We start from the raw sequence: 71,169 nt of genomic DNA, 5'->3' as shown, positions 1-71,169 counted from the left end.
GCCATGGGCATATGAGGCTGAGCAACAGCTTTCCAGGCTACACCCTTCTTGGTAAGAGATATCCTTAGACAGAATCACAGAATCACAGAATAGTAGGGGTTGGAAGGGACCTCTGTGGGTCATCTAGTCCAACCCCCCTGCCGAAGCAGGGTCACCTACAGGAGGCTGCACAGGACCTTGTCCAGGCTGGTCTTGAATATCTCCAGAGAAGGAGACTCCACAACCTCCCCGGGCAGCCTGTTCCAGTGCTCCGTCACCCTCAGAGGGAAGAAGTTCTTCCTCATGTTCAGACGGAACTTCCTGTGCCTGAGTTTGTGCCCATTGCCCCTTGTCCTGTCACTGGGCACCACTGAAAAGAGCTTGGCCCCATCCTCCTGACACCCACCCTTCAGATATTTGTAGGCATTTATAAGGTCCCCTCGCAGCCTTCTCTTCTTCAGGCTGAACAAGCCCAGTTCCCTCAACCTCTCCTCGTAGGGGAGATGCTCCAGTCGCCTCACCATCCTCGTAGCCCTCCGCTGGACTCTCTCCAGTAGCTCTTCATCTTTCTTGAACTGGGGAGCCCAGAACTGGACACAGTACTCCAGATGAGGCCTCACCAGGGCAGTGTAGAGGGGAAGGAGAACCTCCCTCGTCCTGCTGGCCACACTCTTCTTGATGCACCCCAGGATCCCATTGGCTTTCTTGGCAGCCAGGGCACACTGCTGGCTCATGGTAAACCTGTCGTCCACCAGGACACACAGGTCCCTCTCCGCAGAGCTGCTCTCCAGCAGGTCCACCCCAAGCCTGTACTGGTGCATGAGGTTGTTCCTCCCCAGGTGCAGGACCCTGCATTTGCCTTTGTTGAACCTCATCAGGTTCCTCTCTGCCCAGTTTTCCAGCCTATCCAGGTCACGCTGAATGGCAGCACAGCCTTCCGGTGTGTCTACCACACCTCCCAGTTTGGTGTCGTCAGCAAACTTGCTGAGGGTACATTCTAACTCTTCATCCAGGTCGTTGATGAAGAAGTCAAACAAGACTGGGCCCAGTACTGACCCCTGGGGGACACCACTTGTTACCAGCCTCCAACTAGACTCAGCGCCGCTGATGACAACCCTCTGAGTTCTGCCATTCAGCCAGTTCTCTATCCACTTCACCGACCATAGCATTCTCGGTGCAGGGCTGCTGGAGACACCCGGAAGGGACACCCAGGCTATGTTTGAAATTTGAGGTGGCAAGGCACGCAAGCAGCCCCAGTCTCTGAGCGCCTGTACGAGCAGTGCCATGGGCAGATGAGGCTGAGCAACAGCTTTCCAGGCTAGCCCCTTCTTGGTAGGAGATATCCTGAGACGTTCTCATATTCGGGACAGGGCTGCTGGATGTGCCTGGCAAAGACCCCCTAGGCTAATTCTGAAGTTTGAGGTGGTAAGGCAAGCAAGCAGCCCCAGCCTCTGTGCCTCTGTGCGAGCAGTGCCATGGGAAGATGAGGCTGAGCAAAATCTTTCCAGGTTAGCCCCTCCTTGGTAAGAGATATCTTGAGACACTTGGATATTCGGTGCAGTGCTGCTGGAGGAACCCGGCAGGGACCCCTAGGCTACGTTTGAAGTTTGAGGTGGCAAGGCAAGCAAGCAGCCCCAGTCTCTGTGCGCCTGTGCGAGCAGTGCCATGGGCAGATGAGGCTGAGCAACAGCTTTCCAGGCTAAACCCTTCTTGGTAAGAGATATCCCGAGACGTTCGCATTTTCGGTGCAGGGCTACTGGAGGCACCCGGAAGGGCCACCCAGGCTATGTTTGAAGTTTAAGGTGGCAAGGCAAGCAAGCAGACCCAGTCTCTGTGAATTTGTGCAAGCAGTGCCATGACCAGATGAGGCTGAGCAACAGCTTTCCAGGCTAAACCCTTCTTGGTAAGAGATACCCTGAGACGCTCGCATATTCGGGACAGGTGTGCAGAAGGAGCTTGGCAAGGCCCCCCTAGGCTATGTTTGAAGTTTGAGGTGGCAAGGCAAGCAAGCAGCACCAGTCTCTGTGCGCCTGTGCGAGCAGTGCCATGGGCAGATGAGGCTGAGCAACAGCTTTCCAGGCTAGCCTGTGAAGTTCTGGCTGAACGAGAGGGGACATCGTTTGGTGCATTGAGCATCCCAGGTTCCAATCTGGAAGTGAGCCTTGGGAGCGGCTGACACATAACCGTGCTGGGAAGGCAGAGCGACGAGGTCGGGACACTGGAGCAGGGGGAATGTCACCATTTCCTGCCATACTGTCACTTCCTTCCTGCCACGTTGCTGTTTCCTGCCACAGTACTGTTTTCACTTTGAGATGCAGCTCTGCACCAATCACAACAAGTTGCAGTAGTTTTGCCTGTATATGGATTGGGGCTTTAACCATTCAGATGCTGTAATAGTTTTGCTATATAAACCTTGTTTTTGCTGACTAATAAAGGTGTACGATCATACTCATATTGGGGTCACATCGTTACAACGGATCCGTAACCCACGCCAACATTTGGTAGCAGAGGATAGACGGTTTCCCTGCAGGAGTCCCTCGGTCTGCGGTGAGCAGCTAGAGAGGGGGCGTGGGAACAACGGCTGGAAGGGTCCTGCCTGGGTGTGAACGCGCAGGGCAGGCACGGACGGCCGACTACCAGGGATTTTCGAGCCACACTGGGGCTGCCTGGCGCAGCTAAATTTGAACGTGGAGGCCGTGGTCGCAGGCATGGAGGTGGATGCCGTGGCAACGTTGTTAGTCGGTATTCTCTCTAAGAGAGGAATAGACACAATGGCAAAGCAACTCATGAAGTTGATTAAACTGGGGCAACGATGGGGTCACTTTGCGGACACCCCGCTACTGTTTTCTGTCTCGGAATGGCAAGACTTAGGAGACACTATGTGGGAAAGGACAATAACCGGGGTGGACAAAGAGGAAAAGGAGATAAAAGCCATCCGCGAGCTCTGGCGAACAGTATTACACACCTTAAAAGCCATGAAAGCTGAACGAGAGGTGGCGTGTGCTGCAGCTCAGATGCTAGCTCCGGAGCCCGGGAAAGATCACGCGCCTAAGCCTGGGACATTATCACAGGTTTTCGGGCTACCTGCCGTTAGAGGGATGACTGGGATCACTTGTAACACAATTGCTGATATTCGAGCGAGTGCAGAGTGCGGTTCCGGTCTCGGCGCAGAGGGGGGTTGGCCCACCGGAAGTTGCTGCCAGAGAGATCAACTCGAAATGCGAGCCGAACGTGGTAGTATGACCGCCCCCGGGGAAGGGGGAGGAGTCGGGCGCGGAACTGCGGCTGCCTTTCAGAAGAGGGGAGGAGCGGCTGCGTTTCGGAAGAGGGGAGGAGCGGCTAGTACCACCCCCAGAGGGGGAGGGAGAAGGGGTGCGGCTTACGACATCGGCCCCTCCTGGGACGCGGCCTGCAACATCGGCCCCTCCTCTCTATCCACCCCTGCCGTCTTCCGGCGAGGCGTCTCCACTCCCGACGCCCTCTGATGGCGGCCAGAACGAATTGCAAAAAAAAAAAAACAAAAAAAAAAAACAACAAAAAAACAAAAAAAAAAAACCCATACGATCTGTTGCAGTCAGTTTTGCAGAGTCTTCGAGATATGAGCTTGCAGTTCCAGCATATGTCAATCGTTACCAACCCCCCCACCGGGAAAATGAGGCTTCCTCTCCGAGATGTTTAGCTGGGCCTCTGGCACGGATCACACCTACCCATTGGAGCAGTGTTATAACAGATGCCATCCTAGATGGACAGTGGAACGTTGCCACCATTATCAGAGGTACACAAGCCTTAGCCTGTCCTGTGCAACAGGTTAATGGATGACAATCGTAAGTACAGGTGTTTGGCCGGAGGAGTGGCCACTAAGTTACCACCTGAAGAAAGCCGTGAGCAGGGGCTGGGTCTAACAGACCCTGAGCAGGAATCAGGTCTGTTCCCCCCACCCCCCGGCTCGCTGGAGAATGGGACAGTCACTGAGAAAAGGAGCGAAGGCTCCATTAAGAATTTTTTACAGTGAAGTTTGAAAGAACAAAGTCTTGCAGTTTAAAATCCCTGAGGAAATCATTACTTGGAAATCAGTGCACTCAGCTTTAAATGCTCTAAAACTTACAGAGACTATCTCAGAAGCAGCTGCTACTCCTCCACTGTTATCTCAAAAGCAAGGACAGAGCAGCAGTCTGTTGAAATTTAACCCTACATACGACAAAATTCCTACCGAACATGAGAAATGCGGGAAGTAAATCTGCCAGAACCTGACGATCCTTTGAATCCAGAGAAATGGGAAGTGGGGTGTAAAAATCCGGCATCCCAAAAGTGCACGACAGGGTCTCTCGACAGCAATTGGCGTACCCGACCTGAGATCAAAACGAGGTGAATTCCAACATAAAACTGCACAGTCCCTCAGACGCTGTACAGCCGCCGCGCCAGCAGTCACCGCATCGAACGGGTCAGCAAACCTTACACCTGGTGGGGTACATGGCTCCCCCCAGGCAACCGGCGGCACGGTCCCCCCCCCAAACCCCCCCCCCTTTTTTTCCCCCCTCCATTCCCTCGATCCCAGCGCGCCGGTCTGTCCCCGCCAGCCCAGAAGCGGCGCGGTGAGAACCATCTTTCTGACATTCAAGGACTTGGTTACAAAAAATGTATACAATTCAATTACTGCAGTAGAATTCCTTGTGAACAAACAGCTGGACTTTATTATCTTTCCAAGGTTCAGATGGTATACCTACATGATGTTATTCACTCTGTTGAAAGGTGAAAATATTGACTTTACAGCTGAAGATTTGTCCCCTCTATTTACTTTGTTAAAAGGGACTCAGATTTATTATTTTCCTGAAGATCAATGCCAAAAGCAAAAACTGTTTTACAAAAGATTTCAGCTAGAATTCCAATTGCCTTTACCTTCAGAATTAATGTCGAATTGCCAACAAATTTGTATATCATTTATGAAGGTTTTGTTTTACAGCCTTACCCTCTTTTCGATCAGTGGTGTGTTAACACGCAGAAGTTGAAGACTCTGGAATGAATCTTTTTGTCTCATACGCCCATGAAAACATTGACTTCAAAGGTACACATCATAGTGTCCTTAATAGCACAAGGTTGGAATCACTGTCAGCACGTTGATACTATTTGCCTGCTACTGGCTAAAGATGACTTTGTGGCATTAAACAGTGAATCCTTATCGCTGCAAGCCGCTCCAGCTGATTATTTAAATAACATACGTTATACCCTTCCACAACATAAGCTGTTACATTCCCTCTCTCAAATTTCATTGCAGCCAGAAAACCGATGTGTTTCTGTTCCTATTAAAGGAGCACGAACAGTGTTTCGGAAACAAACAAATTCATCCGATTAGCAATCATCTATTTTAGTCGTTGAAGGATCCACACAAATTGTTAAGCTATCAGTGGCCTTGCACGTCTTTGAATTGTTTTCGACTGAACCACTCAATGTTGTCACAGATTCTGCATATGTTGTGAATATTGTTCAACGCATTGCAGATGCAATTGCTATTGAAATTAGAAAATCGTGTACGTGTGTATTTTATAATGCATATATAGTTACATACTACTCTACTAAAACAAATAACTGAAGAAAAAGTTGTAGCAGATCAATTGACAATGGCAGCAGTACTGCCACACAGTTTCAAGCAAGCCCGATTATCTCATGACTTCTTTCATCAAAATGCCTCTTCCTTGCATAAACAATTTGCTTTGCCCCAGGGGCAAGCCACAGAAAATGTTCATGCATGCCCTTACTGTCAATGTATTACACCCGTACCATCGTGTGCAGGAGTGAACCCTCGTGGTTTACGAGCTGATGAGTTGTGGCAAAGTGATGTTACACGTATATCAACATTTGGTCAACTGCATTGTGTACATGTTAATGTGGATACTTTCTCAGGATTTCTGGTAGCCATGGCACATATGGGAGAAAAGGAACTTTTCACGGACAATTTCTGTTTTCCTACAGGACTGGAGTATACAACATGTTACAGGTATACAACATTCTTCTACTGCACAAGCCATTGTTGAAAGTGTCCACGGGACCCTCAAAGCTATGCTAAATAAACAAAAAAGGGGGAATCCTATGGGCAGTGTTACCCCACAGGAACAGTTAATGTACTTAATTTTTAAAATCGTTCTGATGATCAATTATTTACAACAGCAGCTGACCGTCAATTCGGGATGGTCCCTCCATTTGTGGTTCGACCAAAAGTATGGTATAAAGAATTTGGGGAATCACAATGGACAAGTCCTATAGAACTAATAATGTGGGGAAGAGGGTATGCGTGTGTTCTTCTTTCAACAGGCCCTCGATGGTTACCTGCAATATATGTGAAGCTATATCATGAGCTGAAAGAACATAACGCAGAATCCGATGCCAGAGGTGACCACGCTCACTCTCAGGGAGCAACCTCTGACATGGAAGCAGAAGAGATCCACTCTGGATGATCCTATTACACAGGGAACACTGAAAAAATTGCAGCAAACGCAAGTACTCTGATGACTGCAGTGGGTGCACCACCCACACCAATTAATACATTCCTTGCGTATTTGGCAATTATCTCCCACAACAGCTTTTGTATAACGAAGCAATCTTGGAGGCCACGGTATACGCAATTTCAGAACTGAGTCTGCACAAGAGCAAAGGTCAACTAGCAGACACCGTGAGGAAAAGTATAAACCTTCACCTGAGGGCTCCCGACAACTGCCCAGAGGTGCCAATATGCATGTACAAAAGACATTAATATATAAATATATTAAAAAAAAAAAAAACAACAGGGGGGGAGAAATGGAGAATGATAAGTACTTCGCAGAAATGTAATGATTATGTATGTTAACATGGCATAAATATCTAGTAAGAGTGTCTTTTCGGTACACACATTTGAGTAGAGCTATTCCCTGTGCGTTCAGTACTGCAGTAAAGAATGCCTGCTTTCTAGAACTCCAACATTAAGTTTTAGGAAGTTAATTATTTTGCTGCTTTCTAGTAATAGATTTTGGGTACCCAGGTGGGACGCTGCTCTTGAACTTCAATGGTCCGAGGGACTGCAGGACCTCCAGCCGGCACCGAGGGATTCTCGGGGAGAACCTCTGATCACTGGACCAAAAAGTTATGAGCAGGAACCATTAATAAGGCAAAGGCATTCTTCCAGTATTGTTTCTTGTTGCCTATTTGTTAGTCATAGTAAAAACTTCACAGCATTGGGCTATATCCCTGACATGAAAGGAAAGCATCCTTTCTAATCCAGAATTGAAAAGAGAGTACTCTTCCTGAAACTGAAGCTTGGGAATTTGTCTGTTAAATGTTGAATATTATTGTAAGTCCTGTCTTTGCAATATTTGGATTTATGCTGAAAACTTGGTGTGCCTGCGTGTGTGTGTGTGGTCGCGACCGTGAACGTGTGGTTTTATGTTACAGTGTTTGTATTTCTGTGTTCTGATGGATTTATTGGGTTTCTGTGATCTAACGGATTTGTCTGGACTAAGTAACTGTTTTGTGTCTCTGGTTTGGTAAGTTCTGCAGGTATTGACTATTTCTGGTTTTTGACTTTAGATTGTTGTATTTGAACTCTGATTTATCAAGACTTCGGAAGCATTTGATGCAGCAGGGAATAGATGTGGTGATGTTTGCAGCTTTATGCTTTTATGTACATTAATTTTAGCCTATATAGTTAATGAGTCATAGTTCTAGATACATTGATCTTAACCTAGGTGATTAATATGGATAGCCAATACTAAATGTTATGGATGTTTGTATATGTGATAAGTATACCTATAACCCAAGTGCAAATTTACTGAGCTCATATTATTGATACACTGCTATTTCGACGCCTAATGCGATGAGATGCATCCCCTCCCATTGACAATAATGATATGTTGTGGTCAAGCGGTACTTTAGTCCCACCGCCCACACAGGAAGAAAACTGGATACAAGTAAATCCAGCAAGAAAATTGAATACAAGTAAATCAATCTACGCCCATATGCTAGGTAACAGATTTACCATCAGTATGTATCATTCTCAAGTTAATTTAATCTTTCTTTATATCCAGCAGGTTGTGGTATGCACTTCACATCTCTATGTCTTCAATTAGCATTTGTGTTCTTATATCTGTTAGTATTGTAGTTTGTGTGGGCCTCTGAAAAAGTGGTAGCAAGCTGAAGACCAAAATTATGTCAGCTCTCATCATCATCAACAACCTCATCAACTATACCTGGCTTGCTCAAAAAACAAAAAGGGGGAATTGTGGATTCCTGGCTGGATGAGAGGGGACATAATTTGGTGCTGTTGAGCAACCCAGGCTTGGTAATGGAGATAGACCTTGAAAGTAGCGAACACGGAACACTGCTACAGAAGTAGATTGGCGAACACTGAACGCTGGGCAGAGAAGCAAGCCAGTGTCACCACAAAAGTCTTGCAATACTTGCTAGAAGATCAGAGTAGTCTACAACATGCAGTATTGCAAAATAGAGCCGCAATTGATTTTTTACTGCTGGCCCAGGGACATGGTTGTGAAGATTCTGAAGGCATGTGCTGTATGAACTTGTCCGAGCATACTAAGTCCATCCACAAGCAATTACAATGGCTCGAACAGCACGCCAATCAAATACAACAAAACCAGGGATTTTTTGATGGATTTCTCACCTCGCTCTTTGGTAATCTGCCGGCTTGGCTTAACAGTTTAATTGTAGAAATTTTGCGCATATGTATCGTGTTACTTGCTGTTGGAATTATAATATGTATTTGCTTTAGCTGTCTTAAAAGGGCTCTCTCCAAGATGACGAAGCAAACCTGGCTTGCTCAAAAACAAGAAGGGGTGTGGGCCTCAGCAGGGCCCCCAGCGCGGTGCAATTGATGAGGAAGGATGTGCTGGAACTTGTGGGCCATAAACCCTGGGAAGAAGGGAGATAGTGCCCAGCCATCCTGAAGGAGGAAGTAGGGCCTTAGATAAGATAAGAAAAGAATGTGTCTGCATGGCCTTAGTTTAGATAAGCTTAGGAAAAGAATGTGTCTGTGTTAGCAACTGTGTTAACCATTCAATAGGTGCCTAGTTTGAAACTTAACCAATCAGTTTAAAACACGCTACCTTCTGATCTGTATAAATGTATGTGTGTAAGGACAATAAAACGATCATCCCGCTTGCATCAAGCAGGTGTCCCGTCTCTCAATCGCGGCAAATTGGTGACCCCGATGTGATTCGGAGAAAAACCACCTATCTGCGTGGCATGCTGCGAGTCCCACAGGACGTTGAATGAGCTGCTGAAAGGAAGCAGGAGCCGGCTTAAACAGTCCCTCCGGAGCTGAGAGGTGAGCTGTGGGAAACATGGGAAGTCAGACGTCTTCCCCAGAGAGAGACGTATATAAGCTTATGAAAGCTCTCCTTAAAAGACATGGAAAGAATATTTCTGGGCACGATCTCAAACTGATACTTAAATGGGTACAGGTGAAGATGCCCACTGTAACTGCGTCTACTATCTTTACGCGGGAACTTTGGGACGATGTGGGGGTGAAACTATGGGATGCGGCAACGACAGGGAACACTGAAGCGCAGCGTATGCTCCCCTGGTGGAGGAGTGTTTTTGAGACTTTAAAAGCGCAAGAGAAAAATCATAAAGACAAAGCAGGGGAGGAGGATAACTTTCCCACGGCGCCTCCGGTGCTGCTGGAGGACAAACCCTTAAGAGTGTGTGCTGCAGAATACCCCCCAGGGGGGGATCCTTTTGACCCGGGTCCGGTGGATCCCAAAAAAGAACTGGATCTCTACCCCCCTAACCCGTGCGATGTGTGGGCTAATCTAAAACGCCAAGCCTTGAAGGAGGGGGAGTTAGAAATCGCTAAAACAATTGTAGCCCCCGTGATCTATCAGGGTCGGGGGGCTCAGTGAGAGGCTTTATCTTTCTCGGTAATTAAGGAGCTGTGTCGTACTGTTACTGAGCACGGGCTTTCGTCTCCGTATTTTGCAAGTTTGCTGTCTTCTGTTTTCGACACTTATGTTATGACTCCGCATGATTTAAAATCTTTAGCGCAACTGTTACTGACTCCGACACAGTACTCCCTGTGGGAGTCACACTGGAGGGGGGGACTCCAGGCACTTCTCATGACTTACGTGGGTCATGGCAATGCAGCTATAGCTGCGCTGACCATAGAACACCTTACTGGCACGGGTCAGTATTCTGATCCGGTGGCTCAAGCCCGGGATATCCCACGGGAAGCTCTTGAAGCGATTCGTGAAGAAGCTAAAAAAGCCCTTTTTAAGGTCCCTGACTCACAAAAACCGCAAAAAACCTTCACTACGATTACCCAGGACCCCCGGGAACCTTATATGCAGTTTATTGACAGGCTGAAGCAAGCCCTGGAGCGTCAGATAGTCAATACGGAAGCGCGGGAGATTTTGTTGTTAAAATTGGCTGTAGAAAATGCTAATGTGGATTGTAAAAAGTTACTGAAATCTCTCCCAAATCCAAACCCCACACTGGTGGAGATGGTAGAGGCTTTTAATAGAATTGGCACTATGGATCATAAATTTGAAGCCATGGCTGCTGCTTTCGCGGCCGTGCACAGCTCTGGGGGGCCCGGGAATTGTTATGGTTGCGGCAAACCAGGTCATTTGAAAAAGAACTGTTTGGCTACCAATGCTGGTACCAGGCCCCAGGCCCCTGGGGTCTGCCCTAGATGCTGAAAAGGGCGTCATTATGCTAATCAATGTCGGTCTAAGTATGATTTCCAGGGTCAACCGATACAGGGAAACCGATCGCGGAGCGCGGGGCAGCGACGCGCGCAGACACAAGTACTGCAGCCGATGTTTCAACCGCTACGGAGGGAACCAGCAGTGTCTCAAGTCTCCACCCAACAGCAGCTGGTAGCGCCGGATTGGACCTGGCAACCTCTCACACAGTAACGTTGCTCGATTCCTCGGTTCACTTATTGTTAACAAACGTTTCGGGGCCCCTACTCCCAAAAACCCAAGCGCTTTTGTTAGGAAGATCATCTACCACCTTGTCAGGACTTTTTGTACTACCAGGAGTCATTGATTCTGACAGTAATGATGAAATTAAAATCATGGCATGGACCCCGTTTCCTCCCTGCACGGTGCCAGAAGGCAGCCGTATAGCACAATTGATATTGATTCCCACAGTGACGGACTCCCCAGTTCCTAACCAGCCTCAACAAAGGCAGGGTGGGTTTGGATCTACGGGGGACCCACAAATTCTATGGGTACAGTCTATTTCTCAGAAACGACCTGTGTACCAATGTACCCTTATTCGTGGGGGGCAGCAAGTAATATTAAATGGGATTATTGATACTGGAGCTGATGTCACAGTAATATCCCAGGCCAAGTGGCCTCCACAATGGCCTCTGGCTAACGTTTCCCAGACATTAGCTGGAATTGGGGGAACTGGTAAAAGCCACCAAAGCGTAGAATTAATCCAAATCCAAGGTCCGGAAGGGCATACAGCTTCTGTTAAGCCTTTTGTGTTGCCTGTTCCTATGGTCCTGTGGGGGCGCGACGTACTGTCTCAGTGGGGAATGTCCATTCGAACCCATTTTTAGATGGGGCCGTTGAAGTGCACGACACCCTGAAATTAACTTGGAAAACCGAAGACCCTATTTGGGTAGATCAATGGCCCCTCCCTCTGGAAAAGCTTCGCGCCCTCCAGGAATTAGTCACGGAGCAGTTGACAAAAGGGCACATCGTGCCCTCCACTAGCCCTTGGAATTCACCTGTCTTTGTCATCAAAAAACAAACTGGCAAGTGGCGCTTACTCCATGATCTTAGAAAAATTAATGACGCTATGGAAGATATGGGAGCCCTTCAACCAGGACTCCCGTCCCCTACTATGATCCCTCGAGACTGGCACTTGACTGTTATTGACCTCAAAGACTGCTTTTTTAATATCCCACTGCATCCAGACGATGCTCCTAAATTTGCCTTTTCAGTTCCAAGCGTCAACATGCAAGCCCCGTTGCAAAGATACCAGTGGGCTGTGCTGCCACAGGGAATGAAGAATAGTCCTACGATTTGTCAATGGTATGTAGCTAAAGTACTTACCCCTGTTAGAACTACGATGCCTAGTGTCTTGTTGTATCACTATATGGATGACATCCTGGTGGCTGCACAACTCCATGAGGTCATGGAGGAAGCTGTAGCCCTTGTCATGGCTGCTGTTAACTCGGCAGGCCTCTGTATTGCGCCGGAAAAAATTCAAAAAATATCTCCATGGAAATACTTAGGTTGGCGCATCAGGGCCCGGACTATAATTCCCCAACCTCTGCAGATACAGACAGACATACAAAATTTACATGATGCACAAAAATTATTGGGAACAATCAATTGGGTCCGACCACTGTTGGGGATTTCTAATGCAGATTTAAGTCCTTTATTTAGACTGCTAAAAGGGGACACTGACTTACGCTCCCCCCGCAGTCTTGACCCTGAAGCCACTACCTCCCTGCAAAAGGTTGCTACAGCAATTAGTCTCCGACAAGCACATTGATGGGCTCCCGAGCTACCTTTTTTTCTGATTATTTTGAACCCCGCTCGACAACCTCATGCGCTAATATTTCAGTGGGATTCTCAGAAATCAGACCCACTGCTGATTATTGAATGGATTTTCTTACCCAATCAGTCCACAAAGTCTATTTCAACACAGCACGAGATGTTTGCATCTTTAATCATTAGAGCCCGGCAACGTTTACTGACACTATCAGGAATGGACTTTGCCTGCATCTGTTTGCCTGTGGCAAGTACTTATTTACAGTGGCTCCACCAACAATCCGACGCCTTCAGTATAGCGATAGCTGGCTATACAGGCCAACTTACCTCTCACCCGCCATCTCATAAGCTACTCAATGCTGACTTTCATCTTCTGTCCAGGCCAAAAAGAAGCGACCAACCCTTGCAGGCCCTCACCGTGTTTACGGACGGCTCTGGAAAGTCGCATAAATCGGTCATCTTATGGTGGGATGACCAGCGTGGACAATGGGACTCAGATATAGAGACTGTGCCTGGTTCTCCTCAGATAGTAGAGCTGAACGCAGTTGTTTGAGTCTTTCGAAAGTGGTCCACACCGCTTAACATAATTACTGACTCAGCTTATGTTGCAGGAATTGTTGAACTGGCTGAAGCATCTGTGTTACGTGATGTCTCACATTCTGAATTGTTTGCTTTATTGCAGGAACTTATTTTCCTCCTGGACTCGCGCCCTCATCCCTATTTTGTTATGCACGTCAGAGCACATACTGTTTTACCTGGTTTTATTGCAGAAGGGAATCGACGAGCTGATATACTTATGTTACCAGTGCAAGTATTACCGGATCGCGTAGCACAGGCTAAACTCAGCCATTCTTTTTTTCACCAGAATGCTGGAGGTCTTAAACGACAATTCGGCCTCACTACTCAGCAAGCAACTAATATTATCGCCGTGTGTCCTGACTGTCAAAAACACTCCTTTCCGTCGGTAGCGGGAGGGGTTAATCCTAGGGGACTGCAGAGCTTACAACTGTGGCAAACCGATGTAACCCACTTTTCAGAATTTGGTCATCTAAAATGTATTCACTCTTCCATTGATACCTTTTCTGGTGCCTTATTTGCCTCCTGCCACACAGGAGAAAAGACACGTGATGTTCAAAAACATTTAATGCGTGCCTTTGCTACTTTAGGTATACCCTCTCAGATCAAGACGGACAACGACCCTGCCTACGTGTCCGCCGCAACAAAAGCTTTTTTTAACTCCTGGGGGATTACTCACGTTACTGGCATTCCTCACTCCCCTACAGGCCAATCCTTAATTGAACGCTCTCATCAATCTCTGAAACGCTTGTTACAACAACAAAAAGGGGGAGTAGGGACTGCTACCCCTGAGGAGCGTCTACAGAAAGCCTTATATGTTTTTAATTTTTTAAATTGTTCTCTGTTAGACAGCAACCCTCCGATAGTTCGTCATTTTAATACAAACGCTTTGTTTGAAGCAACAATCAAGGCTCCAGTATTGATTCGAGATCCCAAAACAGGTAAGATCATGGGGCCTTACCCCCTTATCACGTGGGGCAGAGGTTATGCTTGTGTTTGCACAGAAAGAGGCCCCCGATGGATTCCAGTGAAAAGCGTGCGGCCTTTCCACGAATCGTTGCCACAACCATCTGAGGATGAATCGGATCGCACTCGGGACCAACCTTCGGAGCAGCAAGTTGGTGAACCTCCTCCAGAGGACCTGGACAATCAGGACGGCTGAATCATAAAAATAGAAGGACTGTATGAACCAGCATATAGAAACACCAGTCACGAGAGTTTCGTGTCTTTTCTGTAACACTTGTGAACCGTGGGTTTTGTGTAAATGCTATACTTGTGGGCAGGAATGGTGGCGTCGGGTGACACTCGCCAGACGTTGGTGTGATGCTTGCTTAGAAAGGGAAATTGATGTCACTAGACTTCTACTCGTTACCGGGCACGAACAATCGGGCAGCAACCGATATTTTTATAACTGTGCTGAGTGGGCCAAATCTAGTACTAAAAAGAGCAGAGGATATATCATTTTCTAACTTAGAGTGTAGTAGAACTAACCTAGTGCCTGCTATATGGTCTGTCTTAAAAAAGGACTGGAATCGAACGAAAGAACGATGCAAAAAACGGTTTGCTTGGAAGGTGAAAAAGGGCAGAAAACTGCTCTGAAAATAATACTTCTAATTATGGTTATGATAGGGGAGGCATCTAACTATTCATTTTTGCCTGCATTGCCCAAAGTTAACGTATGGGTGACACTAGCGAATCTTACGGGACAGGATACCTTGTGCCTCGCTACAGCTTCTCCTAACAACCCTTTTTCTACCTGTCTTGTGGGCTTGCCATTAAACAACTGGCCGATTCCCAGGGATCTTCAGCGTATCTTCCCATCTAAAAACGTGTCTCGAAATGTAACAGACTGTTGGGACATGTGGACCCCCCAGCTTCCACTTGCTACTCTGGAGCCACAAGAAATTGAGCTGTTAGGGTCTGTAAAGATGGACTTTTGTGTCAAGTTTAACTACATGGGAAAGAATCAATCTAAGGCATGGGATGTTTCGCCTGCTCACCCTGTCTTCAAAAATGACACTGTTTGGTGCAATTATACAGCAACGAATTTGTCTAAGTCTACTAATGCTCCCCTCTTGTTGCCTCCAGGGATATTTTTTATTTGTGGAGACAGAGCATGGCCCGGTATCCCCTCGCATATAAAAGGAGGTCCGTGTAGTCTTGGGCGCTTGTCAGTATTGACCCCTAACACATCTATGATTTTGCAATACCGCCTCTCCCATAGGGCAAAACGTAGTGTTCATGCCTACACCCCTGATTGTGATGATAATGTAGAATTCTGGTCCTTTAGTCAGCATTTTGCCGCCTCTCTCTTTTTACCTGGAGCTGCCGCTGCAAAAGCATTGGCAACATTAGATAAGCTTGGCTGCTGGCTTGCTAAACAAACAAATGCTACTAGCAGTGCATTGTCGGGTCTTTTATTAGATGTAGATAGCGTTCGCCATGCAACATTACAAAATAGAGCTGCCATAGATTTTTTGCTTTTAGCACAGGGCCATGGCTGTGAGGACTTTGAGGGCATGTGTTGTATGAATCTTTCTGATCACTCTGAGTCAATCCATGCCAGCATCCAAAAGCTTAAGGACGGAGTCTCCAAACTCCGTCAGGACGACAAGTGGGATTGGCTAGATAAAATTTTTGGAAGATGGGGTCTGTCTAGATGGTTAAGAAGCCTAGTAAAAATAGCAGTTTATGTTTTAATAGTTTTTATTTTGTTGCTATTACTTCTTCCATGCCTGTTGCAGTGTTTGCAAAAACTAATAACACGCTCACTAAAAGGAATTCTTATTGTACAACAGGAAGGGGGAGATGTGGGCCTCAGCAGGGCCCCCAGCGCGGTGCAATTGATAAGGAAGGATGTGCTGGAACTTGTGGGCCATAAACCCTGAGAAGAAGGGAGACAGTGCCAAGCCATCTTGAAGGAGGAAGCAGGGCCTTAGATAAGATAAGAAGAGAATGTGTCTGCATGGCCTTAGTTTAGATAAGCTTAGGAAAAGAATGTGTCTGTCTTAGCAACTGTGTTAACCAATCAATAGGTGCCTAGTTTGAAACTTAACCAATCAGTTTAAAACACGCTGCCTTTTGATCTGTATAAATGTATGTGTGTAAGGACAATAAAACGAACATTCTGCTTGTACCAAGCAGGTGTTCCGTCTCTCAATCGTGGCAAAAGGGGAATTGTGGAGTCCTGGCTGGACGAGAGGGGACATAGCTTGGTGCGTTGAGCAACCCAGGTTCCGATTCGGAAGTGAGCCTTGGGAGCGGCTGACACGGAACCCTGCTGGGAAGGCAGAGCGACGAGCTCGGGACACTGGAGCAGGGGGAACATCACCGTTTCCTGCCACACTGTCACTTCCTTCCTGCCACGTTGTTGTTTCCTGCCACAGTACTGTTTTCACTTTGAGATGCAGCTCTGCAACAATCACAACAAGTTGCAGTAGTTTTCCCTATATATGGGTTGGGGTTTTACCATTCAGATGCTGTAATAGTTTTGCTATATAAACCTTGTTTTGCTGACTACTAAAGAGTGAACGATCATACTCATATTGGGGTCACATCGTTACAACGGATCCGTAACCCACGCCAACACAAGCCCATTCTGGATGCGAGCTATCTGGAGACGTTCGCATTTATTGAGCACGACTGCTGGAGGCACAAAGCACGGAGTCCCGCGCTATGTTTGAAGTTTGAGGTGGAAAGGCAAGCAAGCAGCCCCAGTCTCTGTGCGCCTGTGCAAGCAGTGCCATGAGCAGATGAGGCTGAGCAACAGCTTTCCAGGCTAGCCCCTTCTGGGTTCGAGCTATCTGGAGACGTTCTCATATTTGGGGCAGGGCTGCTGGAGGCACCCGGAAGGGACACCCGGGCTATGTTTGAAGTTTAAGGTGGCAAGGCAAGCAAGCAGCCCCAGTCTCTGTGCGCCTGTGCGAGCAGTGCCATGGGCAGATGAGGCTGAGCAACAGCTTTCCAGGCTAGCCCCTTCTTGGTAAGAGATGTCCTGAGACGTTCGTAGATTCGGGTCAGGGCTGCGGCAGGCCCTCATCAAGGACCCCCTAGGATACGTTTGAAGTTTGAGGTGGCAAGGCAAGCAAGCAGCCCCAGTCTCTGTGCGCCTGAACGAGCAGTGCCATGGGCAGATGAGGCTGAGCAACTGCTTTCCAGGCTAAACCCTTCTTGGTAAGTGATATCCTGAGATGTTTGCATGTTCTGGTCAGGGCTGCGAAGGATCTTGTCAAGGACCACGTAGGCTGCGTTTGAATTTTGAGGTGGCAAGGCAAGCAAGCAGCCTCAGTCTCTGAGCACCTGTGCAAGCAGTGCCTTGAGCAGACGAGGCTGAGCAACAGCTCTCCAGGCTAGCCCCTTCTGGGTGCGAGCTATCTGGAGACTTTCGCATGTTCGTTGCAGGGCTGCTGGATGCACCCGGCAAAGACCACCTAGGCTAATTTTGAAGATTGAGGTGGCAAGGCAAGCAAGCAGCCCCAGTCTGTTTGCGCCTGTGCGAGCAGTGCCATGGGCAGATGAGGCTGAGCAACAGCTTTCCAGGCAAGCCCCTTCTTGGTAAGAGATATCCTGAGACGTTCGTATGTTACGGTCAGGGCTGTGGGAGGGGCCCAGCAAGGACCCCCTAGGCTACGTTTGAAGATTGAGGTGGCAAGGCAAGCAAGCAGCCCCAGACTCTGGACGTCTGTGAGAGCAGTGCCATGGGCAGATGAGGCTGAGAAACAGATTTCCAGGTTAGTCAATACTTGGTTATAGATATCTTAAGACGTTCGCATATTCGGATAAGGGCTGCGAAGGCCCCTGGTAAGGGTCCCCTAGGCTACGTTTAAAGTTTGACGCGGCAAGGCAAGCAAGCAGACCCAGTCTCTGTGCATCTGTGCGAGCAGTGCCATGGGCAGATGGGGCTGAGAAACAGCTTTCAAGGCTAGTCCCTTCTCGGTGTGATCTATCTGGAGATGTTCAAATTTTCAGTGCGGGTCTCCTAGAGTCACCCGGCAGGGATCCCTGGGCTACGTTTGAAGTTTGAGGTGGCAAGTCAAGCAAGCAGCCCCAGTATCTTTGCATCTGTGCGAGCAGTGCCATGGGCAGATGATGCTGAGGAACAGTTTTCCAGCATAGCCCCTTCTGGTTGCAAGCTATCTGGAGACGTTCTCATTTTTGGGGCAGGGCTGCTGGAGGCACCCGGAAGGGAAACCGGGCTGTGTCTGAAGTTTAAGGTGGCAAGGCAAGCAAGCAGCCCCAGTCTGTGTGCGCTTGTGCGACCAGTCCCATGGGCAGATGAGGCTGAGCAACAACTTTCCAGGCTAGCCCCTTCTTGATAAGATATACTCTGAGACGTTCGCATATTCAGGTCTCGGATCTGGAGATGCCGGTCAAAGGCCTACGAGGTTACGTTTCAAGTTTGACGCGGCAAGGCAAGCACACAGCCCCAGTCTCTGTGCGTCTGTGCAAGCAGTGCCATGGGCAGATGAGGCTGAGCAACAGCTTTCCAGGCTAGCCCCTTTTTGTTTCGAGCTATCCGAAGACGTTCACACCTTCTGTGCAGGGCTGATGGAAGCACCCGGTAGTGACCCCCAGATAGGTTTGAAGTTTAACGTGAAAGGCAAGCAAGCAGCCCTGTTGGCCTGGGTTACGGAAACTTTGTAACGTTGTGACCCCAATATGAGTATGATCGTTCACCTTTATTAGTCAGCAAATCAAGGTTTATATAGCAAAGCAATTACAGCATCTGATTAGTCAAACCCCCAATCCATATATAGGCAAAACTACTGCAACTCGTTGTGATTGGTGCAGAGCTGCATCTCGATGTGAAAACAGTGCTGTGGCAAGAAAAAAACAGTGTGGCAGGAAGGAAGTGCCAGTGTGGCAGGACACAGTGACGTTCCCCCTGCTCCAGTGTCCCGAGCTCGCCGCTCTGCCTTCCCAGCACGGTTTCGTGTCAGCCGCTCCCAAGGCTCACTTCTGGATCGGAACCTGGGTTGCTCAACGCACCAAGCTATGTCCCCTCTCATCCAGCCAGGACTCCACAATTCCCCCTTCTTGTTTTTGAGCAAGCCAGGCTTGCTTCGTCATCTTGGAGAGAGCCCTTTTAGGACAGCTAAAGCAAATACATATTATAATTCCAACAGCAAGTAACACGATACATATGCGCAAAATTTCTATAATTGAAATGTTAAGCCAGGCGGGCAGATTACCAAAGAGCGAGGTGAGCAGTCCATCAAAAAAAATCCCTGGTTTTGTTGTATTTGATTGGTGTGCTGTTCGAGCCATTGTAATTGCTTGTGGATGGACTTAGTATGATCGGACAAGTTCATACAGCACATGCCTTCAAAATCCTCACAGCCATGTCCCTGGGCCAGCAGTAAAAAATCAATTGCGGCTCTATTTTGCAATACTGCATGTCGTAGACTACTCTGATCTTCTAGCAAGGATTGCAAGACTTTTGTGGTAACACTGGCTTGCTTCTCTGCCCAGCGTTCAGTGTTCGCCACTCTACTTCTGTAGCAGTGTTCCGTGTTCGCTACTTTCAAGGTCTATCTCCATTACCAAGCCTGGGTTGCTCAACAGCACCAAACTATGTCCCCTCTCATCCAGCCAGGAATCCACAATTCCCCCTTTTTGTTTTTTGAGCAAGCCAGGTATAGTTGATGAGGTTGTTGATGATGATGAGAGCTGACATAATTTTGGTCTTCAGCTTGCTACCACTCTTTCAGAGGCCCACACAAACTACAATACTAACAGATAAAAGAACACAAATGCTAATTGAAGACATAGAGATGTGAAGTGCATACCACAACCTGCTGGATATAAAGAAAGATTAAATTAACTTGAGAATGATACATACTGATGGTAAATCTGTTACCTAGCATATGGGTGTAGATTGATTTACTTGTATTCAATTTTCTTGCTGGATTTACTTGTATCCAATTTTCTTCCTGTGTGGGCGGTGGGACTAAAGTACCGCTTGACCACAACATATCATTATTGTCAATGGGAGGGGATGCATCTCATCGCATTAGGCGTCGAAATAGCAGTGTATCAATAATATGAGCTCAGTGAATTTGCACTTGGGTTATAGGTATACTTATCACATATACAAACATCCATAACATTTAGTATTGGCTATCCATATTAATCACCTAGGTTAAAATCAATGTATCTAGAACTATGACTCATTAACTATATAGGCTAAAATTAATGTACATAAAAGCATAAAGCTGCAAACATCACCACATCTATTCCCTGCTGCATCAAATGCTTCCGAAGTCTTGATAAATCAGAGTTCAAATACAACAGTCTAAAGTCAAAAACCAGAAACAGTCAATACCTGCAGAACTTACCAAACCAGAGACACAAAACAGTTACTTAGTCCAGACAAATCCGTTAGATCACAGAAACCCAATAAATCCACCAGATCACAGAAATACAAGCACTGTAACATAAAACCACACGTTCACGGTCGCGACCACACACACACACGCAGGCACACCAAGTTTTCAGCATAAATCCAAATATTGCAAAGACAGGACTTACAATAATATTCAACATTTAACAGACAAATTCCCAAGCTTCAGTTTCAGGAAGAGTACTCTCTTTTCAATTCTGGATCAGAAAGGACGCTTTCCCTTCTCGTCAGGGATATAGCTCAATGCTGTGAAGCTTTTACTATGACTAACAAATAGGCAGCAAGAAACAATACTGGAAGAATGCCTTTGCCTTATTAATGGTTCCTGCTCATAACTTTTTGGTCCAGTGATCAGAGGTTCTCCCCGAGAATCCCTCGGTGCCGGCTGGAGGTCCTGCAGTCCCTCGGACCATTGAAGTTCAAGAGCAGCGTCCTACCTGGGTACCCAAAATCTATTACTAGAAAGCAGCAAAATAATTAACTTCCTAAAACTTAATGTTGGAGTTCTAGAAAGCAGGCATTCTTTACTGCAGTACTGAACGCACAGGGAATAGCTCTACTCAAATGTGTGTACCGAAAAGACACTCTTACTAGATATTTATGCCATGCTAACATACATAATCATTACATTTCTGCGAAGTACTTATCATTCTCCATTTCTCCCCCCCCCCTTTTTTTTTTTTAATATATTTATATATTAATGTCTTTTGTACATGCATATTGGCACCTCTGGGCAGTTGTCGGGAGCCCTCAGGTGAAGGTTCATACTTTTCCTCACGGTGTCTGCTAGTTAACCTTTGCTCTTGTGCAGACGCAGTTCTAAAATCACGTATACCGTGTCCTCCAAGATTGCTTCATTATACAAAAGCTGTTGTGGGAGATAATTGCCAAATATGCAAGGAATGTATTAATTGGTGTGGGTGGTGCACCCACTGCAGTCATCAGAGTACTTGCGTTTGCTGCAATTTTTTCAGTGTTCCCTGTGTAATAGGATCATCCAGAGTGGATCTCTTCTGCTTCCATGTCAGAGGTTGCTCCCTGAGAGTGAGCGTGGTCACCTCTGGCATCGGATTCTGCGTTACGTTCTTTCAGCTCATGATATGGCTTCACATATTTTGCAGGTAACCATCGAGGGCCTGTTGAAAGAAGAACACACGCATACCCTCTTCCCCACGTTATTAGTTCTACGGGACCTGTCCATTGCGATTCCCCAAATTCTTTATACCATACTTTTGGTCGAACCACAAATGGAGGGACCATCCCGAATTGACGGTCAGCTGCTGTTGTAAATAATTGATCATCAGAACGATTTTAAAAATTAAGTACATATAATGCTTTGTCTAACTGTTCCTGTGGGGTAACACTGCCCATGGGATTCCCCCTTTCTTTGTTTATTTAGCATAGCTTTGAGAGTCCCGTGGACACTTTCGACAATGGCTTGTGCAGTAGAAGAATGTGGTATACCTGTAGCATGTTGTATACTCCAGTCCTGTAACTCATCAGCTCGTAAACCACGAGGGTTCACTCCTGCACACGATGGTACGGGTGTTATACATTGACAGTCAGGGCATGCATGAACATTTGTTGTGGCTTGCCCCTGGGGCAAAGCAAATTGTTTATGCAAGGAAGAGGCATTTTGATGAAAGAAGTCATGAGATAATCGGGCTTGCTTAAAACCATGTGGCAGTACTGCTGCCAATGGCAAATTATCTGCTACAGCCTTTCCTTCAGTTATTGGTCCTGGTAGAGTAGTATGTGACCATATATGCATTATAAAATATACATGTACACGATTTTCTAATTTCAATAGCAAGGAAAAAAATTTGTTTGTTATTGACTTCTCTTATCATTGCATCTGCAATGCGTTAAACAATATTCACAACATATGCAGAATCTGCGACAACATTGAGTGGTTCAGTCGAAAACAATTCAAAGACGTGCAAGGCCGCTGATAGCTTAACAATTTGTGTGGATCCTTCAACGACTAAAATAGATGATTGCTAATCGGATGAATTTGTTTGTTTCCGAAACACTGTTCGTGCTCCTTTAATAGGAACAGAAACACATCGTTTTTTTGGCTGCAATGAAATTTGAGAGAGGGAATGTAACAGCTTATGTTGTGGAAGGGTATAACGTATGTTATTTAAATAATCAGCTAGAGCGGCTTGCAGCGATAAGGATTCACTGTTTAATGCCACAAAGTCATCTTTAACCAGCAGCAGGAAAATAGTATCAACTTGCTGACAGTGACTCCAACCTCGTGCTACTAAGGACACTATGATGTGTACCTTTGAGGTCAATGTTTTCATGGGCGTATGAGACAAAAAGATTCATTCCAGAGTCTTCAACTTCTGCGTGTTAACACACCACTGATCGAAAAGAGGGTAAGGCTGTAAAACAAAACCTTCATAAATGATATACAAATTTGTTGGCAATTCGACATTAATTCTGAAGGTAAAGGCAATTGGAATTCTAGCTGAAATCTTTTGTAAAACAGTTTTTGCTTTTGGCATTGTTCTTCGGGAAAATAATAAATCTGAGTCCCTTTTAACAAGGTAAATAGAGGGGACAACTCTTCAGCTGTAAAGTCAATATTTTCACCTTTCAGCAGAGTGAATAACATCATGTAGGTAGACCATCTGAACCTTGGAAAGATAATAAAGTCCAGCTGTTTGTTCACAAGGAATTCTACTGCAGTAATTGAATTGTATACATTTTTTGTAACCAAGTCCTTGAATGTCAGAAAGATGGTTCTCGCCGCGCCGCTTCTGGGCTGGCCGGGACGGGCCAGCGCGCTGGGATCGAGGGAATGGAGGGGGGAAAAAACGGGGGGTTGGGGGGAGAACCGTGCCGCCGGTTGCCTGGGGGGAGCCATGTACCCCACCAGGTGTAAGGTTTGCTGACCCGTTCGATGCGGTGACTGCTGGCATGGCGGCTGTACAGCGTCTGAGGGATCGTGCAGTTTTATGTTGGAATTCACCTCGTTTTGATCTCAGGTCGGGTACGCCAATTGCTGTCGAGAGACCCTTTCGTGCACTTTTGGGATGCCGGATTTTTACACCCCACTTCCCATTTCTCTGGATTCAAAGGATCGTCAGGTTCTGGCAGATTTACTTCCCGCATTTCTCATGTTCGGTAGGAATTTCGTCGTATGTAGGGTTAAATTTCAACAGACTGCTGCTCTGTCCTTGCTTTTGAGATAACAGTGGAGGAGTAGCAGCTGCTTCTGAGATAGTCTCTGTAAGTTTTAGAGCATTTCAAGCTGTATGCACTGATTTCCAAGTAATGATTTCCTCAGGGATTTTAAACTGCAAGACTTTGTTCTTTCAAACTTCACTGTAAAAAATTCTTTAATGGAGCCTTCGCTCCTTTTCTCAGTGACTGTCCCATTCTCCAGCGAGCCGGGGGGTGGGGGGAACAGACCTGATTCCTGCTCAGGGTCTGTTGGACCCAGCCCCTGCTCACGGCTTTCTTCAGGTGGTACATTTGCAACAAAAGGACTCTTCTGAACGACAGTGGCCACCTTTTCTTCTGCTGTTATTTCATAATAAGGGTCCAGATGTCACATCGCCTCATCTACCGCCCATTGTATCCACGCTGATCCCCACAACAAGAACTGAGTAGGAGTTAGCAGCAGTCGCATTAAATTCCGACCGTCATACGGGCACATCAAGTCAGCAGAAAAAATCCAGGTAACAATTTGTCGAGTGGCCTCAGACTTCACCCCATATTGCATTATGGAGCTACAGGCCTGTTGCAAAATCTTCCAGTCATGTGGTTCCCATTTGCTTTGTCCATTAACCTGTGCCACAGGACAGGCTAAGGCTTGTGTACCTCCCATAGTGGTGGCAACGTTCCACTGTCCATCTAGGATGGCATCTCTTATAACACCGCTCAAGCGGGCAGGTGTGATCGGTGCCGGAGGCCCAGCTAAACATTTCAGAGAGGAAGCCTCATTTTCCCGGTGGGGGGGGTTGGTAACGATTGACATATGCTGTAACTGCAAGCTCATGTCTTGAAGACTCTGCAAAACTGACTGCAAAAGATCGCACGCTTTTTTTTCCTTGCAATTCGTTCTGGCCGCCATCAGAGGGCGTCGGTAGTGGAGACGCCTCGCTGGAAGATGGCAAGGGTGGATAGAGAGGAGGGGCCAATGTTGCAGGCCGCGCCCCAGGAGGGGCCGATGTCGTAAGCCGCGCCCCTTCTCCCTCCCCCTCTGGGGGTGGTACTAGCCACAGAGGAGGGGCCGATGTTGCAGGCCACGCCCCAGGAGGGGCTAATGTTGTAAGCCGCGCCTCTTCTCCCTCCCCCTCTGGGGGTGGTACTAGCCGCTCCTCCTCTCTTCCGGAAGGCAGCCGCTCCTCCCCTCTTCCGAAAGACAGTCGCACTTCCGCACCCGACTCCTCCCCGTTCCCCAGGGGTGGTCATACTACCGCGTCCAGCTCGCATTTCGAGTTGATCTCTCTGGCGGCAACTTCCGGTGGGCCCCCCCCCTCTGCGCCCAGACCGGAACCGTGCTCCGCACTCGCTCGAATCTCGGCAATTGTGTTACAAGTGATCCCAGTCATCCCTCTAACGGCAGGTAGCCCAAAAACCCGTGATAATGTCCCAGGCTTAGGCGCGTGATCTTTCCCGGGCTCCGGAGCTAGCATCTGAGCTGCAGCACACGCCACCTCTCTTTCAGCTTTCATGGCTTTTAAGGTCTGTAATACTGTTCGCCAGAGCTCGCGGACGGCTTTTATCTCCTTTTCCTCCTTTTCCTCCCCCGTTATTGTCCATTCCCACATAGTCTCTCCTAATTCTTGCCATTCCGAGATGGAAAACAGTAGCGGGGTATCCGCAAAGTGACCCCATCGTTGCCCCAGTTTAATCAACTTCATGAGTTGCTTTGCCGTTGCATCTATTCCTCTCTTAGAGAGCATACCGACGAGCAATGTTGCCGCAGCATCCACCTCCATGCCTGCGACCACGGCCTCCACGTTAAATTTTAGCTGCGCCAGGCAGCCCGAGTGTGGCTCGAAAATTCCTGAGAGTCGGCCGTCCGTATCTGTCCTGCGCGTTCGCACCCAGGCAGGACCCTCCCAGCCGTTGTTCCCACAACCCCTCTCTAGCTGCTTACCGCAGAATGAAGGACTCCTGTAGGGAAACTGTCCATCCGCTGCTACCAAATGTTGGCGTGGGTTACGGAAACGTAGTGACGATGTGACCCCAATATGAGTATGATCGTTCACCTTTATTAGTCAGCAAAAACAAGGTTTATATAGCAAAGCAATTACACCATCTGATTAGTCAAACCCCCAATCCATATATAGGCAAAACTACTGCAACTCGTTGTGATTGGTGCAGAGCTGCATCTCGATGTGAAAACAGTGCTGTGGCAGGAAACAACAGCGTGGCAGGAAGGAAGTGACAGTGTGGCAGGAAACGGTGACGTTCCCCCTGCTCCAGTGTCCCGAGCTCATCGCTCTGCCTTCCCAGCAGGGTTCCGTGTCAGCCGCTCCCAAGGCTCTCTTCCGGATCGGAACCTGGGTTGCTCAACGCACCAAGCTATGTCCCCTCTCGTCCAGCCAGGACTCCACAATTACCCCTTCTTATTTTTGAGCAAGCCTCTTCTTGGTACGATATATCCTGAGACGTTCGCATATTAAGCTCAGGACTGTGGGAGGGGCACGGCAAAGACCCCCTAGGCTACGTTTGAAGATTGAGGTGACAAGGCAAGTAAGCAGCTCCATTCCCTACGCGCCTGTGCGAGCAGTGCCATGGGCAGATGAGGCTGAGCAACAGCTATCCAGGCTAGCCCCTTCTGGGTGGAAGCTATCTGGAGACGTTCGCCTGTTCAGGTCAGGGCTGCTGGATGCAACCAGCAGGGACAACATATATACGTTTGAAGTTTTAGGTGGCAAGGCAAGAAAGCAGCCCCAGTCTGTGGGCGCCTGTGTGAGCAGTGCCATGGGCAGATGAGGCTGAGCAACACCTTTCAAGGATAGCTCCTTTTTGGTAAGAGATATAGTGAGACGCGCGCACATTCAGGTCAGGGTTGTGGGAGGCGCCCGGCAAACACCTCCTAGGCTACGTTTGAAGTTTGAGGTGGCAAGGCAAGCAAGCAGACCCAGTCTCTGTGCATCTGTGCGAGCAGTGCCATGGGCAGATGAGGCTGAACAACAACTTTCCAGGCTAGCCCGTTCTGTGTGCAATCTATCTGGAGACGTTCGCATATTCGGTGCACGGCTGATGGAGGCACCCGGAAGTGACCCCCGGGCTATGTTTGAAGTTTGAGGTGGCAAGGCAAGCAAGCAGCCCCAGTCTCTGGGTGCCTGTGCGAGCAGTGCCATGGGCAGATGAGGCTTAGCAACAGCTTTCCAGGCTAGCCCCTTCTGGATGGAAGCTATCTGGACATGTTCGCATTTTTGGTGCAGGTCCGCTGGAGTCACCCGGCAAGGATCCCCAAGATGCGTTTCGAGAGTGAGGTGGCAAGGCAAGCAATCAGCCCCAGTGTCTTAGCACCTGTGCAAGCAGTGCCATGAGCAGATGAGGATGAGCAACAGCTTTCCAGGCTAACCCCTTCTTGTTAATAGATATCCTTAGACGTTAGCATGTTAAGGTCAGGGCTGCTGGAGGGACCAGACAGGGACCCCCTGGTTACGTTTGAAGTTTGAGGTGACAAGGCAAGCAAGGAGCCCCAGTCTCTGAGCGCCTGTGCGAGCAGTGCCATGGGCAGATATGCTGAACAACAGCTTTGTAGGCTAGCCCGTTCTGGGTGCAAGCTACGTGGAGACGTTCGCATATTCGGTGCACGGCTGATGGAGGCACCCGGAAGGGACCCCCGGGCTATGTTTGAAGTTTGAGGTGGCAAGGCAAGAAAGCAGCCCCAGTCTCTGGGCGCCTGTGCGAGCAGTGCCATGTGCAGATGAGGCTGAGCAACAGCTTTCCAGCCTAGCCCCTTCTGGTTGCAAGCTATCTGGAGACGTTTGCATTTTTTGTGACAGACTGCTGAAGGGACCAGGCACAGAGCCCCTGGATACATTTGAAGTTTGAGATGGCAAGGCAAGCAAGCAGCCCCAATCTCTGTGTGTCTGTGCGAGCAGTGCCATGGGCAGATGAGGCTGGGAAACAACTTTCCAGCCTAGACCCTTCTAAGTGCGAGCTATCTGGAGACGTTCACACCTTTGGTGCAGGGCTGCTGCAGGAAACCGGCAGGGATCACCAAGCTACGTTTGACGTCTGAGGTGGCAAGGCAAGCAAGCAGCCCCAGTCTCTGTGCCTCTGTGCGAGCAGTGCCATGGGAAGATGAGGGTGAGCAACAGCTTCCCGGGCTACCTCTTTCTGACTGCGAGCTATCTACAGACGTTCGCATTTTGGGAGCAGGGCTGGCCGAGGCGCCCGGCACTGACCCCCTAAGATACGTTTGAAGATTGAGGTGGCAAGGCAATCAAGCAGTCCCAGTCTCTGTGCCTCTGTGCGAGCAGTGCCATGGGCAGATGAGGCTGAGCAAATGTTTTTCAGGCTAGCCCCTTCAGGTTGCGAGCTATTTGGAGAAATTTGCATATTTGTTGCGGGTCTGATGGAGGCACCCGGCAGAGACCCCCTTGTTACGTTTGAAGATTGACGTGGCAACGAAAGCAATCAGCCCCCGTCTCTGGGCGCCTGTGCAAGCAGTTCCATGGGCAGATGAGGCTGAGCAAAAGCTTTCAAGGCTAGCCCCTTCTGGGTGCGATCTGTCTGGAGATGTTTCGATTTTTGGTGCAGGTCTGCTGGAGGAACCCTGAAGAGACCCACTGTTTACGTTTGCAGATTGAGGTGGCAAGGCAAGCAAGCAGCCCCAGTCTCTGAGCCCCTGTGCGAGCAGTGCCATGGGCAGATGAGGCTGAGCAACAGCTTTCCAGAGTAGCCCCTTCTTGGTAATAAATAATCCGAGGCGTTCGCATTTTCGGTGCAGGGCTGCTGGACGGACCGGGCAGGGAACCTCTGGATACCTTTGAAGTTTGAGGTAGCAAGGCAAGCAAGCAGCCCCAGTCTCTGTTTGTCTGTACGAGCAGTGCCATGGACAGAGGAGGCTGAGCAACAGCTTTGCAGGATAGCCCCTTCTTGGTACGATATATCCTGAGACGTTCGCATATTAAGCTCAGGACTGTGGGAGGGGCACGGCAAAGACCCCCCAGGCTACGTTTGAAGATTGAGGTGACAAGGCAAGGAAGCAGCTCCATTCTCTATGCGCCTGTGTGAGCAGTGCCATGGGCAGATGAGGCTGAGCAACACCTTTCAAGGATAGCTCCTTTTTTGTAAGAGATATAGTGAGACGCGCGCATATTCAGGTCAGGGCTGTGGGAGGCGCCCGGCAAGCACCTCCTAGGCTACGTTTGATGTTTGAGGTGGCAAGGCAAGCAAGCAGACCCAGTCTCTGTGCGTCTGTGCGAGCAGTGCCATGGGCAGATGAGGCTGAACAACAGCTTTCCAGGCTAGCCCCTTCTGGATGGAAGCTATCTGGACATGTTCGCATTTTTGGTGCAGGTCCGCTGGAGTCACCCGGCAAGGATCCCCAAGATGCGTTTCGAGAGTGAGGTGGCAAGGCAAGCAATCAGCCCCAGTGTCTTAGCACCTGTGCAAGCAGTGCCATGAGCAGATGAGGATGAGCAACAGCTTTCCAGGCTAACCCCTTCTTGGTAATAGATATCCTTAGACGTTAGCATGTTAAGGTCAGGGCTGCTGGAGGGACCAGACAGGGACCCCCTGGTTACGTTTGAAGTTTGAGGTGACAAGGCAAGCAGGGAGCCCCAGTCTCTGAGCGCCTGTGCGAGCAGTGCCATGGGCAGATATGCTGAACAACAGCTTTCTAGGCTAGCCCGTTCTGGGTGCAAGCTACGTGGAGACGTTCGCATATTCGGTGCACGGCTGATGGAGGCACCCGGAAGGGACCCCCGGGCTATGTTTGAAGTTTGAGGTGGCAAGGCAAGCAAGCAGCCCCAGTCTCTGGGTGCCTGTGCGAGCAGTGCCATGGGCAGATGAGGCTGAGCAACAGCTTTCCAGCCTAGCCCCTTCTGGTTGCAAGCTATCTGGAGACGTTTGCATTTTTTGTGACGGGCTGCTGGAGGGACCAGGCAGAGAGCCCCTGGATACATTTGAAGTTTGAGGTGGCAAGCAAGCAGCCCCAGTCTCTGTGTGTCTGTGCGAGCAGTGCCATGGGCAGATGAGGCTGGGAAACAACTTTCCAGCCTAGACCCTTCTAAGTGCGAGCTATCTGGAGATATTCACACCTTTGGTGCAGGGCTGCTGCAGGAAACCAGCAGGGATCACCAAGCTACGTTTGACGTCTGAGGTGGCAAGGCAAGCAAGCAGCCCCAGTCTCTGTGCCTCTGTGCGAGCAGTGCCATGGGAAGATGAGGGTGAGAAACAGCTTCCCGGGCTACCTCTTTCTGACTGCGAGCTATCTACAGACGTTCGCATTTTGGGAGCAGGGCTGCCCGAGGCGCCCGGCACTGACCCCCTAAGTTACGTTTGAAGATTGAGGTGGCAAGGCAATCAAGCAGTCCCAGTCTCTGTGCCTCTGTGCGAGCAGTGCCATGGGCAGATGAGGCTGAGCAACAGCTTTCCGAGCTGCCCCTGCTGGGTACGAGCTATCTGCAGACGTTCGCATTTTCGGAGCAGGGCGGCTAAAGGCTCCCGTCAGGGACCCCCTGGTTACGTTTGAAGATTGTGGTGGCAAGGCAAGAAAACAGCCGCAGACTCTGGTCTCCCTGTGCAAGCAGTGCCATGGGCAGATGAGGCTGAGCAACAGATTTCCAGGCTAGCCCGTTCTGGGTGTGAGCGATCTGGAGACGTTCGCACATTATTTGCAGGGCTGCTGGAGGCACGCGTCAGGGACCCCAGGGCTACGATTGAAGATTGAGGTTTCAAGGCAAATAAGCAGCCCCAGTTTCTGGGCGCCTGTGCAAGCAGTACCATTGGCAGATGAGACTGAGCAACAGCTTTCCAGGCTAACCCCTTCTTGTTAATAGATAACGAGAGGCATTCTCATTTTCGGTGCAGGGCTGCTGGAGGGATCGGGTAGAGAGCCCCGGGATATGTTTGAAGTTTGAGGTGGCAAAGCACGCAAGCAGCCCCAGGGTCTGAGCACCTGTGCAAGCAATGCCATGAGCAGATGAGGCTGAGCAACAGCTCTCCAGGCTAGCCAGTTCTCTGTGCGAGCTATCTGGAGACATTCGCATATTCTTTGCAGGGCTGCTGGAGGCACCAGTCAGGGAATTCCTGGTTAAGTTTGAATATTGAGGTGGCAAGGCAAGCAAGCAGCCCCAGTCCCTGTGCGCCTGTGCGTGCAGTGACATGGGCAGATGTGGCTGAGCAACAGCTTTCCAGGCTAGCCCCTTCTTGGTAAGAGACATCCTGAGACTTTCACTTTTTCGGTGCAGGGCTGCTAGAGGGACCGGGTAGGGTACCCCTGGATACGTCTGAAGTTTGAGGTGGCAAGGCAAGCAAGCACCCCCAGTCTCTGTGCATCTGTGCGAGCAGTGCTATGGGCAGATGAGGCTGAGCAACAGCTTTCCAGGCTAGCCCCTTCTGGGTGGAAGCTCTCTGGAGACGTTCGCCTATTCAGGTCAGGGCGGCTGGAGGCAACCAGCAGGGACCACATATATACGTTTGAAGTTTTAGGTGGCAAGGCAAGAAAGCAGCCCCAGTCTCTGGGCGCCTGTGGAAGCAGTGCCAGGGGCAGATGAGGCTGAGCAACACCTTTCAAGGCTAGCCCCTTTTTGGTAAGAGATATAGTGAGACGCGCGCATATTCAGGTCAGGGCTGCGGGAGGCGCCCGGCAAGGACCTCCTAGGCTACGTTTGAAGTTTGAGGTGGCAAGGCAAGCAAGCAGACCCAGTCTCTGTGCATCTGTGCGAGCAGTGCCATGGGCAGATGAGGCTGAACAACAACTTTCCAGGCTAGTCCGTTCTGTGCGCAAGCTATCTGGAGACGTTCGCATATTCGGTGCACGGCTGATGGAGGCACCCGGAAGTGACCCCCGGGCTATGTTTGAAGTTTCAGGTGGCAAGGCAAGCAAGCAGCCCCAGTCTCTGGGTGCCTGTGCGAGCAGTGCCATGGGCAGATGAGGCTGAGCAACAGCTTTCCAGGCTAGCCCCTTCTGGATGGAAGCTATCTGGACATGTTCGCATTTTTGGTGCAGGTCCGCTGGAGTCACCCGGCAAGGATCCCAAGATGCGATTCGAGAGTGAGGTGGCAAGACAAGCAATCAGCCCCAGTGTCTTAGCACCTGTGCAAGTGGTGCCATGAGCAGATGAGGATGAGCAACAGCTTTCTAGGCTAACCCCTTCTTGTTAATAGATATCCTTAGACATTAGCATGTTAAGGTCAGGGCTGCTGGAGGGACCAGACAGGAACCCCCTGGTTATGTTTGAAGTTGGAGGTGGCAAGGCAAGCAAGCACCCCCATCTCTGGGCGCCTGTGCGAGCAGAGCAACGGGCAGATGAGGCTGAGCAACAACTTTCTAGGCTAGCCCGTTCTGGGTGCAAGCTATGTGGAGACGTTCGCATATTCGGTGCACGGCTGATGGAGGCACCCGGAAGGGACCCCCTAGTCTATGTTTGAAGTTTGAGGTGGCAAGGCAAGCAAGCAGACCCAGTCTCGGTGTGCCTGTGCAAGCAGTGCCATGGGCAGATGAGGCTGAGAAACAGTTTTCAAGTCTACTCCCTTCTGGGTGCAATCTATCTGGAGATGTTCGCATTTTTGGTGCAGGTCTGCTGGAGGTACCCGGCAGGGATCACCAAGCTACGTTTGAAGTCTGAGGTGTCAAGGCAAGCAAGCAGCCCCAGCCTCTGTGCCTCTATGCGAGCACTGCCATGGGCAGATGAGGCTGAGCAACAGCTTTCCAGGCTAGCCCCTTCTGGGTGTGAGCTATCTGCAGACGTTCGCATTTTCGGAGCAGGGCGGCTAAAGGCTCCCGTCAGGGACCCCCTGGTTACGTTTGAAGATTGTGGTGGCAAGGCAAGCAAACAGCCCCAGACTCTGGTCTCCCAGTGCAAGCAGTGCCAAGGGCAAATGAGGCAGAGCACACATTTCAAGGCTAGCCCCTTTTTGGTAAGAGATATATTGTGACGCGCGCATATTCGGGTCAGGGCTGTGGGAGGCGCCCAGCAAGGACCTCCTAGGCTACGTTTGAAGTTTGAGGTGGCAAGGCAAGCAAGCAACCCCAGTGTCTGAGCACTTGTGCGAGCAGTACCATGAGCAGATGAGGCTGAGCAACAACTTTCCAGGCTAGCCCGTTCTGTTTGCGAGGTATCTGGAAACGTTTGCATATTCTTTGCAGGGCTGCTGGAGGCACCCGTCAGGGACCACCTGGTTACGTTTGAAGATTGTGGTGGCAAGGCAAGCAAGCAGCCCCAGACTCTGGTCGCCTGTGCAAGCAGTGCCATGAGCAGATGAGTCTGAGCAACAGGTTTCCAGGCCAGCCCCTTCTGGGTAGAAGCTAACTGGAGAAGTTTGCCTATTCGGGTCACGGCTGCTGGAGGCACCCACAAGGGACTCCCTGGTTACGTTTGAAGATTGAGGTGTCAAGGCAAGCAAGCAGACCCACACTTTGGGTGCCTGTGCAAGACTATCCTCTTCTTGGTAAGAGGTATCCTGAGACATTCTCATTTTCAGTGCGGAGCTGCTGGAGGATCTGGCTGGGAGTCCCAGGCTATGTTTGAAGACTGAGGTGGCAAGGCAAGCAAGCAGCCCCAGACTCTGAGCGCCTGTGCGAGCAGTGCCAGGGGCAGATGAGGTTGAGCAACAGCTTTCCAGGCTAGTCCCTTCTCGTTAACATACATCCTAAGACGTTCGCATATTAAGGTCAGGGCTGTGGGAGGGGCCCGGCAAGCACACCCTAGGGTACGTTTGAAGTTTGAGGTGGCAAGTCAAGCAAGCAGCCCCAGTCTCTGTGTGCCGGTGCGAGCAGTGCCATAGGCAAAAGAGGCTGAGCAACAGCTTTCCAGGCTAGCCCCTTCTGGGTCCAAGCTATCTGGAGACGTTCGCATATTAGGGTCAGGGCTGATGGAGGAAACCTGCAGGGACCCCCTGGATACGTTTGAAGACTGAGGTGGCAAAGCAAGCAAGCAGCTCCAGTCTCTGTGCGCGTGTGCGAGCAGTGCCATGGGCAGATGAGGCTGAGCAACAGGTTTCCAGGCTAGCCCCTCCTTGGTAAGTGATATCCTGAGACGTTCGCATATTCAGATCGGGGCTGTGGTAGGCACAAGGAAAAGACCCCCAAGACGACGTTTGAAGTTTGAGGTAACAAGGCAAGCAAGCAGGCCTAGTATCGGTCCGGCTGTGCGAGCAGTGTCATGGGCAGATGAGGCTGAGCAAGAGCTTTCCAGGTTAGCCCCTACTGGATGCGGGCTATCTGGAGACATTCGCATTTTCCGTGCAGGGTTGCTGGAGGCACCCTGCAGGGACGCCCGCTATTTGTTTGAATTTTGAGGTGGCAAGGCAAGCAAGCAGCCCCAGTCTCTGCACGCCTCTGTGAGCAGTGCCATGGGCAGATGAGGCTGAGCAACAGCTTTCCGGGCTAGTCGCTTCTGGGTGCAGGCTATCTGGAGACATTGGCATTTTCGGAGCACGGCTGCTGGAAACACAACGCCCGAAGTCCCGGGCTATGTTTGAAGTTTGATGTGGCAAGGCAAGCAAGCAGCCCCAGTCTCTGAGCACCTGTGCGAGCAATGCCATGAGCAGATGAGACTGAGGGAGAGCTTTCCAGGCTAGCCCCTTCTTTGCATAGATATCTTGAGACGTTCCCATTTTCGGTGCAGGGTTGCTGGAGGGACCCGGAATGGAGGCCTGGGCTACGTTTGTAGTTTGAGGTGTCAAGGCAAGCAAGCAGCCCCAGCCTCTGTACCTCTGTGTGAGCAGTGCCATGGGCAGAAGAGGACGAGCAACAGCTTTCCAGGCAAGCCCCTTCTTGATAAGAGACATTCTGAGACGTTCGCATATTCAGGATAGGGCTGCTGGTGGTGCTGGATAAAGACCCCCTAGGCTACGTTTCAAGTTTGAGGTGGCAAGCAAGCAGACCCAATCTCTGTGCATCTGTGCGAGCTGCTGGAGGCAAAGAGCACAGAGTCCTGGGCTACGTTTGAAGTTTGAGGTGGCAAGGCAGGCCAGCAGACGCAGTCTATGTGCACCTGTGCGACCAGTGCCATGGGCAGATGAGACTGAGGAACAGATTTCCAGGCTAGCCCCTTCTTGGAAAAAGATATCCTGAGACGCTCGCATATTCGGGACAGTGGTGTGGGAGGAGCTTGGCAAGGACCCCCTAGGCTACGTTTAGTTTTGACGTGCAAGGCAAGCAAGCAGCCCCAGTCTCTGTATGCCTGTGCGAGCAGTGCCATGGGCAGACGAGGCTGAGCAACAGCTTTCCTCGCTAGCCCCTTGTGGGTGCGAGCTATCCGCAGACTTTCGCATATTCAGGTGAGGGCTGCAGGAGGCCCCCAGCAAAGACCCCTTAGGCTACGTTTGAAGTTTGCGGTGGCAGGGAAAGCAAGGAGCCCCAGTGTCTGTGCGCCTCTGCGAGCAGTGTCATGGGCAGATGAGGCTGAGCAACAGCTTTCCAGGCTAGCCCCTTCTTGGTAAGAGATATCCTGAGACGCGCGCATATTCGGGACAAGGGTGCGGCGAACATCCAGCAAAGACCCCCTAGGCTACGTTTCAAGTTTGAAGTGGCAAGGCAAGCTAGCAGCCCCAGTCTCTGTGCGCCTGTGCGAGCAGTGCCATGGGCAGATGAGGCTGAACAACAGCTTTCCAGGCTATTCAATACTTGGTAAGATATATCGTGAGGCGTTCACATATTCAGGTGAGGGCTGCGGGAGGCCCCCAGAAAGGACCCCCTAGGCTACGTTTGAAGTCAGAGTTGGCAAGGCAAGCAAGCAGCCCCAGTCTCTGTGCGCCTGTGCGAGCAGTGCCATGGCCAGATGAGGCTGAGCAACAGCTTTCTAGTATACTCCCTTCTGGTTGCGATCTATATGGAGATGTTCGCATTTTCAGTGGAAGTGTGCTGGAGGCACCTGGCAGGGATCCCCAAGCTACGTTTGAAGATTGAGGTGGCAAGGGAAGCAAGCAGACCGGGTCTCTGTGCGTCTGTGCAAGCAATGCCATGGGCAGATGAGGCTGAGCAACAGCTTTCCAGGCTAGCCCCTTCTGGGTGTGAGCTACCTGTAGACGTTTACACGTTCTGTGCAGGGCTGCTATAGGCATGCGGCAGGGACAGCAGGAGTACGTCTTAAGTTTGAGTTGGCACGGAAAGCAAGCAGTCCCAGTCTCTGTGCGCCTGTGCGAGCAGTGCCATGGGCAGATGAGGCTGAGCAACAGCTTACCAGGCTAGTCAATACTTGGTAAGTGATATTTAGAGACATTTTCATATTCGGGTGAGGGTTGTGGGATGCCCTTAGCAAAGATTTCCTAGGCTACGTTTGAAGTTTGAGGTGGCAAGGGAAGCAAGCAGCCCCAGTCTCTGTGCGCCTGTGCGAGCAGTGCCATGGGCAGAAGAGGCTGAGCAACAGCTTTCCGGGCTAGCCCTTTCTGGGTGCGCGCTGTCTGGTGACTTTCGCATTTTCAGAGCACGGCTGCTGGAGGCAAAAAGCACGGAGTCCAGGGCTACGTTTGAAGTTTGATGTGGCAAGGCAGGCAAGCAGCCGCAGTCTATGTGCGCCTGTGCGACCAGTGCCATGGGCAGATGAGGCTGAGCAAGAGCTTTCCAGGCTAGCCCCTTCTTGGAAAATGTGCGTAGCTAGTGAAAGTGAAGGGTTCCGGAGCAGAGGCTCGCGCCGAGGGAGCCTTTGTCCGGTGGCAAAACCGCAGCGGCAGGGCGGCAAAAAGCGCCGAGATAGAGAGAGGTGCCCCCAGTCCCCCCCCCCGAGCGGGAAAGCGGAAACTGCCAACGAGAGGCAGCTCTGACTCAGCGGGGGCGGAGTCGAGTGTGACAGCGGCCAAACACCCTCACGGATAAGAGCAGCTCCCAGGGAGCGTGGGCGACCAGGAGCGCGGGCAAACAGAGCCGGCAAACAGAGGCGGCGCAGCAGCCCGGGAGCGGCGCAGCAGTTTGCGCGGCAGTTCGTGCAGGCAGGGCGAGCGGGGAAGGCGACTGGCAGGGTACAGCCGCCCCTTCTGGCAACTCAAGTAGTGGGCATCGCTCTTCCAGGAGATATTCTAGCCATGGTTACCACCCGTGGTAAAGCTGTTGCTCGAAGGAGTGTGGGGACCCAGACGGAGGCCCCACGCAAGAATGCCGGTGTCCAGGTCTCTGGCTGCAGGGAGTGCCTGAGCCTGGCGCTCGTACCGGCGGACAGCAGAGACAACGGCTGTGTTCGGTGCGAGCAGGTGAATGACCTGCTCAGCCTGGTGGCAGAGCTGAAGGAGGAAGTGGAGAGGCTGAGGAGCATCCGGGAGTGTGAGAGGGAGATCGACTGGTGGGGCAGCACCCTGCCCTCCCTGAGGCAGAGGCAGCAGGAGGCGGCTCCACAGAAAGCAGAGAACCCCCTACCCTCTTGCCACCGAGCAGAAAGAGGGGGCCTAAGAGATGGGGGGAAATGGAAACGGGTCCCTGCTCGGGGGGGCAAGCGAATCTCCCCCCCCTCACCGGCCCAGTTGCCCTTAAGCAACAGATATGGGGCTCTGGAATGTGAGGGACTGGCCACAGAGGATGTGGGTGAAGGTGAAGATCCATCCAGGGGGTTGCCTAGGACGAGTCACACAGCCCCACGTATTACAACTGCCTCAACTAAGAAAAAAAGGAGGGTCATTGTCATAGGTGATTCCCTTCTGAGGGGAACAGAGGGCCCGATCTGCCGACCGGACCCATCCCACAGGGAAGTCTGCTGCCTCCCTGGGGCCCGGGTTAGGGATGTTGCTAAGGAACTCCCTGGTCTGGTGCGGCCTGCTGATTACTACCCCCTCTTGGTAATGCAGGTTGGCGAGGACGAGATAGCAGAAAGAAGTCCCAAGGCCATCAAAAGGGACTTCAGGGCACTGGGGCGACGGCTTGAGGGATCAGGGGCGCAGGTGGTGTTTTCCTCCATCCCATCAGTGGCAGGGAACAGCACTGAAAGGGGCAGGAAAACTCACCTGGTTAACAGGTGGCTCAGGGACTGGTGCCATCAGTCAAATTTTGGCTTCTTTGATCATGGAAAGGTGCACACAGCACTGGGCCTGCTGGCGACAGGTGGAACTCAGCTATCTCAAAGGGGAAAAAGAATTCTTGGCCACGAGCTGGCGGGGCTCATTGAGAGGGCTTTAAACTAGGTTCGAAGGGGGAAGGGGATACTGCCCAGCTCACTAGGGATGAGCATAGGCTTGGCGTGTCAAGGCCAGGGGTGAGATTGACAGCCCAGCTCAAGTGTGTTTACACCAATGCACGTAGCATGGGCAATAAACAGGAGGAGCTGGAAGCCATTATACAGCAGGACGGCTACGACTTGGTCGCCATCACAGAAACGTGGTGGGACAACTTGCATGACTGGCATGCTGTCATAGATGGCTACAGACTCTTTAGGAAAGACAGGCCAACAAGGAGAGGTGGGGGAGTTGCTCTATATGTGAGGGAGCAACTAGAATGCATTGAGCTTGGCCTGGGGGCAAATGAGGAACGAGTTGAAAGCTTGTGGGTTAGAATTAAGGGACAGGCTCATAAGGGTGACATTACGGTGGGTGTATACTACAGGCCACCTGACCAGGAGAAGGAGGTTGATGAGGCCTTCTACAGGCAGCTGCAAGCAGCCTCACAGTCACAGGCCCTGGTTCTCATGGGGGACTTCAACCACCCTGACATCAGCTGGGAAGACCATACAGCTAGGCAGGCGCAATCCAGGAGGTTCCTACAGAGCATCGATGATAACTTTCTGATGCAAGTGGTGGAGGAACCAACAAGGAAAGGCGCGCTGCTGGACCTCGTGTTAACAAACAAGGAGGGACTGGTGGAGGATGTGAAGGTTGGAGATAGACTCGGCTGCAGTGACCATGAAATGGTCGAGTTCAGGATCCTGCGTGGAGGAAGCAGGGCGATAAGCAGGATCAAAACCCTGGACCTCAGGAGGGCTGACTTTGCCCTCTTCAAGGAGCTACTGGGAGGAATCCCGTGGGCCAGGGCTCTCGAAGGCAGGGGGGTCCATGAGTGCTGGTCGCTCTTTAAACAACACTTCTTCCATGCACAGGAGCAATGCATCCCCCTGAGAAAGAAATCGAGCAAAGGAGGCAGGAGACCTGCATGGTTAAACAAGGAGCTTCTAGCGGAGATCAGGCAGAAGAGAAAGGTCCATGGAATGTGGAAAGAGGGACAGGCCACTTGGGAAGAGTACAGAAACGTGGTGAGAGCGTGCAGGGATGCGACGAGGAAGGCCAAGGCTCACCTGGAATTGAAGCTGGCAAGGGATGTCAAAAACAACAAGAAGGGCTTCTTCAACTACATCAGCAGCAAAAGGAAGGCTAGGGACAACGTGGGGCCGCTGCTGAATGAGGCGGGTGTCCTGGTGACGGAGGATGCGGAGAAGGCGGAGCTACTGAATGCCTTCTTTGCTTCAGTCTTCAGTGCTAAGACTGGCCCTGGGGAATCCCAGGCCCCGGAGGTAAGAGAAGAAGCCTACAAAGAGGACGACTTTCCCTTGGTCGAGGAGGACTGTGTGAGGGATCGCTTAAGCAATCTGGACTTCCACAAATCCATGGGCCCCGATGGAATGCACCCACGAGTGCTGAGGGAGCTGGCGGATGTCATTGCTGAGCCACTCTCCATCATCTTTGAGAGGTCCTGGAGGACAGGAGAGGTGCCCGAGGACTGGAGAAAGGCCAATGTCACTCCAATCTTCAAAAAGGGCAAGAAGGAGGACCCAGGGAACTACAGGTCGGTCAGCCTCACCTCCATCCCGGGTAAGGTGATGGAGCAGCTTATCCTGGAGGCCATCATGAAGCAAGTGGAAGAAAAGAAGGTTATCAGGAGTAGTCAGCATGGATTCACCAAGGGGAAATCATGCCTGACCAATCTAATAGCTTACTACAATGACATGACTGGCTGGGTAGATGAAGGGAGAGCCGTGGATGTTGTCTACCTTGACTTCAGCAAGGCTTTCGACACAGTCTCCCATGATATCCTCCTAGGGAAGCTGAGGAAGTGTGGGCTGAATGAGTGGTCGGTGAAGTGGATAGAGAACTGGCTGAATGGCAGAACTCAGAGGGTTGTCATCAGCGGCGCTGAGTCTAGTTGGAGGCTGGTAACAAGTGGTGTCCCCCAGGGGTCAGTACTGGGCCCAGTCTTGTTTGACTTCTTCATCAATGACCTGGATGAAGAGTTAGAATGTACCCTCAGCAAGTTTGCTGACGACACCAAACTGGGAGGTGTGGTAGACACACCGGAAGGCTGTGCTGCCATTCAGCGTGACCTGGATAGGCTGGAAAGCTGGGCAGAGAGGAACCTGATGAGGTTCAACAAAGGCAAATGCAGGGTCCTGCACCTGGGGAGGAACAACCTCATGCACCAGTACAGGTTTGGGGGGACCTGCTGGAGAGCAGCTCTGCGGAGAGGGACCTGGGCGTCCTGGTGGACGACAGGTTAACCATGAGCCAGCAGTGTGCCCTGGCTGCCAAGAAAGCCAATGGGATCCTGGGGTGCATCAAGAAGAGTGTGGCCAGCAGGACGAGGGAGGTTCTCCTTCCCCTCTACACTGCCCTGGTGAGGCCTCATCTGGAGTACTGTGTCCAGTTCTGGGCTCCCCAGTTCAAGAAAGATGAAGAGTTACTGGAGAAAGTCCAGCAGAGGGCTACAAGGATGATGAGGGGACTGGAACATCTCCCCTACGAGGAGAGGCTGAGGGAACTGGGCTTGTTCAGCCTGAAGAAGAGAAGGCTGCGAAGGGACCTAATAAATGCTTATAAATATCTGAAGGGTGGGTGTCAGGAGGATGGGGCCAAGCTCTTTTCAGTGGTGCCCAGTGACAGGACAAGGGGCAATGGGCACAAACTCAGGCACAGGAAGTTCCGTCTGAACATGAGGAAGAACTTCTTCCCTCTGAGGGTGACGGAGCACTGGAACAGGCTGCCCAGGGAGGTTGTGGAGTCTCCTTCTCTGGAGATATTCAAGACCCGCCTGGACAAGGTCCTGTGCAGCCTGCTGTAGGTGACCCTGCTTCGGCAGGAGGGTTGGACTAGATGACCCACAGTGGTCCCTTCCAACCCCTAATATTCTGTGATTCTGTGATTCTGTGAGACGCTCGCATATTCCGGTCAGGTCTGCGGAAGGAGTTTGGCAAGGTCCCACTAGGCTACGTTTGAAGTTTGAGGTGGCAAGGCAACCAAGCAGCCCCGGTCTCTGTGCGCCTGTGCGAGCGGTGCCATGGGCAGATGAGGCTGAGCAACAGCTTTCCATGCTAGCCCCTTCTGGGTGCGAGCTATCTGGAGACTTTCGCGTTTTCGGTGCAGGTCTGCTGGAGGCACCCAGCAGGGACGCCCGGGATTTGTTTGAAGTTTGAGGATGCAAGGCAAGCAAGAAGCCTCAGTCCCTCTCTGCGCCTGTGTGAGCACTGCAATGGGCAGAGGAGGCTGAGAAACTTCTTTGCAGGCTAGCCCCTTCTGGTTGCGAGCTATCCGGAGACGTTCTCATATTTGGGGCAAGGCTGTGGGAGAGTCACAGCAAGGACCCCCTAGGCTACGTTTGAAGTTTGCGGTGGCAGGTAAAGCAAGGAGCCCCAGTCACTGTGAGCCTGTGCAAGCAATGCCATGAGTAGATGAGGCTGAGCAACAGCTTTCCAGGCTAGCCCTTTCAGGGTGTGAACTGTCTGTAGATGTTTGCACCTTTGGTGCAGGGCTGCTTGAGACACCCGGCAGGGACAGCAGGGCTACGTTTGAATTTTTAGTTGGCAAGGAAAGCAAGCATCCCCAGTCTCTGTGCGCCTGTGCGAGCAGTGCCATGGGCAGAAGAGGAGGCAGAGCAACTGCTTTGCAGGCTAGCCCCTTCTGGTTGCGAGCTATCTGGAGACGTTCTCATATGTGGGGCAGGGCTGCTGGAGGCACCCGGAAGGGACACCCGGGCTGTGTTTGAAGTTTGAGGTAGCAAGGCAAGCAAGCAGCCCCAGTCTCTGTGCACCTGTGCGAGCAGTGACATGGGCAGATGAGGCTGAGCAACAGCTTTCAAGGCTAGCCCCTTCTGGGTGCGATCTATCTGGAGATGTTCACATTTTCAGTGCAGGTCTGCTGGAGGAACCCGGCAGAAATCCCCGGGCTACGTTTAAAGATTGAGATGGCAAGGTAAGCAAGCAGACCCAGTCTCTATGCCTCTGTGCAAGCAATACCATGAGCAGATGAGACTGAGCAACAGCTTTCCAGGCTAGCTCTTTCAGGGTGCGAGCTATCTGCAGACATTCGCATTTTCGAAGCAGGTCTGCGAAGGGAGCCTGTCAGGGACCTTCCCAATTCCCAGGCTACGTTTGAAGTTTGAGGTGGCAAGACAGGCAAGCAGCCCCAATGTCTGTGTGTCTGTGCAAGCAGTGCTATGAGCAGATGAGGCTGAGCAACAGCTTTCCTGCCAGGCCACTTCTGGGTGTGAGCTATCTGTAGACTTTTGGACCTTCTGTGCAGGACTGCTAGAGGCACCCGCCAGGGATACCAGAGCTACGTCTGAAGTTTGAGTTTGCAAGGAAAGCAAGCAGCCCCAGTCTCTGTGCGCCTGTGCGAGCAGTGCCATGGGCAGATGAGGCTGAGCAACAGCTTGCCAGGCTAGCCAATACTTGGTAAGAGATATCCTGAGACGTTCGCATATTCGGGTCAGGGCTGCGGGAGGCCCCTGGCAAGGGTCCCCTGGGATACGTCTGAAGTTTGACTTTGCAAGGAAAGCAAGCAGCCCCAGTCTCTGTGCATCTGTGAGAGCAGTTCCATGGGCAGATGAGGCTGAGAAACAGCTTTCCAGTCTAGCCCCTTCTTGGTAAGAGATATCCTGAGACGCGCGCATATTCGAGTCACGGCTGCGGGAGGCCCTTGGCAAAGACCCACTAGGCTAAGTTTGTAGTTTCAGGTGTCAAGGCAAGCAAGCAGCCTCAGTCTCTGTGCAACTGTGCAAGCAGTGCCATGGGCAGATGAGGCTGAGCAACAGCTTTCAAGGCTAGCCAGTACTTGGTAAGAGATATCCTGAGACATTCGCATATTCTGGTCAGGGCTGCTGGAGGAGCTTGGCAAGGACCCCCTAGGCTACGTTTGAAGTTTGAGGGAGCAAGGCAAGCAAGAAGCCTCAGTATCTGCGAGCGTGTGCAAGTAGTGCCATGGGCAGATGAGGCTGAGAAACAGCTTTCAGGCTAGCCCCTTCTGGGTGCGAGATATCCGTAGACTTTCGCATTTTCAGTGCAGGTCTGCTGGAGGCACCCGCTAGGGATCCATGGGCTACGTTTGAAAATAGAAGTGGCAAGGCAAGCAAGCAGCCCCAGTCTCTGTGCATCTGTGCAAGCAGTGCCATGAGCAGATAAGGCTGAGCAACAGCTTTCCAGGCTAGCCAATACTTGGTAAGAGATTGATTCGAAGATCCGGTAAGAAAAACCTAACAGTACAATGTATACTGTTAAGCAGGTATTCTTTATTGCGGCGCCGGGCACACGGGGGATTTCTCCTCCAAACGTGCGCACCAGACACCCTGTTGCTTCAGGTTAAATACAATCACACAGGTAATTATTCATTATATTTCTAGGAACTAATTAGCATATGTAAATATCTTTCACGCATGTCTGTTAGTATCTTTGGTTGGTCTTCGGGGGTCCCAAGATGAAGGCCTATCCTCTTCATCACGCTGTTCACTGATTGACATTTGTTTCTGCGCAAACTCAGTTCTAGCATCACGTATATCATGTCCTTCAGGTTGTTTTGCTCCGGTCTTGTTGCTCTCTTGGTGCCTCCTTATCTCTGTAGCTTAGCGCATTTGCCCTCCCAAGGCTGAGCTGTCTGGAGTAGAGTTATTTAGGAGTCTCTTTTATCCCACAATTATCCCAATTATTTGCTGAGAATCAAGACCACTTTTGTTTCACTTAATTATTTTGTCTAACGACTAAGTGATAGCTTGTGCCCATGTCCTTCCACTACATTCCTTAATGAGAAAACAGGGATTAGTGTAACAGTTATATTGTTAGATCACTATGCATGCAGAAATACAAGTTACAGTACTAAAGACTACTAAAAACTAGAAAATATTCAGGCTTTTTGTTATAGTTTCACATTTCTTACAATCCCCTCTATCATTCCCCCCTTTTCTTTTAAGACTTTTGCTTCTTTTAGATCAAAAAGTCTTAGTAATCATCAGATGAGTCCATTCTTACATTGCCAACATAATCGATCACAGCACTTGTAGCATTGAATCATTATGCAGGCCAAAACACATACACCTACTATCACAAGAGCTAGGAAAAATAGGTTCTTTAACCAGGATAAATTTGGTAGCTGTGAGGTGAGTTTATTCCACATTTCCTCAAATCCGTAGGAAGTATCATCTTTAACTACTTCGTGTAATATTCTGGTGTTAAATAAATCTTACCTTGTTCACTTACTCCCAAATCTTTTACTGATTTCATATCTTCTTTTGAATATTTAAATTCCATTTCTGTATCTACGAGTTTACCGTCTGGTACCAGTGCCAAGGTTTTTACAAAACTTCTTTCTGCCTCTTGATCTGCTAGTTTATTTCCCAGTTCCTGTTCAGTGTTACCTTTTTGATGTCCTCTGCAATGCATTATTGCCACTTGTTCTGGTAGATTTAAGATTTCTTTTGCATGTTTGATCTGTTTACCTTGAGCTGTGAGCAGTCCTCGTTCTTTCCACAATGCTCCATGAGCATGGACGACCCCGAAGGCATATTTGGAGTCTGTCCAAATATTTATTTTCTTTCCTTTCGCCAATTCTAAGGCTCTGGTTAAAGCGATTATCTCTGCCTTTTGAGCAGACGTACCTGCAGGTAAAGGTTCTGCCTCGATTACCTGTGTGCGGTAGTTACTGCATACCCTGCTTTACGAGCTCCGTCTTTTATGAAGCTGCTTCCATCGGTGAACCAGGAGTCCTCTGCGCTTTCCAACGATTCCTCCTTTAAATCAGGTCTGCTGGAATAGACTGTTTCAATAGTCTCCAAGCAGTCGTGCGTTAGGGGTTCCATAGTGGCGGAATCTTTACTAAGAAAAGATGCTGGATTTACAATGTTAGCTGTCACAATATTAACATCATCTTGTTCCACCAAAATAGCCTGATACTTTAGGAATCGGGATGGTGAGAGCCAATGGCCCCCTTTTTGTTCCAATACTGCAGAAACTGTGTGTGAGACTATGACTGTCATTTTCTGGCCCATAGTGAACTTACGAGCTTCTTGAATGTTAAGGACAACTGCTGCCACAGCTCGCAGACACCCAGGCCATCCTTTGCTTACCTCATCCAATTGCTTGGAGAAATATGCCACTGCTCTCTTGTGCAGCCCCAGCTGTTGAGCGAGCACTTGTCTCTCGTGAGAAAATAGCCAAAAGGGTTTTAGAACATTTGCAAGTCCAAGAGCAGGGGCTCTCATAAGTTCCTTTTTAACTGTTCAAAAGCCCTTTTTGCATCTCCGGTCCAAATCAGGTATCTGGCATTATTTTTCAACAGTTCATACAAGGGCTTTACCATTAGTCCATAATTATATATCCATAGTCTACACCATCCTGTCATTCCTAAAAAGGTTCTTAATTCTTTTACCGTTTGTGGTTCTGGAGTCCGGCAGATTGCTTCTTTCCTCTCTCTTCCCAGTTCTCGTTGTCCTCTTGAGATTTTGAGTCCGAGGTAAGTCACTTGTTGTTGAATCATCTGAGCTTTCTGTTGAGAAACTCGATAACCATTAAGTCCCAGAAAATTAAGAAGACTCACTGTCCATTTTTTGCAATCCCCCTCTGTTTCTGCAGCGATGAGGAGATCATCGACATATTGTAACAAAGTCCCCTTTTGTGTCGGAGGATTCCATTTTTCGAGATCCCGAGCTAGCTGATTTCCAAAGATGGTAGGGCTATTTTTGAAACCTTGGGGTAACACTGTCCAGGTTAACTGGGTTTTTCGTCCAGAATCTGGATTTTCCCATTCAAAAGGTTCTGACTGTTTGAGGCCAGAGGTAAACAGAAAAAGGCATCTTTTAAATCCAGTACGGTAAACCATCCCTGGCTATCTTCCAGTTTATTCAACAAGGTATAGGGATTAGCTACTACTGGGTAGAGATCTTCCACGATTTTATTAATTGCCCTCAAATCTTGTTTTCCCTAGCTTTATGTTAACCAGTGGATCTGCTAGGGTGGATTCCCCAGGTCCCCGTCATTCAGTATCCTGTAGGTCAGCAACTATTCTGGGGCAGGGTGCCTTTTTCTTCTGTGGACATTCCCTCTGCCAATGTCCGAATCCCTTACAACGAGCGCACTGATTGCTTTTTAGTCTCCTTTGATCGTAATTCCTCTTATTGTTCTCATCCCTGTTACGATACACTCGCCACGCCTCTTCCACTAGTTTCTCTAAATTCCTTACATCTGGTTCTTTAAGTTTCTGCAGCTTCTTTCTAATATCGTTAGCAGCCTGTCCTATAAATAGAGATATTAGCTGCTGTCTAGCTGAATCTGATGCCGGATCCATGGTAGTGTATTTCCGCACTGCTGTTCGTAATCTATCTAAGACTTCTGTCGGAGTTTCTGTCGGACCTTGTTTTACTTCATATAAGGCTGACCAGTTTACTGCTTTCGGGATCCCGTGTTCCAGCCCATACTGAATCCAAACACGGTATTGCTGTAACAGTCGATACTGGGTTTGATCATTAGGGTCCCACCCCGGGTCTCTAAGTGGAACATGTTGTTCCTCGGTCCCTTGTAAAGTACCTGCAGTAATTTGTGCCCTCACATGATCCCTTGCTGTTTTTAACACAATTCCTTTCTCAGTCTCTGTCATTGCCTCTAACATCAAATCCACATCTTTCCAATCCGGATCCAAATTCTTAACTATCCATTCAAATTTCTTGGCTACCCTGCTAGGATCTTCCCTGTATTCCCTTACAGTTTCTCTCCATTTGTCTATATCTTCCATTTGGAAGGGTGTTCTTATCAGGGTTGGCCCCCCCGGCCCCATCGCCTGTCTTAAAGGGGCTTGGATGATGGGTCCCGCCCTACTACGAGTCCGAGCAGTGATGGGACTTGACCTGCTAGATGGTGTTCCGTCCTCATCAGAGGACTCGTCCCGGTCTGCGCGGGCGGGGGTTCCCGCAGCCGACCCAGCATCAGGGAGAGGGGGGGGTGACACAAAATCCTCCATACGCTCCTCTAATTTCTTCCGATTCCCTTTTGTTTTTAGACACCTTTGCCCTATGCTGCACGCAGAACAACACCGCTTAAGTTTTCCCGGCTCTTTCTTTCTATCCCTTTTCAATGCCAACACAAGGGGATCCTGCGGGGCTAGATTTATACCACTTTCTTTTTGCCACTCGGGGTGATTTCGCAAAGTGAAAAACATATCGGCATATGAGACCTCATCCCATTTTCCTTCTCTTCTCAAGAACAACATTAGCTGTAGCAAAGTATTATAATCCAGGGTCCCATTCTCAGGCCACTTTGCCTCCTCATCTAACTTGTATAACGGCCACCATTGATTACAATACTATAACTAACGTCCTTTTATTCACTCTACCTCCTGGGGGTCCCCCTATCTCCTTCCAATGTTGCAAAATACAGCCCAAGGGGCTCTTCTTCAGAATCTCTTTGCTCTGTGAAGTTCCCATTATGCAGCACGTCCACCTCTTTGTTCCCCAATCAATGTACAGCAAACCCTAACAAACAAACCTAAACAAATCCTTCTAACGCCGTTAGCTCTAATTACTTAACCAAAATTCTATACTTTAAGCTAAGAGAAATAAGTACTTAACCGCGATTTTACACCAGAACGTTATACACACTTATAACAAAACAACTATTATAATTATCACTAGTAGTATTCCGTCGATAACAACAATGGGATAATTACTTTAAAATAAACATTCACTGTTTTCTTACGCTTTGTTCTTTACCGGCTGCTTCCCTCGCGGGAGAACAGAACCGCAGGTCAAAACTCCACACTCACCCTTGTTTATATGTCTCATTCACACAGAGGCCTCACACACAGTCACACAATTTTAACCCGGAGTTACTGCAATCCGAACCAACAGCTTTCCAGGCTAGCCAGTACTTGGTAAGTGATATATTGAGACGTTTGCATATTCAGGTCAGGGCTGTGGCAGGCGCTTGGCAAAGACCCCCTAGGATACGTTTGAAGTTTAAGGTTGCATGGGAAGCAAGCAGCCCCAGTCTCTGTGCATCTGTGAGGACAGTGCCATGGGCAGATGAGGCTGAGAAACAGCTTTCAAGGCTAGTCCCTTCTGGGTGCGATCTATCTGGAGATGTTCGCATTTTCAGTGTAGGTCTGCTGGAGGCACCAGACAGGGACACCGTGGCTACGTTTGAAGACTGAGGTGGCAAGGCAAGCAATCAGCCCCAGTCTCTGTGCGTCTGTGAAAGCACTGCCATAAGCAGATGAGCCTGAGCAACAGCTTTCCAGCCTAACCACTTCTGGGTGTGAGCTATCTGTAGACGTTTGGACCTTCTGTGCAGGGCTGCTAGAGGCACCCGGCAGGGACACCAGGGCTACATTTGAAGTTTGAGTTGGCAAGGAAAGTAAGCATCCGCAGTCTCTGTGCGCCTGTGCGAGCAGTTCCATGGGCAGATGAGGCTGAGCAACACCTTTCAGGCCAGCCCATTCTTGGTGCAAGCAATCCGGAGACGTTCGCATTTTTGGTGCAGGGCTGCTTTAGGCATCCGTCAGGGACGCCCGGGTTTTGTTTAAAGTTTAATGTGGCAAGGCAAGAGAGCAGCGCAGTCTCTCTGTGAACCTGTGTGAGCAGTGCCATGGGCAGATGAGGCTGCACAACAGCTTTCCAGGCTAGCCCCTTCTTGGTGCGACCTATCTGGACATGGTCGCATTTTTGGTGCAGTGCTGATAGAGGCACCCAGCAGGAACCCCTGGGCTATGTTTGAAGTTTGAGGTGGCAAGGCAAGCAAGCAGACCCAGTCTCTCTCTGCATCTGTGCAAGCAGTGCCATGGCCAGATGAGGCTGAGAAACAGCTTTCCCGGCTCGACACTTCTGGGTGCGAGATACCTTGAGACGTTTACATATTCAGGTCAGTGTTGTTAGAGGCAACCAGCAGGGACCCCTGGGCTATGACTGAAGTTTGAGGTGGCAAGGCAAGCAAGCAGCCCCACTCTCTCAGTGCGCCTGTGTGAGCAGTGCCATGGGCAGATGAGGCTGAGCAACAGCTTTCCAGGCTAGCCCCTTCTTGGTAACAGATATCTCGAGACATTCGCATATTAAGGTTAGGGCCGTGGGAGGGTTCGGGCAAGGACCCCCAAGGCTATGTTTGAAGTTTCAGGTGGCAAGGCAAGCAAGCAGCCCAGTCTCTGTGCGTCTGTGCGGTCACTGCCATGGGCAGATGAGGCTGAGCAACAGCTTTCCAGGCTAGCCGTTTCTGGGTGCGAGCTGTCTGGAGACGTACGCATATTCGTTGCAGTACTGCTGGAGACACCCGTCAGGGAACCACTGGTTACGTTTGAAGTTGGAGGTGGCAAGGCAAGCAAGCAGCCCCAGTCTCTGGGCACCTGTGTGAGCAGTGCCAAGGGTAGATGAGGCTGAGCAACAAATTGCCAGGTTAGCCCCTTTTTGGTAAGAGACATGCTGAGACGTTCGCTTATTAAGGTCAGGGCTGTGGGAGGCACCCGTCAAGAGAGCCTTTGGTTACGTTTGAAGATTGAGGCGCCAAGGCAAGCAAGCAGCCCCAGTCTCTGAGCACCTGTGCGAGCAGTGCCATGGGCACATGACGCTGAGCAACAGCTTTCCAGGATAACCGCTTCTTAGTAAGAAATATCCTGAGACGTTCGCATATTAAGGTTAGGGCAGTGGATGGGGCCCGGCAAAGACCCCCAAGGCTATGTTTGAAGTTTCAGGTGGCAAGTCAAGCAAGCAGCCCAGTCTCTGTGCGTCTGTGCGGTCAGTGCCATGGGCAGATTAGGCTGAGCAACAACTTTCCAGGCTAGCCCCTTCTTGGTAAGAGACATCCTGAGACGTTCGCATATTCATTGCAGGTCTGGTGGAGACACTCGTCAGGGAACCACTGGTTACATTTGAAGATTGAGGTGGCAAGGCAAGCAAGCAGCCCCAGTCTCTATGCGCCTGTGTGAGCAGTGCCATGGGCACATGAGGCTGAGCAACAGCTTTCCAGGCTAGCCCCTTCTTGGTACGAGATATCCTGAGAAGTTCGTATGTTAAGGTCAGGGCTGTGGGAGGCACCCGTCAGGGACCCTTTGGTTACGTTTGAATATTGAGATGGCAAGGCAAGCAAGCAGCCCCAGTCTCTGAGCACCTGTGCAAGCAGTGCCATGGGCAGATGAGGCTGAGCAACAGCTTTCCAGGCTAGGCCCTTTTTGGTACGAGATAACCCAAGGCGTTCGCATTTTCAGTGCAGGGCTGCAGGAAAGACCGGGTAGGGAGCCTAGGGATACGTTTAAAGTTTGAGGTGGCATGGCAAGCAAGCAGCCCCAGTCTCTGTGCCTCTGTGCAAGCAGTGCCATGGGCAGATGAGGCTGAGCAACAGCCTTCGAGGCTAACCCCTTCTTGGTAACAGATAACCCGAGGCGTTCGCATTTTCAGTGCAGGACTGCTGGAGGGATCGGGCAGGGAGCCCCGAGATATGTTTGAAGTTTTAGGTGGCAAGGCAAGCAAGCAGCCCCAGTCTCTGAGCACCTGTGCGAGCAGTGCCATTAGCGGTTGAGGCTGAGTAACAGCTCTCCAGGCTAGCGCGTTCTGGGTGCAAGCTATCTGGAGACGTTCGCATATACTTTGCAGGGCTGCTGGAGGCACCCGTCAGGGACCTCCTCTTTATGTTTCAAGACTGCGGTGGCAAGACAAGCAAGCAGCCCCAGAATTTGGGCACTTGTGCAAGTAGTGTCAAGGGCAGATGAGGATGAACAACAGCTTTCCAGGCTAGCCCCTTCTTGGTAAGAGATATCCAGAGACGCGCGCATATTCGGGTCAGGGATGTGGCAGGTGCCTGACAAAGACCCGCTGGATACATTTGAAGTTTAAGGTGGCAAAGGAATCAAGATACACCAGTCTCTGTGCGCCTGTGAGACCAGTGCCATAGGCAAATGAGGCTGAGCAACAGCTTTCCATGCTAGCACCTTCTGGGTGGAAGCTATCTGGAGAAGTTCGCCTATTCAGGTCACGGCTGCTGGAGGCAACCGGCAGGGTCTCCCTAGTTACGTTTGAAGTTTGAGGTGGCAAGGCAAGCAAGCAGCCCCAGTGTCTGTACGTCTGTGCGAGTAGTGCCATGGGCAGTTGAGGTTGAGCAACACCTTTCAAGGCTAGTCCCTTTTTGGTAAGAGATATAGTGAGACGCGCGCATATTCGGGTCAGGTCTGTGGGAGGTGCCCGGCAACGACCCCCTAGGTTGGGTTTGAAGTTTGAGGTGGCAAGGCAAGCAAGCAGCCCCAGTCTCTGTGCGCCTGCGCGAGAAGTGCCATGGGCAGATGAGGCTGAGCAACAGCTTTCCATGCTAGCGTCTTCTTGGTAAGAGATATATCGAGACGTTCGCATTTTCAGTGCAGGGCTACTGGAGGCAACCCGGCAGGGACCCCAGGGCGACGTTTGAAGTTTAAGGTGGCAAGGCAAGCAAGCAGGCCCAGTCTCTGTGCGCCTGTGCGAGCAGTGCCATGGGCAGATGAGGCTGGGCAACAGCTTTTCAGACTAGCCCCTTGTGGGTTCAAGATATCTGGAAACGCTCGCATATTCGGGTCAGGGTTGCGGCAGACACCCGAAAAAAAACTCTTAGGCTTCTTTTGAAGTTTGAGGTGGCAAGGCAACCAAGAAACCCAAGTCTCTGTGCGCCCGTGCGAGTAGTGCCATGGGCAGATGAGGCTGAGCAACAGCTTTCCAGGTTAGCCCCTTCTTGGTAAGAGATATCCTGAGACGTTTGCATATTAAGGACAAGGGTGTGGGAGGCACCCGTCAGGGACCCTTTGGTTACGTTTGAAGATTGAGGTGGCAAGGCAATCAAGCAGCCGCAGTGTCTGGGCGCCTGTGCAAGCAGTGCCAAGGGCAGACGAGGCTGAACAAAAGCTTTCCAGGCTAGCCCCTTCTTGATACGACATATCCTGAGACGTTCGCATATTAAGGTCAGGACTGTGGGAGCCACCAGTCAGGGACCCTTTGGATAGGTTTGAAGATTGAGGTGGCAAGGCAAGCAAGCAGCCCCAGTCTCTGTGCATCTGTGAGAGCAGTGCCATGGGCAGATGAGGCTGAGCAACAGCTTTCCAGGCTAGCCTGTTTGGTTGCGAGCTCTCTGGAGTCGTTCGCATATTCGGTGCATGGCTGCTGCAGGCACCCGGAAGAGACCCTCGGGCTATGATTGAAAATTGAGGTGGCAAGGCAAGCAAGCAGCCCCAGTCTCTGGGCGCCTGTGCGAGCAGTGCCATGCGCAGATGAGGCTGAGCAACAGCGTTCCAGGCTAGCCCGTTTGGTTGCGAGCTCTCTGGAGACGTTCGCATATTCGGTGCACGGCTGCTGGAGGCTCCCCTCAGGGACCCTTTGGTTACGTTTGAATATTGAGATGGCAAGGCAAGCAAGCAGCCCCAGTCTCTGAGCACCTGTGCAAGCAGTGCCATGAGCAGATGAGGCTGAGCAAAAGCTTTCCAAGCTAGGCCCTTCTGGGTGGAATCTATCTGGAGATGTTCGCATTTTTGGTGCAGGTCTGCTGGAGGCACCCGGCAGGGATCCCCAAGGTACGTTTGAAGTTTGAGGTGGCATGGCAAGCAAGCAGCCCCAGTCTCTGTGCACCTGTGCGAGCAGTGCCATGGGCAGATGAGGCTGAGCAGCAGCTTTCCAGGCTAGCCCCTTTTTGGTACGAGATATCCTGAGACGTTCGCATTTTCGGTGCAGGGCTACCGGAGGCAACCAGGAAGGGACCCCAGGGATACGTTTGAAGTTTGAGGTGGCAAGGCAAGCAAGCAGCCCCAGTCTCTGTGCGCCTGTGCGAGCAGTGCCATGGGCAGATGAGACTGAGAAAGAGATTTCCAGGCTAGACCCTTCTGGGTGCAACCTATCTGAAGACATTCTACCTTTTGGGGCAGGGGTGCTTGAGGTGCCCGGCAGAGACCCCCGGGATATTTGAAGTTTGAGGTGGAAAGGTAAGCAAGCATTCTCAGTCTCTCTGCACCTGTGCGAGCAGTGCCATGGGCAGATTAGGCTGAACAACAGCTTTCCAGGCGAGCCCCTTCTTGGCATAAGATATGTTGAGTAGCTCGCCTATTCGAGTCAGGATTGCAACAGGTGCCTGTAAAAAACCACCTCGGTTACATTTCAAGTCTGAGGTGGCAAGGCAAGCAAGCAGCCCCAGTCTCAGGGGCCTGTGCGAGCAGTGCCTTGGGCAGAGGACTCTGAGCAACAGCTTTCCAGGCTAGCCCCTTTTTTTTACGAGATATCGTGAGACGTTCGCATTCTCGGTGCAGGGCTACAAGAGGCAACCCGGAAGGGACCCCTACGCTACATTTGAATTTTGGGGTGGCAAGGCAAGCAAGCATTCTCAGTCTCTGTGCGCCTGTGTGAGCAGTGCCATGGGCAGAGGAGGCTGAGCAACAGCTTTCCAGGCTAGCCCTTTCGTGACATAAGCTCTGTTGAGACGCTCGCATATTGGGGTCAGTATTGCGGCAGGCGCCTGTAAAAAACCTCCTAGGATACGTTTGAAGTTTGAGGTGGCAAGGCAAGAGAGCAGCCTCAGTCTCTGTGCGCCTGTACGAGCAGTGCCATGGGCAGATAAGGCTGAGCCAAAGCTTTGCAGTCTAGCCCATTCTTGGTAAGAGATATCTTGAGACGTTCGCATATTTAGGTCCGTGCTGCAGTAGGCGCCCGGCAAGGACTCCCTAGGCTGCGATTAATGTTTGAGGTGGCAAGTCACGCAAGCAGCCGCAGTCTCTGTGCACCTGTGCAAGCAGTGCCATGGGCACATGAGGCTGAGCAACAGCTTTCCAGACCAGCCCCTTCTGGGTGCGAGCAATCTGGAGACGTTCACACCTTCGGTGCAGGGCCGCTGGAGGCACCCAGCAGGGATCCCCTAGGTTACATTTGAATTTTGAGGAGGCAAGGCAAGCAAGCAGCCCCAGTCTGTGGGCGCCTGTGAAACCAGTGGCATGGGCAGATGAGGCTGAGCAACAGCTTTCCAGGCTAGCCTTATCTGGGTGAGAGCTATCTGAAGACATTCTACCTTCAGGGACAGGGCTGATGGAGGTGCCCAGTAGGGACCCCCGGGAATTTTGAAGTTTGAAGTGGCAAGGTAAGCAAGCATTCTCAGTCTCTCTGCACCTGTACGAGCAGTGCCATGGGCAGATGAGGCTGAGCAACAGCTTTCAAGGCTAGACAATTTTTATTCGAGATATCCTGAGGCGTTCGCATATTCGGGTCAGGTCTGTGGGAGGTGCCCAACAACGACCCCCTCGGCTAGGTTTGAAGTCTGCTGTGGCAAGGCAAGCAAGCAGCCCCAGTCTCTGTGCGCCTGTGCGACCACTGCCATGGGCAGATGAGGCTGAGCAACAGCTTTCCAGGCTAGCCCCTGTTTGGTACGAGATATCCTGAGACGTTCACATTTTCGGTGCAGGGCTACTGGAGGCAATCCGGCAGGGACCCCTACGCTAGATGTGAATTTTGAGGTGTCAAGGCAAGCAAAAAACCCCAGTCACTCTGCGCGTGTACGAGCAGTGCCATGGGCAGATGAGGCTGAGCAACAGCTATCCAGGCTACACAATTTTGGTACGACATATCGTGAGGCGTTCGCATATTCAGGTCAGGTCTGAGGGAGGTGCCCAGCAAAGACCCCGTAGGCTAGGTTTGAAGTTTGCGGTGGCAAGGCAAGCAAGCAGCCCCAGTCTCTGTGCGCCTGTGTGAGCAGTGCCATGGGCAGAGGAGGCTGAGCAACAGCTTTCAAGGCTAGCCCCTTCATGACATAAGATATGTTGAGACGCTCGTATATTCAGGTCACAATTGCGGCAGGCGCCTGTAAAAAACCTCCTAGGCTACGTTTGAGGTTTGAGGTGGCAAGGCAAGAGAGCAGCCTCAGTCTCTGTGCGCCTGTACGAGCAGTGCCATGGGCAGATAAGGCTGAGCCAAAGCTTTGCAGTCTAGCCCATTCTTGGTAAGAGATATCTTGAGACGTTCGCATATTTAGGTCCGTGCTGCAGTAGGCGCCCGGCAAGGACTCCCTAGGCTGCGATTAATGTTTGAGGTGGCAAGTCACGCAAGCAGCCGCAGTCTCTGTGCACCTGTGCAAGCAGTGCCATGGGCACATGAGGCTGAGCAACAGCTTTCCAGACCAGCCCCTTCTGGGTGCGAGCAATCTGGAGACGTTCACACCTTCGGTGCAGGGCCGCTGGAGGCACCCAGCAGGGATCCCCTAGGTTACATTTGAATTTTGAGGAGGCAAGGCAAGCAAGCAGCCCCAGTCTGTGGGCGCCTGTGAAACCAGTGGCATGGGCAGATGAGGCTGAGCAACAGCTTTCCAGGCTAGCCTTATCTGGGTGAGAGCTATCTGAAGACATTCTACCTTCAGGGACAGGGCTGATGGAGGTGCCCAGTAGGGACCCCCGGGAATTTTGAAGTTTGAAGTGGCAAGGTAAGCAAGCATTCTCAGTCTCTCTGCACCTGTACGAGCAGTGCCATGGGCAGATGAGGCTGAGCAACAGCTTTCAAGGCTAGACAATTTTTATTCGAGATATCCTGAGGCGTTCGCATATTCGGGTCAGGTCTGTGGGAGGTGCCCAACAACGACCCCCTCGGCTAGGTTTGAAGTCTGCTGTGGCAAGGCAAGCAAGCAGCCCCAGTCTCTGTGCGCCTGTGCGACCACTGCCATGGGCAGATGAGGCTGAGCAACAGCTTTCCAGGCTAGCCCCTGTTTGGTACGAGATATCCTGAGACGTTCACATTTTCGGTGCAGGGCTACTGGAGGCAATCCGGCAGGGACCCCTACGCTAGATGTGAATTTTGAGGTGTCAAGGCAAGCAAAAAACCCCAGTCACTCTGCGCGTGTACGAGCAGTGCCATGGGCAGATGAGGCTGAGCAACAGCTATCCAGGCTACACAATTTTGGTACGACATATCGTGAGGCGTTCGCATATTCAGGTCAGGTCTGAGGGAGGTGCCCAGCAAAGACCCCGTAGGCTAGGTTTGAAGTTTGCGGTGGCAAGGCAAGCAAGCAGCCCCAGTCTCTGTGCGCCTGTGTGAGCAGTGCCATGGGCAGATGAGGCTGAGCAACAGCTTTCAAGGCTAGCCCCTTCATGACATAAGATATGTTGAGACGCTCGTATATTCAGGTCACAATTGCGGCAGGCGCCTGTAAAAAACCTCCTAGGCTACGTTTGAAGTTTGAGGTGGCAAGGCAAGCAAGCAACCCCAGTCTCTGTGCACCTGTGTGAGCGGTGCCGTGGGCAGATGAGGCTGAGCAACAACTTTCGAGGCTAGCCCCTTTTTGGTACGAGATATCCTGAGACGTTCGCATTTTCGGTGCAGGGCTACCGGAGGCAACCAGGAAGGGACCCCAGGGATACGTTTGAAGTTTGAGGTGGCAAGGCAAGCAACCAGCCCCAGTCTCTGTGCGCCTGTGCGAGCAGTGCCATGGGCAGATAAGACTGAGAAACAGATTTCCAGGCTAGACCCTTCTGGGTGCAACCTATCTGAAGACATTCTACCTTTTGGGGCAGGGGTGCTGGAGGTGCCCGGCAGAGACCCCCGGGATATTTGAAGTTTGAGATGGAAAGGTAAGCAAGCATTCTCAGTCTCTCTGCACCTGTGCGAGCAACGCCATGGCCAGATGAGGCTGAACAACAGCTTTCCAGGCGAGCCCCTTCTTGGCATAAGATATGTTGAGTAGCTCGCCTATTCGAGTCAGGATTGCAACAGGTGCCTGTAAAAAACCACCTCGGTTACATTTCAAGTCTGAGGTGGCAAGGCAAGCAAGCAGCCCCAGTCTCAGGGGCCTGTGTGAGCAGTGCCATGGGCAGAGGAGGCTGAGCAACAGCTTTCCAGGCTAGCCCCTTTTTTTTACGAGATATCCTGAGACGTTCGCATTCTCGGTGCAGGGCTACAAGAGGCAACCCGGCAGGGACCCCTACGCTACATTTGAATTTTGGGGTGGCAAGGCAAGCAAGCATTCTCAGTCTCTGTGCGCCTGTGTGAGCAGTGCCATGGGCAGAGGAGGCTGAGCAACAGCTTTCCAGGCTAGCCCCTTCGTGACATAAGCTCTGTTGAGACGCTCACATATTGGGGTCAGTATTGCGGCAGGCGCCTGTAAAAAACCTCCTAGGATACGTTTGAAGTTTGAGGTGGCAAGGCAAGAGAGCAGCCTCAGTCTCTGTGCGCCTGTACGAGCAGTGCCATGGGCAGATAAGGCTGAGCCAAAACTTTGCAGTCTAGCCCATTCTTGGTAAGAGATATCTTGAGACGTTCGCATATTTAGGTCCGTGCTGCAGTAGGCGCCCGGCAAGGACTCCCTAGGCTGCGATTAATGTTTGAGGTGGCAAGTCACGCAAGCAGCCGCAGTCTCTGTGCACCTGTGCAAGCAGTGCCATGGGCACATGAGGCTGAGCAACAGCTTTCCAGACCAGCCCCTTCTGGGTGCGAGCAATCTGGAGACGTTCACACCTTCGGTGCAGGGCCGCTGGAGGCACCCAGCAGGGATCCCCTAGGTTACATTTGAATTTTGAGGAGGCAAGGCAAGCAAGCAGCCCCAGTCTGTGGGCGCCTGTGAAACCAGTGGCATGGGCAGATGAGGCTGAGCAACAGCTTTCCAGGCTAGCCTTATCTGGGTGAGAGCTATCTGAAGACATTCTACCTTCAGGGACAGGGCTGATGGAGGTGCCCAGTAGGGACCCCCGGGAATTTTGAAGTTTGAAGTGGCAAGGTAAGCAAGCATTCTCAGTCTCTCTGCACCTGTACGAGCAGTGCCATGGGCAGATGAGGCTGAGCAACAGCTTTCAAGGCTAGACAATTTTTATTCGAGATATCCTGAGGCGTTCGCATATTCGGGTCAGGTCTGTGGGAGGTGCCCAACAACGACCCCCTCGGCTAGGTTTGAAGTCTGCTGTGGCAAGGCAAGCAAGCAGCCCCAGTCTCTGTGCGCCTGTGCGACCACTGCCATGGGCAGATGAGGCTGAGCAACAGCTTTCCAGGCTAGCCCCTGTTTGGTACGAGATATCCTGAGACGTTCACATTTTCGGTGCAGGGCTACTGGAGGCAATCCGGCAGGGACCCCTACGCTAGATGTGAATTTTGAGGTGTCAAGGCAAGCAAAAAACCCCAGTCACTCTGCGCGTGTACGAGCAGTGCCATGGGCAGATGAGGCTGAGCAACAGCTATCCAGGCTACACAATTTTGGTACGACATATCGTGAGGCGTTCGCATATTCAGGTCAGGTCTGAGGGAGGTGCCCAGCAAAGACCCCGTAGGCTAGGTTTGAAGTTTGCGGTGGCAAGGCAAGCAAGCAGCCCCAGACTCTGTGCGTGTGTGTGAGCAGTGCCATGGGCAGATGAGGCTGAGCAACAGCTTTCCAGGCTAGCCCCTTCTGGCTGCCAGCTATCTGCAGACGTTCGCACTTTCGGAGCAGGGCTGCGAAAGGAGCCGGGCTGGGACACCAACTTTCCCAGGCTACGTTTGAAGTTTGAGATGGCAAGGCAAGCAAGCAGCCCCAGTCTCTGGGCACCTGTGTGAGCAGTGCCATGAGCAGATGGGGCTGGGAAACAGCTTTCCAGCCTAGCCCCTTCTATGTTCGAGCTATCTGGAGACGTTCACACCTTCGGTACAGGGCTGCTGAACGCACCCGGCAGGGACCCCTAGGCTACGTTTGAATTTTGAGGTGTCAAGGCAAGCAAGCAGCTTCATTGTCTGTGCGCCTGTGCCAGCAGTGCCATGGGCAGATGAGGCTGAGCAACAGTTTTCCAGGCTAGCCCCTTCTGGGTGCGAGCTATCTGGAGACGTTCTCATATTTGGGCCAGGGGTGCTGGAGGCACCCGGAAGGGACACCCGGGCTATGTTTGAAGTTTGAGGTGGCAAGGCAAGCCAGAAGCCCCAGTCTCTGTGTGCGCTTGTGCGAGCAGTGCCATGGGCAGATGAGGCTGAGCAACAGCTGTCCAGGCTAGCCCCTTCTTGGTAAGAGATATCCTGAGACGCTCGCATATTTGGGACAGGGACCGTCAGGCAACCGGCAAAGACCCCCCTAGGGTACGTTTGAAGTTTGAGGTGGCAAGGCAAGCAAGCAGACCCAGTCTCTCTGCGCCTGTGCGAGCAGTGCCATGGGCAGATGAGGCTGAGCAACAGGTTTCAAGGCTAGTCCCTTCTGGGTGCGAGCTATTGGGAGATGTTCGCATTTTCAGTGCAGGTCTGCTGGAGGCACCCGGCAGGGATTCCTGGGCTATGTTTGAAAATTTATGTGGCAAGGTAAGCAAGTGTTGGCGTTGGTTACAGATCCGTTGTAACGATGTGACCCCAATATGAGTATCATCGTTCACCTTTATTATTCAGCAAAATCAATGTTTATATAGCAAAGCTGTTACAGCATCTGAATGATTAAACCTCCAATCCACATATAGGCAAAACTACTGCAACTCGTTGTGATTGGTGCAGAGCTGCATCTCGAAGTGAAAACAGTGCTGTGGCAGGAAACAACAGCGTGGCAGGAAGGAAGTGCCAGTGTGGCAGGAAACGGTGACGTTCCCCCTGCTCCAGTGTCCCGAGCTCGTCGCTCTGCCTTCCCAGCAGGGTTCCGTGTCAGCCGCTCCCAAGGCTCACTTCCAGATCGGAACCTGGGTTTCTCAACGCACCAAGCTATGTCCCCTCTCGTCCAGACAGGACTCCACAAGCAAGCAGCCCCAGTCTCTGTGCGCCTGTGCGAGCAGTACCATGGGTAGATGAGGCTGACCAACATCTTTCCAGGCTAGCCCCTTCTGGGTAAGAGTTATCCTGAGACGCTCGCATATTGGGGACAGGGGTGCGGTGGGCGCCCAGCAAAGAACCCCTAGGCCACGTTTGAAGTTTGAGGTGGCAAGGCAAGCAAGCAGCCCCCGTCTCTCTGTGCGCCTGTGCGAGCAGTGCCATGGGCAGATGAGGCTGAGCAACAGCTTTCCAAGCTAGCACATTCTTGGTAAGAGATATCCTGAGATGTTTGCGTATTCAGGTCAGGGCTGTTGCAGGCGCCCGCAGAGACCACCTAGGCTACGTTAGAAGTTTGAGGTAGCAAGGGAAGCAAGCAGCCCCAGTCTCTGTGCGCCTGTGCGAGCAGTGCCATGGGCAGATGAGACTGAGAAACAGATTTCCAGGCTAGCCCATTCTGGGTGCGAGCTATCCAGAGACGTTAGCATTTTCGCTGCAGGGCTTCTGGAGGCACCCGGCAGGGACGCCCGGGATTTGTTTGAAGTTTGAGGCGGAAAGGCAAGCAAGCAGCCCCAGTCTCTGTGCATCTGTGCGAGCAGTTGCATGGGTAGATGAGGCCGAGCAAGAGATTTCCAGGATATCCCCTTCTTAGTAAGAGATATCCTGAGACGTTTGCATATTCGGGTCAGGGCTGCGTAAGGACCCCGCCAAGGACCCCCTAAAATACGTTTGAAGTTTGAGGTGGCAAGGCAAGCAAGCAGCTTCAGTCTCTGTGCGCCTGTGGGAGCAGGGCCATGGGCAGATGAGGCTGAGAAACACTTTTCAAGGCTAGCCCCTTCTGGGTGCGATCTATCTGGAGATGTTCGCATCTTCAGTGCAGGTCTGCTGGAGGCACCCGGCGGATCCCCTGGCTACGTTTGAAAATTGAGGTGGCAAGGCAAGCAAGCAGCCCCCGTCTCTGTGCATCTGTGCGAGCAGTGCCATGGGCAGATGAGGCTGAGTAACAGCTTTCCAGGCTAGCCCCTTCCTGGGAAATGATACTCTGAGACGTTCGCATATTCAGGTCAGGACTGCTGGAGGTGTCTGAGAAAAACCCCCTAGGCTACGTTTGAAGTTTGATGTGGCAAGGCAAGCAAGCAACCCCAGTCTGTGTGCAACTGTGCGAGCAGTGCCATGGGCAGATGAGGCTGAGCAACAGCTTTCCAGGCTACCCCCTTCTGGCTGGAAGCTCTCTGGAGAAGTTCGCCTATTCGGGTCATGACTGCTGGAGGCAACAGGCAGGGAATTCCTGGTTACGTTTTAAGTTTGAGGTGGCAAGGCAAGCAAGCAGCCCCAGTCTCTGTGTGCCTTTGCGACCAGTGCCATGGGCAGATGAGGCTGAGCAACAGCTTTCCAGGCTAGCCCCTTCTGGGTTCGAGCTATCTGGAGACGTTTGCACCTTTGGTGCAGGGCTGCTAGAGGCACCCGGCAGGAACCCCTAGGCTACGTTGGAAGTTTGAGGTGGCAAGGTAAGTAAGAAATCCCAGTCTCTGTGCGCCTGTGTGAGCAGTGCCATGGGCAGATGAGGCTGAGCAAAAGCTTTCCAGTCTAGCCCCTTTCTGGCATAAGATATCTTGAGACGCTCGCATATTCTGGTCACGGTTGCGGTAGGCGCCCGGAAAAAACCTCTTAGGCTAGGTTTGAAGTTTGAGGTGGCAAGGCAAGCAAGCAGCCCCAGTCTCTGTGCGCCTCTGCGAGCAGTGCCATGGGCAGATGAGGCTGGGAAACAGTTTTCCAGCGTAGACCCTTCTAAGTGCGAGCTGTCTGGAGACGTTCTCATCTTCGGTGCAGGGCTGCTGCAGGAAAGCAGCAGGGACCCCTAGGCTACATTTGAATTTTGAGGTGGCAAGGCAAGCAAGCAGCCCCAGTCTCCGTGCGCCTGTGTGAGCAGTGCCATGGGCAGATGAGGCTGAGCAACAGCTTTCTGGGCTATCCCCTTCTTGGTAAGAGATATCTGAAGACATTCTACCTTTTGGGGCAGGGCTGCTGGAGGCGCCTAGTAGGAACCCTCAGGACATATGAATTTTGAGGTGGCAATTTAACCAAGCACTCTCAGTCTCTCTGCGCTTGTATGAGTAGTGCCATGGGCAGATGGGGCTGAGAAACAGCTTTCCAGGCTACACAATTTTTGTACGAGATATACTGAGGGGTTCGCATATTCACGTCAGGTCTGTGCGAGGTGCCCGGCAACGACCCCCTAGGCTAGGTTTGAAGTTTGAAGTGGCAGCACAAGCAAGCAGCCCCAGTCTCTGCGCGCCTCTGCGACCAGTGCCATGGGCAGATGAGGCTGAGAAACAGGTTTCCAGGCTAGCCCCTTCTTGGCATAAGATATCTTGAGACGCTCGCATATTCGGGTCAGGGTTGTGGCGGGCGCCCGGAAAAAACCTCCTAGGTTACGTTGGAAGTTTTAGGTGGCAAGGCTAGCAAGCAGCCCCAGTCTTTGTGTGCCTGTGCGAGCAGTGTTATGGGCAGATGAAGCTGAGCAACAGCTTTCCGGGATAGCCCATTCCTGGCGTAATATATGTTGTGACGCTCGCATATTAGGGTCAGGGTTGCGGCAGGCAACCGGAAAAAAACCCCTAGGCTGCGATTGAAGTTTTAGTTGGCAAGGCAAGCAAGCAGCCCCAGTCTCTGTGCGCCTGTGCGAGCAGTGCCATGGGCAGACGAGGCTGACCAACAGCTTTCCAGGCTAGCCTCTTCTTGGTAAGAGATATCTGGAGACGTTCACACCTTCGTAGCAGGGCTGCCTGAGGCACCCGGCAGGGACACCTAGGCTACGTTAGATGTTTGAGGTGGCAAGGCTAGCAAGCAGCCCCAGTCTCTCTGTGCCTGTGCGAGCAGTGCCATGGGCAGATGAGGCTGGGAAACAGCTTTCCAGCCTAGACCCTTCTAAGTGCGAGCTATCTGAAGACGTTCACACCTTCGATGCAGGGCTGCTGCAGGAAACCAGCAGGGACCCCTAGGCTACATTTGAATTTTGAGGTGGCAAGGCAAGCAAGATACCCCAGTCTCTGTGCACCTGTGTGAGCAGTGCAATGAGCAGATGAGGCTGAGCAAAAGCTTTCCAGGATAGACCCTTCGTGGCATAAGATATCTTGAGACGCTCGCATATTCAGGTCAGCGTTGCGGCTAGCGCCCCGAAAAAACCTCATAGTCTACGTGTTAAATATGAGGTGGCAAGGCAAGCAAGCAGCCCCAGTCTCTGTACACCTGTGCGAGCAGTGGCATGGGCAGATGAGGCTGAGCAACAGCTTTCTAGGCTAGCCCCTCTGGCTGCGAGCTATCTGAAGACATTCTACCTTTTGGGGCAGTGCTGCTGGTGGCGTGTTCTGGTTCGGCTGCCGCCAGCAACAAAAGCGCCACGCGGCCCCCCCTCCCCCCGCCGGTGTGCTGAGGAGAATGGAAAGAAAGAGGCAGAAACTGGTGGGTCGGGATAAGGGCAGTTTAACAGAACAGCAAACAGAGGGAAACAGGAACAACAGAGATACAGATAAGGAGAAAACACGACAAAAACAGACCCGCTCTTTCGGACCGCACCAGCGCCGCATGCTCCCGAGCCGCGAGTGAGTTCCCGCCGCGCCGCCCCCCCCCACCGGAACCCAGCGTGACGTCACATGGTATGGAGTACCGGGCTCTGTTTGGCCAGGTGGGGTCAGCCCCCACCCCCCGGCTGTGCCCCTTCCTGAAGTCCGGTGAAAATTAACCCTGTCCTGGCCAAACCCAGGACAAGGCGCCCGGTAGGAACCCCCAGGACGTATGAATTTTGAGGTGGAAAGTTAAGCAAGCACTCTCAGTCTCTCTGCGCCTGTATGAGTAGTGCCATGGGCAGATGGGGCTGAGAAACAGCTTTCAAGGCTAGACAATTTTGGTACGAGATATCCTGAGGGATTCGCATATTCAGGTCAGGTCTGTGGGAGGTGCCCGGCAACGACCCCCTAGGCTAAGTTTGAAGTTTGAGGTGGCAAGACAAGCAAGCAGCCCCAGACTCTGCGCGCCTCTGCGACCAGTGCCATGGGCAGAGGAGGCTGAGAAACAGGTTTCCAGGCTAGACCTTTCTTGGCATAAGATATCTTGAGATGCTTACATATTCGGGTAAGGGATGCAGCAGGCTCCCGGCAAAGACCTCCTAGGTTACGTTGGAAGTTTCAGGTGGCAAGGCAAGCAAGCAGCCCCACTCTCTCTGCGCCTGTGTGAGCACTGCCATGGGCAGATGAGGCTGAGCAACAGCTTTCCAGGCTAGCACATTCTTGGCGTAATATATGTTGTGACGCTTGCATATTAGGGTAAGGGTTGCGGCAGGCAACCGGAAAAACCCCCTAGGCTGCGATTCAAGTTTGAGGTGGCAAGGCAAGCAAGCAGCCCCAGTCTCTGTGCGCCTGTGTAAGCAGTGCAATGGGCAGATGAGGCTGAGCAAATACTTTCCAGGCTAGCCCCTTCTTGGCATAAGATATATTGAGACGCTTGCATATTCGGGTAAGCGTTGCGGCAGGCGCCCCGAAAAAACCTCGTAGGCTACATGTTAAATTTGTGGTGGCACGGCAAACAAGCAGCCCCAGTCTCTGTACGTCTGAGCGAATAGTGCCATGGGCAGATGAGTCTGAGCAACAGCTTTCTAGGCTAGCCCCTTCTGGGTGCGAGCTATCTGAAGACATTCTACCTTTTGGGGCAGGGCTGCTGGAGGCGCCCGGTAGGAACTTTCAGGACGTATGAATTTTGAGGTGGCAAGTTAAGCAAGCAGTCTCAGTCTCTCTGCGCCTGTATGAGTAGTGCCATGGGCAGATGGGGCTGAGAAACAGCTTTCCAGGCTAGACAATTTTGGTACGAGATATCCTGAGGGGTTCGCATATTCAGGTCAGGTCTGTGGGAGGTGCCCGGCAACGACCCCCTAGGCTAGGTTTGAAGTTTGAGGTGGCAAGACAAGCAAGCAGCTCTAGTGTCTGCGCGCCTCTGCAACCAGTGCCACGGGCAGAGGAGGCTGACAAACAGGTTTCCAGGCTAGCCCCTTCTTGGCATAAGATATCTTGAGATGCTCACATATTCGGGTAAGGGATGCGGCAGGCGCCCGGCAGGGACCTCCTAGGTCACGTTTGAAGTTTGAGGTGGCAAGGCAAGCAAGCAGCTCCAGTGTCTGTCCGCCTGTGCGATCAGGACACGGGCAGATGAGGCTGAGCAACAGCTTTCCAGGCTAGCGCCTTCTGGGTGCGAGCTATCTGGAGACGTTCACACCTTCGGTGCAGGGCTGCTGCAGGAAACAGTCAGGGACCCCTAGGCTACGTTGGAAGTTTGAGGTGGCAAGGGTAGCAAGCAGACCCAGTCTCTGTGCACCTGTGCGAGCAGTGCCATGGGCAGATGAGACTGACCAACAGCTTTCCAGTTTAGCCCATTTTTGGTAAGAGATATCCTGAGACGTTCGAATATTTAGATTCGAGCTGCGGTAGGCGCCCGGCAATGACCGCCTAGGCTACGTATGAAGTTTGAGGTGGCAAGGCTAGCAAGCAGCCCCAGTCTCTGTGCACCTGTGCGAGCACTGCCATGGGCAGATGAGGCTGAGCAACAGATTTCCAGGATAGCCTCTTCTTGGCATAATATATGTTGAGACGCTCGCATATTAGGGTCAGGGTTGTGGAAGGCGCTCGGAAAAAACCTCCTAGGTTACGTTTGAAGTTTGAGGTGGCAAGGCAAGCAAGCAGCCCCAGTTCTGGGCACCTGTGCGAGCAGTGCAATGGGCAGATAAGGCTGGGCAAAAGCTTTCCAGTCTAGCCCCTTATTGGTAAGAGATATCTTGAGACGTTCGCATATTTAGGTCCGGGCTCCGGTAGGCGCTCGGCAAGGACCCCCTAGGATGCAATTGAAGTTTGAGGTGGCAAGGCAAGCAAGCAGCCCCAGTCTCTGTGCGCCTGTGCGAGCGGTGCCGTGGGCAGATGAGCCTGGGAAACAGCTTTCTAGGCTAGCCCCTTCAGGGTGAGAGCTATCTGAAGACATTCTACCTTTTGGGGCAGGTCTGCTGGAGGCGCCCAGTAGGAACCCCCAGGACATCTGAATTTTGAGGTGTCAAGTTAAGCAAGCACTTTCACTCTCTCTGCGCCTGTATGAGCAGTGCCATGGGCAGATGAGGCTGAGCAACAGCTTTCCAGGCTAGACAATTTTGGTACGAGATATTCTGAGGCGTTCGCATATTCAGGTCAGGTCTGTGGGAGGTGCCCGGAAACGATCCCCTAGACTAGGTTTGAAGTTTGAGGTGCCAAGGCAAGCAAGCAGCCCCAGTCTCTGCACGCCTCTGCGACGAGTGCCACGGGCAGAGGAGGGTGAGAAACAATTTTCCAGGCTAGAACTTTCTTGGCATAATATATCTTGAGACATTCACATATTCGGGTCTGGGCTGCGGCAGGCGCCCGTCAAGGACCCTCTAGGCTACGTTTGAAGTCTGAGGTGGCAAGGCAAGCAAGCCTTGCTATACCTTCGGTGCAGGGCTGCTGGAGGCATCCAGCAGGGACCCTTAGGCTACATTTGAGTTTTGAGGTGGCAAGGCAAGCAAGACACCCCAGTCTCTGTGCGCCTGTGTGAGCAGTGCAATGGGCAGATGAGGCTGAGCAAAAGCTTTCCAGACTAGCCCTTTCTTGGCATAAGATATGTTGAGACGCTCGCATATTCGGGTCAGGGTTGCGTCAGGCGCCCGTTAAAAAACCTCCTAGGCTACGTGTTAGGTTTGAGGTGGTAAGTCAAGCAAGCAGCCCCAGTCTCTGTGCGCCTGTGCGAGCAGTGCCATGGGCAGATGAGGCTGAGCAACAGCTTTCCAGACTAGCCCATTCTTGGCATAAGATATCTTGAGAGGCTCGTATATTCGGGTCAGGGTTGCGTCGGGCGCCCGGAAGAAACCTCCTTAAGCTATGTGGGAAGTTTGAGGTGTAAAGACTAGCAAGCAGCCCCAGTCTCTGTGCGCCTGTGCGAGCAGTGCCATGGGCAGATGAGGCTGTCTGTATCTGCAGAGTTTGGGGAATTATAGTCTGGGCCCTGATGCGCCAACCTAAGTATTTCCATGGAGATATTTTTTGAACCTTTTCCGGCACAATACAGAGGCCTGCCGAGTTAACGGCAGCCATGACAAGGGCTACAGCTTCCTCCATGACCTCATGGAGTTGTGCAGCCACCAGGATGTCATCCATATAGTGATACAACAAGACACTAGGCATCGTAGTTCTAACAGGGGTGAGTACTTTAGCTACGTACCACTGACAAATCGTAGGACTATTCTTCATTCCCTGTGGGAGCACAGCCCACTGGTATCTTTGCAACGGGGCTTGCATGTTGACGCTTGGAACTGAAAAGGCAAATTTAGGAGCATCGTCTGGATGCAGTGGGATATTAAAAAAGCAGTCTTTGAGGTCAATAACAGTCAAGTGCCAATCTCGAGGGATCATAGTAGGGGATGGGAGTCCTGGTTGAAGGGCTCCCATATCTTCCATAGCGTCATTAATTTTTCTAAGGTCATGGAGTAAGCGCCACTTGCCAGTTTGTTTTTTGATGACAAAGACAGGTGAATTCCAAGGGCTAGTGGAGGGCACGATGTGCCCTTTTGTCATCTTCTCCGTGACTAATTCCTGGAGGGCGCGAAGCTTTTCCAGAGGTAGGGGCCATTGATCTACCCAAATAGGGTCTTCGGTTTTCCAGGTTAATTTCAGGGTGTCGCTGCCCCGTGCTCCGCGATCGGTTTCCCTGTATCGGTTGACCCTGGAAATCATACTTAGACCGACATTGATTAGCATAATGACGTCCTTTTTGGCATCTAGGGCAGACCCCAGGGGCCTGGGGCCTGGTACCAGCATTGGTAGCCAAACAGTTCTTTTTCAAATGACCTGGTTTGCCGCAACCATAACAATTCCCGGGCCCCCCAGAGCTGTGCATGGCCGCGAAAGCAGCAGCCATGGCTTCAAATTCATGATCCATAGTGCCAATTCTATTAAAAGCCTCTACCATCTCCACCAGTGTGGGGTTTGGTTTTGGGAGAGATTTCAGTAACTTTTTACAATCCACATTAGCATTTTCTACAGCCAATTTTAACAACAAAATCTCCCGCGCTTCCATATTGTCTATCTGACGCTCCAGGGCTTGCTTCAGCCTGTCAATAAACTGCATATAAGGTTCCCGGGGGTCCTGGGTAATCGTAGTGAAGGTTTTTAGTGGTTTTTGTGAGTCAGGGACCTTAAAAAGGGCTTTTTTAGCTTTTTCACGAGTCGCCTCAAGAGCTTCCCGTGGGATATCCCGGGCTTGAGCCACCGGATCAGAATATTGACCCGTGCCAGTAAGGTGTTCTATAGTCAGCGCAGCTATAGCTGCATTGCCGTGACCCACGTAAGTCGTGAGAAGTGCCTGGAGTCCCCCCCTCCAGTGTGACTCCCACAGGGAGTACTGTGTCGGAGTCAGTAACAACTGCGCTAAAGATTTTAAATCATGCGGAGTCATAACATAAGTGTCGAAAACAGAAGACAACAAACTTGCAAAATACGGAGACGAAAGCCCGTGCTCAGTAACAGTACGACGCAGTTCACAGAATATCACAGAACAGTAGGGGTTGGAAGGGACCTCTGTGGGTCATCTAGTCCAACCCCCCTGCCGAAGCAGGGTCACCTACAGCAGGCTGCACAGGACCTTGTCCAGGCGGGTCTTGAATATCTCCAGAGAAGGCGACTCCACAACCTCCCTGGGCAGCCTGTTCCAGTGCTCCGTCACCCTCAGAGGGAAGTTCTTCTTCATGTTCAGACGGAACTTCCTGTGCTTCAGTTTGTGCCCATTGCCCCTTGTCCTGTCACTGGGCACCACTGAAAAGAGCTTGGCCCCATCCTCCTGACACCCACCCTTCAGATATTTGTAGGCATTTATAAGGTCCCCTCGCAGCCTTCTCTTCTTCAGGCTGAATAAGCCCAGTTCCCTCAACCTCTCCTCGTAGGGGAGATGCTCCAGTCCCCTCACCATCCTCGTAGCCCTCCGCTGGACTCTCTCCGGTAGCTCTTCATCTTTCTTGAACTGGGGAGCTCAGAACTGGACACAGTACTCCAGATGAGGCCTCACCAGGGCAGTGTAGAGGGGAAGGAGAACCTCCCTCGTCCTGCTGGCCACACTCTTCTTGATGCACCCCAGGATCCCATTGGCTTTCTTGGCAGCCAGGGCACACTGCTGGCTCATGGTTAACCTGTCGTCCACCAGGACACCCAGGTCCCTCTCCGCAGAGCTGCTCTCCAGCAGGTCCACCCCAAGCCTGTACTGGTGCATGAGGTTGTTCCTCCCCAGGTACAGGACCCTGCACTTGCCCTTGTTGAACCTCATCAGGTTCCTCTCTGCCCAGCTTTCCGGCCTATCCAGGTCACGCTGAATGGCAGCACAGCCTTCTGGTGTATCTACCACACCTCCCAGTTTGGCGTCGTCAGCAAACTTGCTGAGGGTACATTCTAACTCTTCATCCAGGTCGTTGATGAAGAAGTTAAACAAGACTGGGCCCAGTACTGACCCCTGGGGGACACCACTTGTCACCAGCCTCCACCAGTTCCTTAATTACCGAGAAAGATAAAGCCTCTCACTGAGCCCCCCGACCCTGATAGATCACGGGGGCTACAATTGTTTTAGCGATTTCTAACTCCCCCTCCTTCAAGGCTTGGCGTTTTATATTAGCCCACACATCGCACGGGTTAGGGGGGTAGAGATCCGGTTATTTTTCAGGATCCACCGGACCCGGGTCAAAAGGATCCCCCCCTGGGGGGTATCCTGCAGCACACACTCTTAAGGGTTTGTTCTCCGGCAGCACCGGAGGCGCCGTGAGAGAGTTCTCCTCCTCCCCTGCTTTGTCTTTATGATTTTTCTCTTGCGCTTTTAAAGTCTCAAAAACACTCCTCCACCAGGGGAGCATACGCTGGGCTTCGGCGTTCCCTGTCGTTGCCGCGTCCCATAGTTTCACCCCCACATCGTCCCAAAGTTCCCGCGTAAAGATAGTAGATGCAGTTACAGTGGGCATCTTCACCTGTACCCATTTAAGTATCAGTTTGAGATCGTGCCCAGAAATATTCTTTCCATGTCTTTTAAGGAGTGCTTTCATAAGCTTATATACGTCTCTCTCTGGGGAAGACGTCTGACTTCCCATGTTTCCCACAGCTCACCTCTCAGCTCCGGAGGGATTGTTAAAGCCGGCTCCTGCTTCTTTTCAGCAGCTCATTCAACGTCCTGTGGGACTCGCAACATGCCACGCAGATAGGTGGTTTTTCTCCGAATCACATCGGGGTCACCAATTTGCCGCGACTGAGAGACGGGACACCACTTGACGCAAGCGGGATGATCGTTTTATTGTCCTTACACACATACATTTATACAGATCAGAAGGTAGCGTGTTTTAAACTGATTGGTTAAGTTTCAAACTAGGCACCTATTGATTCAACTACATCAGCAGCAAAAGGAAGGCTAGGGACAATGTGGGGCCGCTGCTGAATGAGGCGGGTGTCCTGGTGACGGAGGATGCGGAGAAGGCAGAGCTACTGAATGCCTTCTTTGCTTCAGTCTTCAGTGCTAAGACTGGCCCTCAGGAATCCCAGGCCCCGGAGGTAAGAGAAGAAGCCTGCAGAGAGGATGACTTTCCCTTGGTTGAGGAGGACTGTGTGAGGGATCGCTTAAGCGATCTGGATGTCCACAAATCCATGGGCCCCGATGGAATGCACCCACGAGTGCTGAGAGAGCTGGCGGATGTCATTGCTGAGCCACTCTCCATCATCTTTGAGAGGTCCTGGAGGACTGGAGAGGTGCCCGAGGACTGGAGAAAGGCCAATGTCACTCCAATCTTCAAAAAGGGCAAGAAGGAGGACCCAGGGAACTACAGGCCGGTCAGCCTCACCTCCATCCCGGGAAAGGTGATGGAGCAGCTTATCCTGGAGGCCATCATCAAGCAAGTGGAAGAAAAGAAGGTTATCAGGAGTAGTCAGCATGGATTCACCAAGGGGAAATCATGCCTGACCAATCTGATAGCTTTCTACGATGACATGACTGGCTGGGTAGACGAAGGGAGAGCTGTGGATGTTATCTACCTTGACTTCAGCAAGGCTTTCGACACAGTCTCCCATGATATCCTCCTGGGGAAGCTGAGGAAGTGTGGGCTGGATGAGTGGTCAGTGAAGTGGATAGAGAACTGGCTGAATGGCAGAACTCAGAGGGTTGTCATCAGCGGCGCTGAGTCTAGTTGGAGGCTGGTGACAAGTGGTGTCCCTCAGGGGTCAGTACTGGGCCCAGTCTTGTTTGACTTCTTCATCAACGACCTGGATGAAGAGTTAGAATGTACCCTCAGCAAGTTTGCTGACGACACCAAACTGGGAGGTGTGGTAGATACACCGGAAGGCTGTGCTGCCATTCAGCGTGACCTGGATAGGCTGGAGAGCTGGGCAGAGAGGAACCTGATGAGGTTCAACAAGGGCAAGTGCAGGGTCCTGCACCTGGGGAGGAACAACCTCATGCACCAGTACAGGCTTGGGGTGGACCTGCTGGAGAGCAGCTCTGCGGAGAGGGACCTGGGTGTCCTGGTGGACGACAGGTTAACTATGAGCCAGCAGTGTGCCCTGGCTGCCAAGAAGGCCAATGGGATCCTGGGGTGCATCAAGAAGAGTGTGGCCAGCAGGACGAGAGAGGTTCTCCTTCCCCTCTACACTACCCTGGTGAGGCCTCATCTGGAGTACTGTGTCCAGTTCTGGGCTCCCCAG

Source organism: Opisthocomus hoazin, chromosome W, assembly GCF_030867145.1.
Source record: "Opisthocomus hoazin isolate bOpiHoa1 chromosome W, bOpiHoa1.hap1, whole genome shotgun sequence".
Classification (NCBI taxonomy): Eukaryota; Metazoa; Chordata; class Aves; order Opisthocomiformes; family Opisthocomidae; genus Opisthocomus; species Opisthocomus hoazin.
This window is presented reverse-complemented; position numbering follows the sequence as displayed.